General features: G+C 44.3%; 2 protein-coding genes across 8 annotated transcripts; one reads left to right on the forward strand and one right to left on the reverse strand.

Annotated features, from left to right (window-relative positions):
* Positions 1–19,646: 19,646 nt before the first annotated feature.
* Positions 19,647–47,669, reverse strand: LOC140721559 (uncharacterized). Of its 6 annotated transcripts, none has more exons than XR_012097402.1 (4): positions 47,528–47,669; positions 42,200–42,365; positions 37,803–39,269; positions 19,647–19,781 (listed from the first exon to the last, which is right to left on the reverse strand). XR_012097402.1 is itself a non-coding variant. In XM_073036380.1 (4 exons), exon 4 carries the CDS (start codon positions 38,947–38,949, stop codon positions 37,912–37,914), a length of 1,038 nt encoding a protein of 345 aa, XP_072892481.1. In that variant the 5' UTR covers positions 38,950–39,269; positions 42,200–42,365; positions 43,217–43,243; positions 47,528–47,669; the 3' UTR covers positions 36,722–37,911. The 6 variants fall into 6 exon arrangements, 3 of the variants coding, with proteins under 3 accessions (XP_072892481.1, XP_072892482.1, XP_072892480.1); XR_012097404.1 differs by lacking the exon at positions 19,647–19,781 and adding an exon at positions 23,274–24,677; XR_012097403.1 differs by lacking the exon at positions 19,647–19,781 and adding an exon at positions 24,685–25,068.
* On the forward strand, positions 20,319–28,014 carry LOC140721561 (uncharacterized). Of its 2 annotated transcripts, none has more exons than XM_073036383.1 (2): positions 20,319–20,361; positions 26,786–28,014. In XM_073036383.1, the coding sequence occupies exon 2, from the start codon at positions 27,175–27,177 to the stop codon at positions 27,874–27,876; it is 702 nt and encodes a 233-aa protein (XP_072892484.1). In that variant the 5' UTR covers positions 20,319–20,361; positions 26,786–27,174; the 3' UTR covers positions 27,877–28,014. The 2 variants fall into 2 exon arrangements, with proteins under 2 accessions (XP_072892484.1, XP_072892485.1); XM_073036384.1 differs by lacking the exon at positions 20,319–20,361 and adding an exon at positions 24,645–24,738.
* Positions 47,670–68,099: the final 20,430 nt, after the last annotated feature.

The raw sequence follows: 68,099 nt of genomic DNA on the forward strand, positions 1-68,099 counted from the left end.
CTGAAGACGATACCCCTTGTGACAAGTCACTTTGGGTGATAATTAGTATGTGAATTTGGAAAGATGACAGATAAAATCTACAGTGACTGTTCTCTTGTTTTACGACCATGGAACCTGTGGAATTCGACATAATTGCCTTCTCTTGACATTTACCCTGGATTACAAATCTCTCTCTCATCACCTATTCTGTGGTTGAACTGAACATTCATACTTTACCACCTCAAGACTCCAAGCCTTGTTTCCCCCGAGCTCAATAGTTTCGGAGTTTTATTTACACACATATATACACATAATACTGTTAACTTCTGTTTATCTTGTTTAAGTTACTATTGTTACGAAGGATGAACAGCTCTGATGGGCAGAAGGGTGCAGGGTTGCCCATGTCCCCCTCCCTTGGGAGAATTACAAACCGTTACTCTTGCCAGGCTGCTAATGAGAGAGAAAGAGATGGAACTAAAACTTTCTTGGACTGGAATATTTGCTTCAGATAAGGGAGAGATAACCCAGGGAGGAAGAGACTTGTTGTTCCACCATATTATGACTCCTGTAAAACTTATGGCTCCGGAGAGGGCTGTTTACTTGGTACTATTCTGTTCATTAAAATTCCCCAGTGGACAGCCGGAGTGGGCTGGTTTGATGGGCTAAGCCATTCAAAACTGATTGACACCTGAGACCCAGTGAGTAGAGATAAAAGTGAGATCTGGGGAGACACCCCTCAGACGCACCAAGAGACACACTAGTGAGCGCTGCTTAAGTGTTGGAACCCACGAGAAAGTGTGGGGCATCGGAGACCGAATGAAGGATCGGTCAATTTTAACTCATAGTGTTTATAGCGAGGCCGGTGGGGCCTTGTGTGTGTGTCCACCCTTGCCTGGGTGACGAATCCACCATAGAAGAACGGTCTAGCTAAAGGACAGAGGGGTCATACCTGAATGGCCACAACAACACTTCGACTGATCAAGATTGTAAAGGAAGGTTTGACTGGCTGTCACTGTTTGCTCACTCTCTCTCTCTCCAACAATTACAACACATCGACCAAAAACTACCTCAGTACGTATGAACTGAACTGAACTTTATATTCACATATGACAATTCATTATCCCCGGACATCGATAGAGCTTGTTTATTATTGATTATTATTATACCCACACTTTTAGGTTTAGTATTGCTAACGTGTATTATCTGTATATTTGCATTGTTGATATTGATTTGTATATTTTACTAATAAACACTGTTTTGATAATAGTACCAGACTCCAACGGATACTTCTATCTTTGCTGGTAAGACACCCAGTTACGGGTACGTAACAAATTGGGGCCTCGTCTCGAGATTTGATACCAAATTGTGGGGCCAGTGAATCGGGCTTTAAGTCCATTATTTGTTCTGGTTGCGTGGGTAACCAGATGGGAAACCAGCAAAGATGGATATAGATGAATTTATAGAAAACTCGACTTTGAAGGCGCTAGAGAGTGCCAAAAAGACGGACTTGGTGAATATTGTGAAAGGTTTAAATCTCCCAGAGGTGAAGTCGTCAATGAAAAAGTGGGAGATACAGAGGGCCATAGCCCTGTATTATATATCCGAGGGTGTGTTCACGCCGGGGGTATTGGAACTTATCCCTGAAAAGAAACCAGTTGTTGGGGTGGTTCAGTTAGAGTTGGAAAAATTAAGGTTGGATGCGGAACAGAAGAAAAGGGAGAATGAGCTCCAGCTAAAGGAGTTAGAGGCGCAAAGGGGGCGGGAAAGAGCTGCCTGGGAGGCACAAAGGGAGAAGGAAAAGGCTGAAAGGGAGATGGAGGGAAGGGAAAAGGAGAGAGATAGGCAGCATGCGCTGGACATGGAGAGGTTAAAGGAACAGGGAAAAGACCGAAGGGAAGGCTCAAGAGAGGAGATTAATGTTAGGGAGTTTAGGTTAGTACCTCCGTTCAAGGAGACAGATGTTGATAGTTACTTCTTGCATTTTGAAAAGGTGGCAGTGAATCAGAAGTGGCCCAGAGATCAGTGGGCGGCGTTGTTACAAAGTGCATTAAAAAGTAATGCTCAACGGGCATATGCGGCATTGTCCATGGACGAGTCTGAGGATTATGAGCAAGTAAAGGAGGCTATCCTTCGGGCCTATGAGTTGGTACCTGAAGCGTATAGACAAAAGTTCAGAGATTTAAAGAAACTGTGGAATCAGACGTATGCAGAGTTTGCCTATGAAAAGGGTGTGCTCTTGGATCGCTGGTGTGCTGCAGAAAAGGTGGAGGAGGACTTCTCTCGTTTCAGAGAGTTAATTCTGATTGAGGAATTTAAAGGTTGTGTTTTGGATAATATCAGGATGTATCTGAACGAGAAGACGAATAAGTCTATATCGGAATTTGCCAGGTTCGCAAATGAATATGCCCTAACCCACAAGACAAAGTTTTCCTCAAATAAGAGTTAGCAGAAAGGCAGTAGGGACGGTAAAGAAAGTCCACCGGCTAAGGTAGAGAATAAGCCGGGAGCTAGTGGTAAAGGTAAGGAGGAGGACAAGCAGGCTGGCAGGAAAGTTCCTGGCTTGACCTGATATAATTGTGGAAAGGTTGGTCATATTGCATCTAAGTGCTTTGCTCCGAATAAGGAGACAGGAAAAGGGAAAACGGCAGTCCCTACAGGGTGTATTGAGTCGATCAGCAAATCGACGAGGAAGGCAAAGGTAGATAGAGTACGAGAGCGGCATGAGAAATTTATTTCAGAAGGGACGGTGTCTGTGAAAGAAGGAGAGACCCCAGTTCCAGTGAGAATCTGGAGAGATACTGGGGCTGATCAGTCATTGATCCTAAGTAAGGTGCTAGATTTTGGTCCTGAGACTGGAGAGGTAGTTTTAAGAGGTATAGGAAAAGGGACAGAAGCTGTGCCTTTGCATGGGATCATTTTAAAATGTGACCTGGTATCTGGACAGTCGAAGTAGGGGTGCGGTCAGAATTACCGGGAGACGGCGTGGACGTCCTTCTTGGTAATGATTTAGCAGCTGGTGACGTGTGTTCAGCAGTGAAACTGAAAAGCAAGCCTGTGAGGGCTGAGGACACGCTCCTGGATTCTAAGATCTATCCCGCATGCGCGATCACTCGCAGCATGTCGAGAAAGGCGGCTGAGAATGAGGACAGTTTAAATGAGTCCTGTGTTGATTTGGCTGAGACGTTTTTACCGACCCTGTACCAAGAGGGGTTAGGGGATGGTAAAGCGGAGAATAGGGAGGTGAAAGAGGGTAAAGGAGAGGAGGTAGACCTACCCTTAGCAATGAGAGAATTTATAAAGGAGCAGGGACGTGACGAGGAGCTTGTGGCATTGAGAGAGTCAGTTCTTTCTGAGACAGAACTGGATAAAGAACCAGAGGGTTACTACCTGAAGGACGGAGTGTCGATGAGGAAGTGGAGGCCGACCACAGTGCCAGTCAATGATGACTGGGCGGTGGAACATCAGGTGGTGGTTCCGAAGGTGTATCGGGATGAAATTTTGAACTTAGTTCACAAGGGACCTCCAGGTGGACATTTGGGAGTAAGGAAGACAGTGGATAGGGTTATGAAAGATTTCTATTGGCCAAAAATGAGGAATGATATAGCTGATTATTGTAAAAGGTGCCATGCGTGTCAGGTGGTAGGAAAGCCGAACCAGGTAATCCCTAAGGCACCTCTCAGACCGATACCCGCTTTTGAGGAGCCTTTCTCCCGAATCATTGTGGATTTTGTGGGACCTTTGCCTAGAACAGCGAGTGGGCGGCAGTACGTCATGACCATGATGTGTGCCGCTACACGATTTCCAGAGGCTGTGCCCCTGGGGAATATTAGGACCCCTGCGGTGGTGAAGGACCTCATTAATTTCTTTACCACAGTGGGGCTACCTAAGGAAATACAATCGGATCAGGGGAGTACATTTACATCCAGAGCATTTCAGCAAATGATGACACAGATGGGAGTTAAACAAATTTTAGCTTCTGCATACCATCCGGAATCTCAAGGAGCGTTGGAAAGATTCCACGCTACACTAAAGACTATGATTAAAACTTACTGTCAGGAAGACGTTCGAGTCTGGCATGATGCATTACCACTTCTGTTATTTGCTGTGAGGACACGGTTCAGGAATCTCTGGGGTTCAGTCCGTTTGAGCTCGTTTTTGGTCACAGGCGCAGAGCACCTTTAACCCTACTTAAAGAGAAGTGGTCTAGCCCGAACGTTCAAGTCAGTGTGATTGACTATGTTTTAAAATTCCGGGAAAGACTCCATAAAGTATGCGCCTTGGCAAAGGAAAATTTAAAAGGCTCCCAGACGAGAATGAAACAATGGTATGACAAACGTACCCGAGAGCAAGAATTTCACGTGGGCGATAAGGTATTGGTCCTATTCCCTGTAGTTACCAACCCCCTACAGGCGAGGTTTCAAGGACCATACAAAGTAGTTAAGAAAATAGACTCGCTGAACTATGTGACTGAAACCCCTGATAGACGCAAGCCGAACCAGTTGGTTCATGTAAACATGCTGAAAGGTTATCATGAAACGACCCCCGCGGAGGTCGGTGCAGTCACGAAAACTGATGAGGTAGACAAGAGTGTTGAGTAGGACCCAGAGCGTTTTGAAAAGGTAAGTATAATACCCACCAGACTAGAGAACTGTTATTATAGCCAACCTTGCTGATAAAGTCAATCACTTAGAGCCTGAACAAAGAGAGCAGTTAACACAGCTCATTAAACAGCATACAGATTTATGTCCAGATGTTCCAAGGAGGTGTAAAGGAACAGAGCATGATGTCATTGTTACCTCGAACCAGCCTATTAAACAATCCCCTGATCGGATGAATTTGGAAAAGAGCAAGCCAGTAGAAAAAGCAATTGAGCATATGCTAGCTGCTGGTATAATTCGTGAATCCTTTTCTGCGTGGGCCTCTCCCTGCGTGGTAGTACCGAAACCAGACGGTACCATAAGATTCTGTACCGATTACAGAAAGGTGAATGCTGTCACGCAGACAGATGCTTACCCTATCCCTAGGGTGGAGGATTGCATTGATAAAATGGGGAAAGCGGGGTACATCACTAAGATTGACTTGTTAAAGGGATACTGGTGCGTTCCTTTAACGGACAGGGCTCGAGAAATTTCAGCCTTTGTCACCCCATCCAAGCTTTACGAGTACAACGTCTTGCCGTTCGGAATGAAAAATGCACCAGGGACATTCCAGAGGATGATTGACATGGTGATAAAAGGGTTAACAAATATCAAGGCTTATATTGACGAATTGGTAGTTTGGAATGAGACCTGGGATGAGCACATTGAGGCTGTAGAAAACCTGTTCAAAAGAATGTCTGCAGCCCAACTTACAGTGAACCTTGCAAAGAGTGAATTTGGGCATGCCACAATCACCTACTTGGGGTATGTGGTAGGGCAGAGGCAGTTGGCTCCTGTGCAGGCAAAAGTACAGGCTATTTCTGAGGTTCCTCTACCAACAAATAAGAGAGCCTTAAGAAGATTTTTGGGCATGGTGGGGTACTATCGAAAATTTTGTAAGAACTTTGCTGATATCGCCCTCCCGCTTACAAAACTCCTACAGAAGGAAGAAAAATTTGAGTGGAACAATTCTTGTCAGGATGCTTTTGACAAGTTAAAAACCATACTGTGCCATCACCCTGTGTTAAAGGCACCTGACTTGTTAGAACCTTTCTCCCTGGCGACTGATGCAAGTGATGAGGCTGCAGGGGCAGTCCTATTGCAGAAAGCAGGGGATGGGGTGGAACACCCGGTAGCGTATTTCTCTCGGAAGTTCAATGTGCACCAGAGGAATTACTCTACCGTAGAAAAAGAATTGTTGGCACTTTTTTTTGGCAATGCAACACTTTGAAGTGTACATTTGTTCAGCACAAAGACCTTTAATTGTTTATACAGATCACAACCCTTTGGTATTCCTGGCTAACATGAAAAATAAAAACAGGAGATTATTAAATTGGAGTCTGATGCTACAAGAGTTTGATATTCAGATGCAACATATTAAAGGAAGTGACAATGTAATCGCTGACTGTTTATCTAGATGCTAAGTGAAGGTATATCTGTATTGCTTTATAGTTAAGAACACTTCTGTATTTTTTTTTGCTAAACTCTGTAATCCTGTAAAACGCTGTACTAGTTAATGTTCCCCTTTGGTGAAAATTCCTAGAAGGTTGGGGGTGTTACGAAGGATGAACAGCTTTGATGGGCAGAAGAGTGCAGGGTTGCCCATGTCCCCCTCCCCTGGGAGAATTACAAACCGGTACTCTTGCCAGGCTGCTAATGAGAGAGAAAGAGATGGAACAGAAACATACTTGGACTGGAATATTTGCTTCAGATAAGGGAGCGATAACACCAGGAGAGAGAGACTTGTTGACCCACCATATTATGACTCCTGTAAGACTCACGGCTCCAGAGAGGGCTGTTTACTTGGTAGTATTCTGTTCATTAAAATTCCTCAGTGGACAGCCAGAGTGGGCTGGTTTGATGGGCTGAGCCATTCAAAACTGATTGACACCTGAGACCCAGTGAGTAGGGATAAAAGAGAGGTCTGGGGAGACACCCCTCAGACGCACCAAGAGACACACTAGTGAGCAATGCTTAAGTGTTGGAACCCACGAGAAGGTGTGGGGGCATCGGAGACCGAACGAAGGATCGGTCAATTTTAACTCATAGTGTTTATAGCGAGGCCGGTGGGGCGGTGGGGGCTTGTGTGTGTGCCGCCCACCCTTGCCTGGGTGACGAGTCCATCATAGAAGAACGGTCTAGCTAAAGGACAGAGGGGTCATACCTGAATGGTCACAACAACATATCGACGGATCAAGAACGTAAAGGAAGGTTTGACTGGCTGTCACTGTTTGCTCGTTCTCTCTTTTTCTCTCTCTCTCCAACCATTACAACACATCGACCAACAACTACCTCAGCCTGTATGAACTGAACTGAACTTTATATTCACATATGACAATTCATTATCCCCTAGACATCGATAGAGCTTGTTTATTATTGATTATTAATATACCCACACTTTTAGGTTTAACATTGCTAACGTGTATTATCTGTATATTTGCATTGTTGATATTGATTTGTATATTTTACTAATAAACACTGTTTTGATAATAGTACCAGACTCCAACGGATACTTCTATCTTTGCTGGTAAGACACCCAGTTACGGGGTATCTAACACTATATTATAAGTAGATCCTAATAAAGGTAGTTTTAACATCAAAAACAGACTCCAAGTGTAGTTTATTGCTGCTGGTTCGTGTCTAAAGCGTTGCGATTCATAACAAAATTGGGGCCTGCGTCCGGGATATGAACAAATTTGGGGACGTATTGATTTATTATCGATTTCATTGGGGAAATCCCTTTTGATTGATTTCTGTGTGGAAAATCAGCAGCAATGGATGCTGATAGATGTCTGGAAGCACCAACCTCTGAGGCATTAGAGGACGCCAGAACTTTTGAGTTGTTGAGTATTGCCAAAAGGTTAAAACTTGATAAGGTGAAATTGACAATCAGGAGGGCACAGATGTGTTTAAAGTGGAGGAGTTGGAGGTGTTTCCTGCAAGTAAACCTAGTGAGCTTGAGCTCCAGTACAAGTGAGAAAAATTAAAGATGGAGGCTGCGGAAAGGCAGAGGCAGTTTGAGGCTAGAGAGGCACAAAAGCAGAGAGGAGAGGCAGAAAAAACAGAGGGAGGAAGCAGAAAGACAGAGGCTGTTTGAGCTGGAAAAGATAGAGAGATTGCAGCAAAGGGGTCGAGTGTTAGACTCTGGTGATAAGTTTGAGGCCAGCCGGGAAGTTAAATTGGTACCTCCATTTGACGAGACAGAGGTTGATAAATACTTCCAACATCATCTTTCGAGAAGTTTCTGTCCCTCTCTCTCTCTCTCTCATTGCTCTGGACGCCTCCCCCTCTCTCTCTTAATAGCAGCAGAGTTCATGGGGTCTATTTTGGACCCCGTTACAAAGTAGGGTTACCCCTAACACCCCGAATAAGAGCTTCCAAAAGGGTAAACCAGAAATTAAAGCTGGGACTAGTGCAAGAGTAAGGATGAAGGGAAACAGTTGAAGGAGAAATATTCTAATCTTACTTGTTACTATTGCCAGAAAGCTGGTCATAAGATGGCTATTTGTTCCATCCTGAAGAGGAAAAACGAAAAGAAGGCAGTCCCAAATGCCGGTGTTCAGTATGTTGAAGCACCTATAAACCCACAGTGTTTTGAACATTCTGTTAAGGCTCAGATAAGGACTGAGAGGTCTGACCGAGTTAAGAAGCGATTCGATCATTTTATGTCAGATGGGTTTGTATTAGCAAAGGAAGGGTCAACCCAAGTACCAGTGAAAATTCTTCGAGTTACTGGGGCTTCTCAGTCACTTATATTAGACAGTGTTCTAAAGTTTGGTGATGCATTGGGGGCAGCATGGTTTCTGTGCCGTTGTACAAGGTAACTTTACAGTCAGGGTTGGTTTCGGGACCTGTTAAAATCGGATTGTGCTCCAGTTTACCGGTGGAAGATGTTACCTTGCTGTTAGGGAATGACCTGGCAGATGGTAACGTTGTTCCTGCAGTGCAGTTGACAACTAAGCCAACCACTGACGACCCACAGATGGATTTTAACATTTATCCTTCCTGCCCAGTAACTCGAAGTATGGCTAAAAAGTCTGCCGACGCAGATGGTCTGTGCAGCTTGATTCTGATACCCATGATAGCCATTGAGAGTTAGGGGGCAAAAGTTTAAGGGAAACACGAGGGGGTATTTCTTTACTCAGAGAGTGATAGCTGTATGGAATGAGCTTCCTGTAGAAGTAGTAGAGGCCAGTTCAGTTGTGTCATTTAAGGTAAAATTGGATAGGTATATGGACAGGAAAGGAGTGGAGGGTTATGGGCTGAGTGCGGGTAGGTGGGACTATGTGAGATTAAGAGTTCGGCACGGACTAGGAGGGCCGGAATGGCCTGTTTCCGTGCTGTGATTGTTATATGATTGTTATATGTTATAGCCAAAATCGGGATTCAGGTTATGATGACTTGTCAGGGACTTTACTGCCTTCATTGTTTCAACAGGATTCCGGTAGTAAGTCTGATGAGAAAGATTTATCCCTGTCAAGGAAGGAGTTTATAGCAGAACAGAACCCAGACCCTGAGATTGAAGTTTTAAAAATCAGCTCTCTCAGATGATGAGATCAAGAAAATGCCAGTTGGGTATTACCTCAAGGATGGAGTGTTAATGAGGAAGTGGAAGCCACCTGCTATAGAAGTGAGTGAGGCATGGACAATTGTTCACCAAGTTGTAGTTCCTACAGTTTATAGGACTGAAATTTTAACCATGGCCCACAGTATGGCTTTAGGTCGAGATTTTGGAGTGAATAAAACTGTAAACAGGATTATGAAATAATTTTACTGGCCGAATTTGAGGAAAGATGTTGTGACCCTTTGCAGAACCTGTCACATTTGTCAAGTTGTGGGTAAACCTAATCAGGTCACCCCAGTGGCCCCACTCCGGCCTATACCTGCATTCGGTGAACCCTTTTCCAATGTTATAGTGGATTGTGTTGGCCCATTGCCAAAGACTAAAGCTGGCCATCAGTATTTGCTAACTATTATGTGTACTGCATCCAGATTCCCAGAGGCAATACCTTTCAGCAATATTAAAGCTAAAACTGTGGCGAAGGCTCTTACCAAGCTTTTTACTTTATTTGGTTTGCCTAAAGAAATCCAGTCTGAACAAGTAAGTAACTTTACATCTGGATTATTCCAGGAGGTAGTTTATGAACTGGGAGCTAAACAAGTTATATTGTCTGCATACCATCCGGAATCACAGGGTGCTGTAGAAAATTTTCATTCTACCCAGAAAACAATGATTAGGACATATTGTGTTGAAAATGGAAAAGACTGGGATGAAGGAATACATTTGTTTTTGTTCGCAGTCAGAGAGTTGGTCCAGGAATCACTGGACTTTAGTCCATTTGAACTGGTATTTGGTCATAGAGTGAGCGGACCTTTGACCTTGTTAAAGGAACAGTGGATTGATGGAGATGTACATATTAACTTGTTAGGCTATGTTTTGAAGTTCAAAAATATATTACACCAATCCTGTAGAGAAATCTTAAAGATTTCTCAAGACAAAATGAAGTGTTGGTTTGATAAGCAGGCTCGCGAAAGAAAATACCAGGTGGGAGATGAGGTGCTAGCCTTATCTCCAATGTTGACAAATCCACTTCAGGTGAAATTCAATAGACCGCATGAAATAATCTCTCAAATTAATAATCTGAATTATGTTATTAAAACACCCGACCAACGTAAACTAACACAGGTGGTACACATAAATATAATAAAGCCTTATTTTGACAAGCAGGCACCATCTGTGTGTGTTGTTGTCAAAACATATGAATCTGGCAACCCTGAGAATGAAGCATTTGACTCGTCTGAGACTTTTCACAAGCCAAACGTGGTCCCAGTTAGGCTAATGAACTCGGTTGTTCCAGAAAACATTGATAACAAGTTGTCTCATCTGCAGCCAAAGCAACAACAACAGCTGAAGGAATTAGTTCTGAAATTTAAAGATTTATTTCCTGATGTTCCCAAGCAAACCACGGTCGCAATACATGATGTAGATATTGGTCAAGCCAAACCGATTAAACAAAACCTATATCGCATGAACGTAGAAAAGTGTAAATTGGCTGAGGAAGAAATTGAATATATGCTGGAAAATGGTATTATTAGTCCTTCAGCATCAGATTGGTGTCACCATGCGTTATTGTGCCTAAACCTGACGGTAGTGTTAGATTTTGCACTGATTATAGGAAGGAAAATGCAGTAACAAAAACAACGATAAGGTTGGAATAGCTAATTTCTTACAAAGATAGATCTGTTGAAAGGGTATTGGTGTGTTCCATTGACGGACAGAGGTAGAGAAATTTCTGCATTTGTGACACCATCTGGTTTGTGTGAATACAATATCTTAATACAAAAATGCTCCAGGAACATTCCAGAGAACGTTTGATTCTGTAATTCGAGGGTTAGAACACACAGATGCCTATATTGATGACTTAGTCACAGGGAATGACACTTGGGAAGAGCATATCTCTGCAGTAGAAAAGCTGTTTGACAGGTTTTCCCGGGCCAGCCTTACAGTTAACTTGGCTGAGAGTGAATTTGGCCATGACACTGTGACCTGTCTTGGCTATGTTGTTGGGCAAAGCAATTTGGCTCCTGTTCGGGCAAAAGTCCAGGCAATTTCTCAAGTTCCTATTCTGACTGCTAAGAAGGCTCTTAGAAGGTTTCTGGGAATGGATGGATATTATCGTAAGTTCTGTAAGAACTTTGCTGCTAACGCTCTTTCTCTGACCAATCTCCTGACGAAGGGTGAAAAGTTTGTTTGGACCGAGCCTTGTCAGGAGGCATTTGATCGATTGTTATCAGTATTTCAGATTAGGCCAATCAATGTAGTGCTGTCAGCAAATTTAATTAGCAGATTGGAGCTGTGGGTGGCAACACAAGTTATATGTGCACAGAGAGTAAAGGAGGGGGCAAAAGAGACAACCCTTGGGTTATGTGTGCTGAGGGTCAGAGAGACAGAGGAGATGGAGCCCACTCTTACTACCTGCTGGCGATCTGACAGGAAGTCCAGGATCCAGCTACACAAGGCAGGGTGAAGGCGAGGTCTTTGAGCTCCTTGTCGATACTTCACGCCTTCGTATGGCTACTGCTCTGCCCATGACTGCAAGGAACTGCAGAGAACTTTGGAGAACAGAGAACATCAGAGAAACAAGCCTCCCCTCCATGGACACTTCCTACACTTCCCCTCCCTCGGAAAAGCAGGCCATGTACTCAAAGATCCTCACAACCCGGACATTTTTGCAGCAAACCCGCTCCCACATTGACGGAGAGATACAAAAGCCTTAAAGTGCGTAACACCAGGCTGAAGGACGGCTTCCTGTCTGCAGTTATAAGCCAAATGAATGATAAAATGGACTCGGCCTCACAATGTAACTCGACGTGACCCTGCACCATATGTCTATCTGCACTGCACTTTCTCTGCAGCCATAATGCTTTGTTACAGTGAGTGTTTTGTCGTATATCAGCTCAATGTACTGTTGTAATGTATCGATCTGTGTGGATGGTACGTCAGACAAGATTTTCACTGTGTCTCAGTACGTAATAAGAATAAACAAATACCCCGTTTTAATTGTGTGGAAATGTTAGACACACTGAGCTTCTGCTCTGAAACCGCAGAAGGAAACAGAACTGTTGTCATTTCTGAGGAATGCAAAAAAATAGAAAAGGCTTCAATCTCTCATTACGATCTGCAGTAACTGGGATCAGGTGACCGGTGGTGGGTCTCCCATATCAATATCAGAATCAGGTTTAATAGCACTGACATATGTCATGAAATTCGTTGTCTCTGCGGCAGCAGTAGAACCTAATTCATAACCATAGATTTTAACAATTGTGATTTAATATAATAATATAAATATTACATAGTTAAATTATATAAATAGTACGAAATGAAAAAAACGATGTAATAAACTATTTTAATTGTGTGGAACTATTTGACTGACTGGGTTGTTGCTTTGGAAGTAGTGGAGTGAAGCTTAACTAAACTGTACACATTTATGAGAAGCGCAGAGAAATAGAAAAGGCTAAATTCTCACATAAATGGGTCAGGCACCCAGAAACATTGGCAGCACATCAGCAGATAAAAACAGTGAATGGAACATGCTGAAAATATTGCAGAAAAAAACATATTGTCCACCACAACGAGAGGACGTGACAGATCCGGATCTCACTGCCTTGTCTGAACGGGGAAAGATGAAGCTACACGTACACGTAGAGCAGTGACCCGCAGATGCTGCAGATCTGCGGAAAAACGTGAACAGGAAACGGGATCACGTGACAGGATTGGTGACTAACTACTTTGCGGAAAAAAGCAAACTTGTCTCTCAGATCTCCTCTCACCTTAAATGTATCAGGCATTTCAACCCCCAGGACAAATATATCGTCTGTCCACTCTATCTATTCCTCCCGTAATCTAATAAACGTCCATCCAGTCTCACCCCAGCCTGCCCCGCTCTGGAGAAAACAACACAAGTTTGTCTAGCCTCTCGTTATAACTTATGCCTTCTAATCCAGGCAGTGTCCTGGTAAACCTCTTCTGCGCCCTCTCCAAAGCCCCGACATCCTTCCGAGAATGGGGGGCGACCAGAACTGTATGAAACACTCCAGATGTGGACTAACTAGTTTTATAAAACTGTGTTACGAACTGTGACGTTTTAGAAACGAACCAGCAGCAATAGAGTTCACACTGGAGTCTGGTTTTGATGTTAAAACCACTCTCTTTATTAGTATCTACTTATAATATAGAAACTTAAACGAAATAAAGTTAACTGTGTTAAGTGTATATATGTGTAAATATAACTCCCAGACTATCGAGCTTGAGGGAACAAAGCTCAGAATCTTGAGATGGTAAAGTAGGAAAGTTCAGTAATCCACGGAATAAATGATCGTCGGGAGATATTTGTGATCCAGGGTGAAACGTAGAGAAAAGGCCGTTACTTCAAAATAACCGTCGACCAAGTTCTTATCCGTTGAATCGTCCACATACGAGTTATCAGCGAAAGTGACCTGTCACAGGAATACCGTCTTCCAGCGGTTACCACACAACCTTCCCAGGCAAGGGTTAATACAAGATATTCCGAAACCCACTCCTATGGATTATACGAAGTGACAGCCACACACGTTCGTTGTGGTTCTGTGTGCCGATTATCAACCCACTCTCGTGGACATAGGAGAGTTCCAAGCCTCAGATGCGACTAACTGAAGCGATCAGCTTTTCCAGTCTCTCTCTCTCTCTCTCTCTCTCTCTCTCTCTCTCTCTCTCTCTCTCTCTCTCTCTCTCTCTCTCTCTCTCTCTCTCTCTCTCTCTCTCTCTCTCTCTCTCTCATGGTTCAGTCCACAGTCAGCGCTGTCAGCCTGTGACTGACGTCATAGTCCCGCCTCCTCACGCCGGCGCTCTTAAGGAAACAGTCACAGTACGACCGCAGGCTCGTAACAGCTGCAACACAACTTCCCAACTTTTGAACTCAATGCTTCAACTAATAAAGACAACCATGCCATTTGCCTTCTTAACCTCCCGGTCAATCTGTGCAGTCTCTTTCAGGGTGCGATGAACTTGGAGTCTGAGATCCCTCTGATCATCAACACTGTTCAGGGTTTTGCATTTAACAGTGTACTGTCTCATACATTCGACCTACCGAGCTGCCAAGATGATCATCACTAATCAAATCTCACTGAGATTTCTCAGATCCTGTTGAATTTATTGCCAAGTGCACAAGTACGGGAAGGTACAGGTACAGAGAAACACTGACTTGTGGCAGCATCACAGGCAAGTACATTCAGATAACACACGGAACATAAATTATACGATTCTCTGTCAGTAACAATCTATAAATATGTTTTTGTTAATAACGATATATAAAATACATTGTGTCATGATCAATATTAAAATGTGCATTTTGTGTCAATAACAGACTTGGAAATGTTGAATTTGGTCCCTGTCTCCATTCCTCCTGAAATCCACAACCAGCTCCTGTGTTTTTGTCACAATGAGGGAGAGGTTGTTTTCTTGACACCACTGTGTCGGGGTGATGACTTCTTCTCTGTAGGCTGCCTCGTTATTATTTGAGATCAGGCCAGTCAGTGTAGTGTCGTCAGCAAATTTAATTAGCAGATTGGAGTTGTGGGTGGCAACGGAAGTCATGGGTGCACAGAGAGTAAAGGAGGGGGCAAGGAGACAACCCTGTGGGGTATGTGTGCTGAGGGTCAGAGAGACAGAGGTGAGGGAGCCCACTCTTACCACCTGCCGGCGATCTGTCAGGAAGTCCAGGATCCAGCTACACAAGGCAGGGTGAAGGCCGAGGTCTCTGAGCTTCTTGTCGATACTTCATGCCTTCGTACGGCTGCTGCTCTGCCCATGACTGCAAGGAACTGCAGAGAACTTTGGAGAACAGAGAACATCAGAGAAACAAGCCTCCCCTCCATGGACTCTCCCTACACTTCCCCTGCCTCGGAAAAGCAGGCCATGTACTCAAACATCCTCACAACCTGGACATTCTTGCTGCAAACCCGCTCTCCCATCGGGGAAGAGATACAAAAGCCTTAAAGCGCGAACCACCCGGCTCAAGGACGGCTTCCTGTCTGTGATTATTAGCCAAATGAATGATAAAATGTACTCGGCCTCACAATGTAACTCGACGTGACCCTGCACCATATGTCTATCTGCACTGCACATTCTCTGCAGCCATAATGCTTTGTCACAGTTATTGTTTTGTCGTTTTCATTTTTTTTCATTTTTATAATTTTTTTATAGGTACATAATCTTCTACAGCTATAAAATTATACAAAACTTCAATAGATTAATATGTATACAATTAATAAAGCTGAAAGAACTGATCGTAAAATATAATATTGGAAATATATATATAAAAGGGAAAAAAAGAACCCCTTCTAACTAGGAAAAAAAAACACTAACTACATAAGTAACACACATTTGACCATCATCTAAATATGAAAATAAGAAACATCAACCGTCATTTCATATTTATAAAAAAATAAAATTGGAAGGAAACCATATAGCGTAATTCAAATTAAATGATAATATTTGGCAAAAGAACCCCAACTTCCCTCAAAATCGAATAGAGGATCAAAAGTTCTACTTCTAATTTTTTTCCAAACTAAGACATAACATTCCTTGCGAAAACCATTCAATTAATGTAGGGGAAGAAATATCTTTCCATTTTAATAAAATAGCCCTTCTTGTCAGTAGTGTAACAAATGAAATTACAGGTCGATCTGAAGATGAAATACCCTGAATATGATGTGGAACTATTCCAAATAGAACAGTCAATCTATTAGGTTGTAAACTAATTTTCAGAGCTTTATAAATTGTACAAAATAAAGATTTTCAAAACGATTTTAATGAAGAATATGACCTGAACATATGTGACAAAGTAGCTACTTTAGTTTCACATCTATCACAGCATTGGTCTATAGTAGGAAATATTTCAGATAGTCTCTCCTTTGTTAAATAATAATCGTGAACAATTTTAAATTGAATGAAACAATGGTTGGCACATACAGAAGAAGAATTTACGTTTTTCAAAACTCGAAGCCAGTCTTCATTAACAAAGGTTAAGTTCTCTCTCACAATATTGTTTAATCTTTAGTGATACGTTCTCTTTTTGTAATAAAAACAAATTATAAATTCTGCTAATGGAATCTTTCACTAAGGGATTCAATTTCAAAATGATATCGAACAAATCAGATTCTTGTAAATATGGAAACTTAGGTAAACATTGTTGTAAAAAATGTTTCACCTGAACGTATTGCAAAAAATGTGTATGAGCGAGAGAAAATTTATTAGTTAACTCTTCAAAGGATCCTTTTATTTTTCCATAGGAGAAAAAATGGGGTCAGTTGTTGAAGGTTTAAATGAAAAGTTTCGATATAAAAACTAGACAACTTAAATTGTTCAAAATTTTTTTTAAAAAACGAAACTGAACCCAAATCCGTAGGGGTTGTTTAATAACCGGGTAAAGATTTAAATTTGGAATTTTAGAGAGCTGTAAAGGTAATGGAGCTCCTAAAATTTAAGTTAAATAAAATTGTTTCAGAACTTTTAATTCCAAATCAACCCATAATGATTTTTGGGTATTATCAACCCAATATAACCAAAAACATAATTGTCTAATATTCACAGCCCACTAATACCGTCTTAAATTAGGAAGTTCAAGTCAACCATTTTTTTAGATTTTTGTAAATGATACTTATTAATTCTTGGACTTTTATTGTTCCAAATAAAGGAAGAAATAAGAGAGTCAATTTGATCGAAAAAAAAATTAGTTAAAAAGATAGGTATATTTTGGAAAATATATAAAAATCTAGGTAAAATCATCATTTTCACAGCGTGAATACGACCTATTAAAGAAAAAATACGTGGATTCCATCTAGAAAATAGTTGTTTCATGGAGTCCATTAAAGGAACTACATTCGCTTCATAGAGATCTTTATGTTTTTTAGTAATTATAATACCTAAATATCTAAAGGTATTAACAATTTTAAAAGGAATATCATTATATATACTAACAGTGACATTTAATGGAAACAATTCACTTTAATTCAAGTTAAGTTTATATCCTGAAAGTTTACTAAAATCTTTAAGTGTTTCCAAAAGATTAGGAATTGATTCCTCAAGATTTGAAATAAAAACCAAAAGATCATCTGCATAAAGAGAAATCTTTATGGCTTATGGTTCCATTCATAGAGATACCGAGAATATTTTTAGTTTCACGTAGTGTTATAGCTAAAGGCTCCAATACAAGATTAAATAATAAAGGGGTTAATGGACATTCCCGTCTAGTGCCACGAGAAACTGAGAAAAAAGAAGAGCTGTAGTTATTAGTAATGACAAGCTCAAGGACGGCTTTCTGTCTGTGTCTATAAGCCAAATGAATGATAAAATGGTCTCGGCCTCACAATGTAACTCGACGTGACCCTGCACCATATGTCTATCTGTACTGCACTTTCTCTGCAGCCATAATGCTTTGTTACAGTTATTGTTCTGTCGTATTTCAGCTCAATGTACTGTTGTGATGTATTGATTTGTGTGGATGGTACGTCAGGGAAGATTTTCACTGTAGCTCAGTACGTGATGATAATAAACAAATTCCCCATTTTAATTGTGTGGAAATATTAGACAGACTGAGCTTCTGCTCTGGAACCGCAGAAGAAAACTGAACTGTTGTCATTTCTGAGGAATGCAAGTAAATAGAAAAGGCTTCAATCTCTCATTATGATCTGCGGTAACAGGGATCAGGTGACCGGTAATGTGTCTCCCATATCAATATCAGAATCAGGTTTAATAGCACCGACATATGTCATGAAATTCGTTGTCTCTGCGGCAGCAGTAGAACCTAATTGATAACCATAGATTTTAACAATTATGTTTTAATATAAGAATATAAATATTACATAGTTAAATTATATAAATAGTACAAAATTTAAAAAAACGATGTAATAATCTATTTTAATTGTGTGGAACTATTTGACTGACTGGGTTGTTGCTTTGGAAGAAGTGGAGTGAAGCTTAACTAAACTGTACACATTTATGAGAAGCTCAGAGAAATAGAAAAGGCTAAATTCTCACATAAATGGGTCAGACACCTAGAAACATTGGCAGCACTTCAGCAGATAAAAACAGTGAATGGAACATGCTGAAAATATTGCAGAAAAAAAAACATATTGTCCACTACAACGAGAGGACGTGACAGATCCGGATCTCACTGCCTTGTCTGAACGGGGAAAGATGAAGCTACACGTACACGTAGAGCAGTGACCCGCAGATGCTGCAGATCTGCCGAAAACGTGTACAGGAAACGGGACCACGTGGCCGCTTTCTTCTCCCACCCCCAGACACATGTCCAGTTACCCACTACTCCGTGGAAAGAAGCAAAATTCCCGCTCACATCTCCTCTCACCTTAAATGTATTAGACATTTCAACCCCCATGAAAAATATATTGTCTGTCCACTCTATCTATTCCTCTCGTAATGTTATAAACGTCCATCTAGTCTCACCCCAGCCGGCGCCGCTCTGGAGAAAACAACACAAGTTTGTCCAGCCTCTCGTTATAGCTCATGCCCTCTAATCCAGGCAGTATCCTGGTAAACCTCTTCTGCGCTCTGTCCAAAGCCTCGACATCCCTCCGAGAATGGGGGCGACCAGAACTGTATGAAACACTCCAGATGTGGTCTAACTAGTTTTATAAAACTGTGTTTCGAACTTAAACTTTTTAGAAACGAACCAGCAGCAATAGAGTTCACACTGGAGTCTGGTTTTGATGTTAAAACCACTCTCTTTATTAGTATCTACTTATAATATAGTAACTTAACGAAATAAAGGAAAGTTAACAGTGTTAAGTGTATATATGTGTAAATATAATTCCCAAACTATCCAGACTGAGGGAACAAAGCTTAGAGTCTTGAGATGGCAAAGTAGGAAAGTTCAGTAATCCACGGAATAAATGATGGGAGAGAGATATTTGTAATCCAGGGTGAAACGTAGAGAAAAGGCCGTTACTTCAAAATAACCGTCGACGAAGTTCTTATCCGTTGAATCCGTCCACATACGAGTTATCAGCGAAAGTGACCTGTCATGGAATACCGTCTTCCAGGGGTTATCACACAGACATACCCAGGCAAGGGTTAACACAAAATATTCCAAAATCCACTCCTATGGATTATACGAAGTGACAGCCACACACATTCGTTGTGGTTCCGTGTACCGATGGTCAACCCACTCTTGTGGGCATAGGAGAGTTCGAAGCCTCAGCTGCGACTAACTAAAGCTATCAGCTTTTCTAGTCTCTCTCTCTCTCTCTCTCTCTCTCTCTCTCTCTCTCTCTCTCTCTCTCTCTCTCTCTCTCTCTCCCTCTCCCGACTGCCTGTCTGCAGATCGCTCTCTCTCTCTCTTATGGTTCAGTCCACAGTCAGCGCTGTCAGCCTGTGACTGACGTCATAGTCCCGCCTCCTCACGACGCCGGCGCTCTTAAAGAAACAGTCACAGTACGACCGCAGGCTCGTAACAGCCGCAACACAACTTTCCGACTTTTGAACTCAATGCTTCAACTAATAAAGACAACCACGCCATTTGCCTTCTTAACCACCTGATCAATCTGTGCAGTCTCTTTCGAGTTACGAGCAGGAGGAGGAAGAGGAACCAGACCAGCAGGATGTGGCTATAAATGAAAGATGAGAAACATTTGGAAACTGGTTAATTGAAAAACAAAATGGTTAATTTCTACAAAACATTGCAGGTAATCAGCAGATCAGGCAGCAAATGTGGAGAGGAAGAAATGGGCAGCATTTAATCCGAGCCCCTTCAGCATGTCTAGACTGTGTACTCCTCTGCTTAGTTGCAGCCTGAACTGCAGAGCTCCTCCAGTATTGTGTGTGTGTGCGTCTTTGTATTTCCAGCAACTGCAGAATCTCTTTTGTTTCAGATCTGCATTTGTAAGAGGATTGTACTTTGGCATTAGATACACGAAATGCCTGTTGATATTTAGTGTATCGTTTATGGGAGCTGCTTTCTGCGTTAAGAAAGCTGCTGAGTTTTCTACACACAAAAAAAAACTAAGATATGGACATGGAACAGGTGCTTGCAGAAATTTTTAATGGCACCATGATTACCCATAAAGCCGCGCGATTAAAATTTCTCTGCCGTTTGAAGCACCGATCAAATGCGCAGGCGCAGGGTTGCTGCCGTCTCCGATAACTACGCATGCGTGCAGTATACAAAATGTCGGGAGGAGCGGAAAGGTAAGGGCTTTTTTGGCTCTAATTGAGTGACAATTGCTGTGAGAACTGTGGCCCGTAAACACGGCACAGGCAAGGTCTTTTTCCTCTCTCTCAGCCCCACGATCCGTACACCGGCCCCGGGGAGCTTCCGGCTAATCAGGGAACGGGAGCAGTTAGATCTCACAGACAGAGCTGAGCTCCAGCAATCTGAATGCAAGGATTAGGAATTCGGAAAAAAGAGAACAAAATCTTTCTATCAGCTGTTGAGAAAATCACCTTTGCTCTATCTCCAACCGCAGCAAGAGAATATCTGCAGCTGCTGTAAATCCAAGCAACACACACAAAATGACGGAGGAACTCAGCATTAGTACTCTTTCCCATAGATGCTGTCCGGCCTGCTGAGTTCCTCCAGCATTTTGTGTGTGTTGCTTGTTCTGCCTGCTCTTGCTCTGGACTTTTCTGCCCATGAGAACATGTTCTGTCCAATTCTCTCTGGGCACATAATAATATCAAACACTGGGCTTTCACATCACAAATGTGCCAGACTCCAATGAGACAGAGTACTGCCCTTCCCTTCATATTCGTTGGCATTGTCATCACCGAGTTCTTCACTGTCCGTAACTTGAGGGAGGGTTCAGGGGAAATATTTATGTACAGTACAGAAACTGGTGTGACCTGTGTATATTGTGGTAATGCAAAAGTTGTTGGATAATTTGCAAGTGGGAAGAAGAGGAGTGATATTTGGAAGTACAACTTTTTGAAGCACCATTTAGCAAGAAAATTGCATACAGTGATAGGCACCCCTGGTCAAAATTTCTGTTCCTGTGAATAGCTAAACGAGTAAAATGATGACTTGATTTCCATCCTCTTTTCATCTTCAGCTTTTTTACAGATGGTGCGATGTGTGCTTCAAGAACTTGCTGGTATTGAATTGAATTAATTTTTCCCTCTACCAGTGAAACGTTCCCCGTGCCACTGGCTGCAACACAAGCCCAAAGCATGGTCGATCCATCCCCATGGTTAACAGTTAGAGAGGTGTTCTTTTCATGAAATTCTGCACCCTTTTTTTTCTCCAAACATACTTTGCTCATTGTGGCTAAAAAGTTCTTTTTTTAACTTCATCAGTCCACAGGACTTGTTTCCAAAATGCATAAGGCTTGTTTAGATAACACACACAAAATGCTTGTGGAACACAGCAGGCCAGGCAGCATCTATAGGGAGAAGCACTGTCGACGTTTCAGGCCGAGACCCTTCGTCGTTTCGCTTGTTTAGATGTTCCTTTGCAAACTTCTGACGCTGAATTTTGTGGCAAGGGCACAGTAAAGGTTTTCTTCTGATGACTCTTCCATGAAGGTCATATTTGTACAGGTGTCCCTGCACAATAGATCAGTGCACCACCACTTCAGAGTCTGCTGAATATTACTGAAGGTCTTTTGCAGTCAAACAGGGGTTTTGATTTCCCTTTCTAGCAATCCTACGAGCAGTTCTCGCAGAAGGATTTCTTGGTCTTCTAGACCTCAACTTGACCTCCACTGTACCTGTTAACTGCCATTTCTTAACTACATTACGAACTGACGTAATGGCTACCTGAAAATGCTTTGCTATCTTCTTATAGTCTTCTCCTGCATCATGCATTTTAATTTTCAGAGTGCTAGGCAGGGGCTTAGAGGAGTCCATGGCTGCTGATTGTTGGGACAAGGTTTGTGGAGTCAGGGTATTTATAAAGTTTTGAAATTTGCAACACCTGGCTTTTTCTGATGAAGATTGTGAACAAGCATAGCCCTAACCATCTAATTAAGGTCTGAGACCTTGGTAAAAATTATCTGACAGCTGAAATCTCTTGGGGTTCCCAAACTTTTGCATGGTGCTCCTTTCCTTTTTTTCCACTCTGAAATTGTAAAAACAAAAAATAATACACTAATCTTGCTTAATATGTTGAAAAGAATGTTTCATCTTTAACTTTATGACTTTTGGAGATCAGTTCATCTTCCACTCAGTTAACTATTAAGAATAACAGAAATTTTGACCGGGGTGCCCAAACTTTTGCCTACCAATGTATATACGGTGTGCAAAAGCACTGGCGAGAAAATCCTTCAGTACTGCTACAGGCCTGTTACATAGGCTGTGTGAGAGTGAAGATGAAGTCGGTGAAACCCAGAGGAGATCAAAGTGCTTATTGACAGTGACTTGCTAGCTGTAGAAATCAATACCTCTCTATATAAAATTCAGTGTGCACATGTTGTTCTCACTGGGCAAAAATTTGCACAGCACAAGGTTTTTGTGCACACTGGTGATTACAAATTGGAGGGGACATTGGTGGGAAGGTGGGGAGACCTCCAGTGTCCCTGATGTCCTCACCTACAAGATGTGCATCCAGCTGCAGCTTGTAATCCAGCACGTTAAGGAGTTGGATCTTGAAATGGATGAATTCCGGATCAGCCGGGAGTGGGAGGGGGTGATAGAAATGACAGAAAGAGAGGTGTGTTACATCGAGGTGCAGGACACAGGAAACTGGGTGAGAGTCAGGAAGGGGAATGAGGTTAAACAGCCATCGTAGAATACTCCTGTGGCCATCCCCCACAACAATAGGTGGACCACTTTCGAAACTGTTGGGGGAGGGATTATCTGGCAGAGGTAAGTCAAAGATGTGATAGGGGATTCGATAGTTAGGGGAACAGAACTAGAAGGGGACTAATATCCTAGTGGTAAGGCTTGCAAGTGCTAGTGGGGTATTTAAAGTTCCAGGTAGGGAGGAACCAGAATGACAGAACAGATAATGGAGGGGGTGAATGGAATTGAATTGACTTTAATACTTATATCCTTCATATACATGAGCAGTAGAAATATTTACATTAAGTCTCTGTCTAAATGTGCAATGTGCAATTTATGGTAATTTATAATGAATAGTATGTACAACAGGACAGTCAACATAACATAGAAATACAGTTGTATCAGCACGAATTAATCAGTCTGATGGCCTGGTAGAAGAAGCTGTCCCAGAACCTGCTGGTCCTGGCTTTTATGCTGCGGTACCATTTCCCAGATGGTAGCAGCTGGAGCAGTTGCTGGTTGGCTTGACTGGGATCCCCATTGACCCTTCGGGTCCTCTTTACAGCCCTGAATAGTGGGAAGTTCACATCTACAGATGCACTGGGCTGTCCGCACCACTCTCTGCAGAGTCGTGCAATTGAGGGAAGTACAGTCCCCATACCAGGCAGTGACACAGCCAGTCACAATGCTCTCAATTGTGACCCTGTAGAAATTTCTTAGGATGTAGGTCCCCATTTCAAACTTTTCAATGCTCTGAGGTGAAAGAGGCACTGTTGTGTTTTTTTCCACCACACAACCAGTATGTATGGACCATATATTATGATATTGTAGCCATTGCTGGGACTTGGTTCCAGCCAATAGTCTGAGGAATATAGAAGAACAAATCTTTCTCCAGTGATCACAGAACATGCTAAGAAACAAAGGTTGATATATTAAGTGATTTTAATTTTCCATATATTGATTGAGACTCCCATACCATAAAAAGACTATTGGGGTAGAGTTTGTCAAATGTGCCCTTAATCGGGACGTAGAATTCCCAATGTAGAAGTTGCATATGCAATTGCGTGTGCAATAAACTATCAGGAAATGATCCGGGGCTGTTGACAGAAATTAGTGATCATAATGCCATGAGATTCAAAGTAAATATGGAAAAAGAGAGGTCTGGACCATGGGTTGAGATTCTAAATTGGAGAAAGGTCAATTTTGATGGCGTCAGAAAAGATCTGCCAAGTGTGGATTGGGACAAGCTGTCTTCTGGCAAATTATGATAATTTGCTAATTTATAATTTTACTAATTTGATAATTTATGATAATTACCATAATTAGTTGGTGAGTGGGAGTTCTTCAGAAGTGAAATTTTGATGATGCAGAGTTTGTAGGTGCCTGCAAAACTAAAAGTTGAAAGATAACTGGTGCAGGGAACCTTGGTTTTCAAGAGATATCGAGGCCCTGGATATTTTGCTCCTCTCAATGCCTCAGACTGAAGGGTGCTACAATATCATAATTCCACACCGTGAGCTCATCCGACAATTTTTTCAGTTGTCTTCTCTTGGTTTCTAAAAGCTTCCCAATAGTTTCTGCTCTTTTGTTTGCCCTCTCTTTGGCTTTTATGGTGGCTTTGGCTTCTCATTTCAGCCACGGTTGTGTCCTTCTGCCTTTCCAATGCTTCCAGTTCTTTGGGATATATCTACCACGCACCTCCCGAGTTGCTCCCAGAAACTCCAGCCATTACTGCTCCGTCGTCATTCCTACCAGATTCCCCTTCCTGTCAAGTTTGGCCAGCTTTTCTGTCACAGAAACATGGAGAAGGTCAGAACAGAAACAAGCCCACTCTGTACGATCAGAATGGTAATCTATACGGGAGACAAAATAGATGGGGGAGGTTTAAAATAGTAGTTTAGCATCTGTATTTGCTCAGGAGATGGACACAGGTGAGGCAAGGCAGCATCAACTTCATGGACCCTGTACACATTACAGAGGTGGAGGTGTTTGCTGTCTTTAGGCAAATTAGCGTGGATCAATCCCCAGGGCCTGACAAGTTGTTCCCCAGGACCCTGCGGAAGACAAGTGCAGAAATTATTGGGGCCCAAGCACAGATATTTAAATCATCCTTAGTGACAGGTGAGGTACTGCAGGATTGGAGGACAGCCGATGTTGTTCCACTGTTCGAGAAGGGCTCTGAGGAGAAACGAGAAAATGTTACGTTTGTGAGCTTGAGATCAGTAGTGGGAAAGTTATTAGAACGTATGTGCAGGAACCGGATATATAAGTATTTGGATCGATTTGGACTGATTAAGGATAGACAGCATGGTTTTGTGCATGGTAGGTCATGTCTGACCAGTCTTATAGAGTCTCTCGAGGAAGTTATCAGGAAAGTGGATGAAGACAAGGCAGTGGACGTTGTCTACATGGACGTCAGCAAGGCACTTGACAAAGTCTCATATGGGAGGTTGGTCAAGAAGGTTCAGTCATTCAGCATTCAAGATTAGACAGTAAATTGGATGAGACACTATCTTTGGGAGAAGCCAGAGTGGGGTAGCAGATGGTTGCCTCTCTGACCGGAGGCCTGTGACTAGTGGTGTGCCACAGGGATCAGAGCTGGATCTGTTGTTGTTTGTCATCTATATCAGTAGTCTGGATGATAAGATGGTTAGGGATCAGCAAATTTGTGGATGAAACCGAGACTGGGGATTCAGCGGACTGCAAGAAGACTATCATGGCTTGCAGTGCGAACTGGACCAGGTGGAAATATGGCTTGAGAAATGGAAAATGGAATTCAATGCAGACAAGTGCGAGGTGTTGCATGTTGGTGAGACCTACCAGGGTGGGTCTTACACAGTGACTGGTAGGACATGGAGGAGTGTTGTTGAGGAATGGGATCTGGGAATACAGGTTTATATCTCACTGAAACTGGTGTCACAGTTCGATAGGGACGGAAAGAAAGATTTTGTCACATAGTCCTTCATAAACCAAAGTACTGAATGGTATGTTATGTTGACTTTGTACAAGACATTGGTGAGGCCTAATTTGGAGTATTGAGTGCAGTTTTGGTCAGCAACCTACAGGAAAGATGTCAAGACTTTGAAAGAGTTCAGAGAAAATTCACAAGGATGTTGTCAGGTCTGGAGGACTTGGGTTATAAGGAGAGATTGAACAAGCCAGGACTTTATTCCTTGGAATGTAGAAGATTGAGGGGAGATTTGATGGAGTTATATGACTATTTAGAGGTTTATAGATAGGGTAAAAGCAAGCTGGCTTTTACCACTGAGATGGGGTGCGACTACAACCAGAGGCCATGGGTTAAGGGTGAAAGGTGAAATGTTAAGGGAAACATGAGGGGAAACTTCTGCCGGGTGAGTTTCCAAAGAGATCACCAGCTCATAACCCAGCACGGATGGAAAGCGTGCAGGGGAACCAGCTGGATTCGAACTCAGGAGCTTTCATCCCGAAGTCTGGCTTTGATGCCACTACGCCACCAGCCAGGTCAGGAGATATTGACATGGCATTGAAACTGTGGCACTTTAAATGAACATTACATAAAGGAAAACCCCAGCTGCACGTCAACAAAGGCTATTTGCGTGAGAGGGTTTCTGTTACTGTGGGGCCAGGCACCCTTTCAGCTCAATGGGAAGAGGGAATAATTCAAATGGACAGAGTCAAACAGAGCCAAGTCACAGATTGGAGATGGCATAAGTGCCCCATTCTTACAGAACATCAGAGGGTTTGAGGGTCATTCCAGATACCAGCACTGTGCCCAGTTAGAAGGAGAATTCGCTCTCCAATGTGTTGAACTTTACTGTAACAGTGTGATGTCAGATCACACCTTGGCAACTCAAGTGATCTCATCTCAAATGTTGTCCTTCACCCACTGATGGATTTTTAAATCTTTTTACAGGTTAAAATCGACAAGGAATTTGTCTATGGGAATTCAAACACAACACACCAGTTGTGCTGTCTCTGTCTAGATATTTAAGGAGCAAGAGATTCAACCAGCCATCCTTCCTGCTCAGACTGTGGGGAGGGATTCACTCGGTCATCTGACCAACTGACACGTCTGTCATTTTACACAGGGGAGAGGCCGTTCACCTGCTCAGACTGTGAGAATGGATTCACTCGGTAATCTCAACTGAAGGTTCACGCTGGGCAAGGTCATTCATCTGTTCTGTGTGTGGGAAGGGGTTCAGTCAGTTTTCCCACCTGTGGGCACACCAGTCAGTTCACACTGGGCAGAGGCTGGTCATCTGCTGAATTTCTGGGGATGGATTCACTCAGTCATCTGGCCTAATGGCTCACCAGCGAGTTCACAACGGGCAGCGGCTGTTCGCCTGCTCAGAATGTGGGAAGGGATTCACTTGCTCATCTAAACTGAAGGTACATCAGCGTGTTCACACTGGGGAGAGGCCGTTCACCTGCTCAGACTGTGGGAAGGGATTCACTTGCTCATCCACACTGAAGGCACACCAGCGAGTTCACACTGGGGTGTGGCCGTTCACCTGCTCAGAATGTGGGAAGGGATTCAGTCAGTCATCTGATCTACAAAAACACCACCGAGTTCACACTGGGGAGAGGCCGTTCATCTGCTCAGACTGTGGGAAGGGATTCAGTCATTCATCCACCCTACACAGTCACCAACGAGTTCACACTGGGGAGAGGCCATTCACCTGCTCAGAATGTGGGAAAGGATTCAGTCATTCATCGACCCTACACAGACACCAGCGAGTTCACACTGGGGAGAAGCCATTCACCTGCTCAGAATGTGGGAAGGGATTCACTCAGTCATCTGATCTACAAAACCACCAGCGAGTTCATACTGGGGAGAGGCCATTCACCTGCTCAGTCTGTGGGAAGAGATTCACACAGTCGTCCAAACTATTGGCACACCAGTCAGTTCACACTGGGGAGCGGCCGTTCACCTGCTCAGACTGTGGGAAGGGATTCACGCTGTCAACTAATCTACTGAGACACCAGCGAGTTCACACTGGGTAGAGGCTAATCACCTGCTCAGACTTTGGGAAGAGATTCTCTCGGCCACCTTCACCAAATGTGCATCATTGTCAACTCAAACTGGAGTTTCAGGAAGGTATTAAGAAAGAGCAAGAATTCACTGGCAGAGAGGACGGAACCTACTGCCAGAACATTTGGGCAGAACCCGCAGCGTCACAGTAGCAGTCCGAGAGCAGCGTCACATCAGCAGCCAGGAGCAGCGTCACAACCTGCGGTAAGATGCCAAACTTTAAATAATTGTTGAGACTTTCAGGGAAAGGAGCACTGCTGTCACTGCGTTTGGGTTAACTCCGCCATCGGGATCATCGCACACAGGCACTTCTTGAAAACGGCACAAGGCTTAAGAAGAGCTCGCAAACGTTCGAGAGAGTTCACCCAGTTTGGAACCATAATGATCCAGTAGAGAAACGGAGGTGCAGCTCCGAAATCGTCTCCGAAGTCCGACAGGCAGCCAGTTTTTCATCTAATCCTAATGCTAAGGTGGATGCTAATGCTACTGCCTTATGACTAATCTTGACTAGACTAATAACTGACATGACTGATTATTTATGACTACTGACTAATAACTAAGAACTATGAGCTGCCAAACTTGCAAAAATAAAAATAAAAAAGGAAAAAGAAGGAAAGTTGTTTTGTCATTGAATAGAATCCGGTTAACCTGGAGTCCTGAAAAAGGAAGGAAATCAAGTTCAGATAAAACAACATCAAAGCATCACCAAAATTTGTACTCTCACCTGTGAACAGCCTGCAGAGGGAATCAAACATGTCTGATCAAGCTATTAGGAAATCGGTTGAGCAACTCAAGCTGGAGAGAATGACAGCAAAAAGATTGTTTTCTCGTCTGGCCAACAGCATTACCAGGACCTATGAAGACATGTCTGAAAGAGGAGCTCAGAGTGAGTTTCAATAAACTCACAATGGAAGCCGAGAGAGTCATGGAAGCCAATGATGATGCGGAGGCCGGACTCACTGCAGAACGGGAGGCGGAGCTGAACACAGAGAAAGTAGCTGTATCAACTGAACAGCAAAAAGCCGACCTGGCAAAGACGGCAAATGAGTGAGAGTTGAAACTAAAGGAAATCAGAATGCTGATCCAGGAGACTCTTTGGACCAACTTTGGAAATGTTGAGTGGCTCACAGTACCACAAGCAGCAGAGGATGAATGTGAAGATGTCGCTGCTGTACAACCCGATGGCCACCAGGAGGCGTATGGCTTCATGCTTAACCACCTGCAAGGACTGGTAAAGACAGCAAAGGAGGTGGGAACGATGGATCCCGCCAGGGGATCAGAAGCACCTTCAGAGTCGCCTAAAGGGGCTCGAACTCAACGTCCGCAAGTTGGTTTCCAAGAAGGCCCACTTCATACGGGCAAGGAGAAAGGAGGATGCTGAAAGACTAACACCGACAGCATTGGGCTTTTCCTCCAATTTTCCCATGCCAGCCATCAGACTGAAACCGACGTCCCTTCCCAAGTTTCCTGGCAGCAGACGTGATTTTCACAGGTGGAGAAAGGACTGGGAAGCACTCCAGAGGCAGGGAGAGCCGACCGCTTCAAGAGAGGTGAAAAAGGTTCAACTGCTGGACAGTCTTGACGACAAAGTCAGAAGAGACCTTCGCCTCAATACTTATAAAACTGCAGATGACATCTTCCGTGTTCTAGAAAACCGCTATGGAAATCGAGCGTGGAAATCGGAAGTGGGATAGTATTGGCGCAGCATGCGAGCCAAAATGCGCGGGTTGCGGCTGCGGAAACTGCCAGCCAGGCGGCAAAGGAATGACTCTTGCTGAAGAGAGGGAACTTGTATACAAATTCATATAAAATCAAAGCAATAGTGATAAGGGAGAAAGAAAGGCACGAACATTGACTTCTCTAACTTCCGTTAATGCCCCTCCTCCCCTTCTTACCCCATCCCTGACATACTTAGTTGCCCATCACTCTGCCTGTTCTCCATTTCCCTCTGGTGCTCCCCTCCCCCTTTCTTCCTCCCTAGGCCTCTGTCCCATGACCCTTTCCCTTCTCCAGCTCTGTATCACTTTTGCCAATCACCTTTCCAGCTTTCAGCTTCACTCCGCCCCCTCCTATCATTTCGCATTTCCCCCTCCCCCTCCTACTTTCAAATCTCTTAGTATCTTTCCTTTCTGTTAGTCCTGACGAAGGGTCTCGGCCTGAGACATCGACAGTGCTTCTCCCTATAGATGCTGCCTGGCCTGCTGTGTTCCACCAGCATTGTGTGTGTGTTGTTTGAATTTCCAGCATCTGCAGATTTCCTCGTGTTTGCACAATATACGAAGGATACTTCACATTATGGATCATATATACAAAAAAATAAAATCAAAGCAATAGTGATAAGCGTGTACGCTGAAAAGGCATTTGATTCGGTTAATTGGAATTTTCTTTACAGTTTTACATAGATTTGGTTTCCATAACAATTATTAAAACTATACAGGCACTATATGACAACCCTACCGCTAGGATTAAAATCAATGGATATTTATCAAATAGTCTTACCCTAGAAAGGGGCACAAGACAGGGTTGTGCATGGTCAGCACTACTCTTCGCATTATATCTGGAACCATTAGCTCAATACATCAGACAAAATGGGGAATTACTAGTAAAGGGACAGAGCATAAATTGGCTTGTTACGTGGATGACATTTTGATCTATCTAGGGCAACCAACATACTCTTTACCTGATTGATGCAATCCTTTGAACAATATGGTCAATTATCAGGATACAAGATCAACACAGATAAAACCCAATTACTTTCATATTACTATAGCCCACCAAGAGAAATTGAAAGTAGATATCCCTGGGCATGGCAAACAGAGTCTTTCAAATATTTGGGCATCATTATGCCAAAAGGTTAGGCAACATTATCAGAATGTAATTATCAGCCTTTATATAAAAAAAACATTAAGGAATATATAGCAAGATGGAACCTGATTCCTTTCTTTTAGTTTCAGTTCAAGGATTGAGTCTATTATAATGAATATACTGCCCATACTGTTATAGCTCTTTCAGCCCCTACCAATAGAGATTAATCAAAGTCAATTCAATGAACGGAACAAGATGTTATCAAGGTATATTTGGCAATGTAAAAGGCCTAGAGTTCATCTCAAAACTTTGCAATTAGCAAAGGAAAAGGGTGGATGCGGCCTAACTTCTCTTAGAGGTTATTACTTTGCAGCACAGTTGAGAGCTGTGATGTGCTGGAGCAACGCATCATATGACGCTCAATGGAAAAACATTGAGGAGCGGGTACTTCCCATCCCCATGCAAGCAATTTTGGCTGATAATAACTTGCAAAGGTACATAAATACTATTGATAATCCATGGGTGAAATTGACTCTTAAAATATGACAAACTACTATAAAAGAATATAATCTAGAGGGAGATACTGCAATTTTTCAATGGTGTGCATATGACTCGGATTTTACACGAAATAAATTGGATGCTAGATTTAAGGACTGGACAGCTAAAGGAATAACAGTTCTTTGCAACATAATAAAAGAAGGAACACTGTTCAGCTTTGAAATGTTGAAAGAGAAACATTTAGAAAAACAAGATTTTTATCAGTATTTATAGATGCGACAGTATGTTAATAGGATGCTTAAAATTGTAACCAAGGCAAGTACATGCATGATAGAGCTATTTAGTAAAGCATATAATTCAGATAACGGTAGTAGAATTATTTCAAGCATGTATAAGGGTTTGTCAAATCTTAAAACATATTTGACTTCATACATTAAAACAAAATGGGAGAAGCAAGGAGGGATAATTATATCTGAGGAAGAATGGACAATAATATGGAGGTATCAATGGAAGTGTACCAGTTCTCAGAAATGGAGGGAGTTCGGATGGAAAAACTTGATAAGATATTTTATTACACCCTCTCAGAAATTCCATTATGATTGTAACCTCCCTGTTTGCTGGAGAAACTGTGGAAATCGAAATGCAAATCATTATTAAATTTTTTATGACTGCCCTGTTATCAAAGACTATTGTAGGGGGATACACAATGGCATCTTTAAATGTGAAATACCCTTGGGGAGTAAGACCATATATTTTGGATATATACCTCAAGAATGGTTGAAAAAAGATAAATATTTAATGAATATATCGTTGGCGGCTGGTAAAAAGACTGTTACTAGGAAATGGTTATCACAGGAGAGCCCAACTTTAAATGCATGGATGGAAATTACAATGGACATTTACAAATTGGAGAAGATAATCATAATCTGGAACAATTTGATTCATACTGGGAAAAATAGTTTAACTACGTAATGCCTCATAGGCCTGATTTTATTCTCACAAATCAATGAATTTGCTGCAAAAAAAAACGTTATTTTTTCCTTTTGCTTGTTTTTTCTTTTACTCTTTTCTATAAGTGTATACCTCAGATAAATTCTATGCAGAGATTTGTGGCACATATAATTATATGATATATATCTACAATGTCTGAAATACATCTTCTGGAAATGTTTGATGATGAACTTCAATAAAAAAAACAAGAAAAAACAGTCAGATAAAACTTTTAAGTATATATTTTCATCAAAAATGAACAGAATTCAGCACTCCATGTGTGTATTTGCAATCGTGATAAGAAATACAGACCAGAAAACTTAAATGAGAGGCCAACTCAGAACAATAAATCATCACTCTGGAAGAAAACATTAACCAGTGAAATTAGTCTGACCCTCCATGGGAGACATCCCAACAATCTGAGTAGACTAGATGGTGACAAGGAAGCCTTGAGCACCTGACTGAGAGTTGGAGACCTCTTCCCAAAAAACAAAGGGGTTTCTTGCAGAAATACAGGACAAGATGTTTGACAAAAGGGGTAAAACATCAAAAGTACATGAAATATTAACAAACGTGGAAGTTAGTGCAGAAAATGCCAGAGAAATCAGACACAATCCAACACATTCCAGGATCCTGCAGCAGATTAACTCAATCTGATTACTTACAAAGGTACAAACAAATGGCAAATATCATTCACCAAAATCTTGCTTTAAAATACAAACTCATGAATGCCCTCCATCACTTCATAAAGGTACCATAATACAAGCCCGATACAGTTTTAGTGTCAAAATCTTGCAAATTAGATGATAATCAATAAATTATTTCAGATAGTACAATACATAAAAACCATCCGGATATAATATTACAGGATAAACAAACAGGAACAACTCCCCCAACAGATAAAACCATTCCCAACACACAAGTGTTCTTCAACCAGTGGAGCACCTCACCACAGGTATTGTTTGTGTCATCAGTCAGACAACCAAATTATTTTCTGTCAATCAGCTTCCAAATGTTGCTACTCTGTCATTTGTTGCCACATCTTGCTGCTGATTCCCTTCTCCTCATCATACGTTCTTAACCCAACCATCATCCAGAGCCCCAATCTCTGCCCTGTGCAGACTTGCCTCTGGTTTCTGACCCTGCTTCATTGAACATTCAACTAATCGTTTCCCATTCTGCTTTCAGTCTTTAGAGAACAGTGGTGTTCTCTAACAACACTTTAGAAGCAGGGAAAGTGACCCATAATGTGGAAATGAGTCGTGATTAAGGAGTTTAACTCCCAATGTCATTCTTCCGCATCCAGAGATTAGAGGGGTGAAGAACATCTCAGACAGAACTGCAGTCAGCTCGACTTCTTCAGTCAGTAGAAAATTAAAGGGAAACCTCTTCACCCACAGTGTGGTGACTGTTTAGAACCCATCACCACAGGGAGAGTGAGAGGGGGAAAACGGGAGGATTTAAAAGGACTGTTGTGGAACAGAATCACTGGGTCCAGCTGGCCTGAGTTGACTCTCTACTGTACACTAGGTGTGTTGTAAATTCACCAAGACAGAGTTTAAAATGAACTGATTTATTTCTCTCAGATCCAGAATATTAAACTCCAGTCCCATTAAAGGTGAATATGCAGCAGAAGAAACTCCTCCCATGCCCAGTGACCAGGGTGCAGAACTGGGTGTGGCGAGCAGCAGCAATAATTGCAGAGTTCAGCACCGACAGTCACTCTCGAAATTGCATTCAGCAACAGTGATGGACAAATATCCAGCATGCAGCTTATTGAAACTTTCTCCGCAGTGTGAACCCAGTAGTCTGTCACAAGTATAACAATGTTTAGGTTACGACTAGAGATGACAGGGATTTGGAGTGCGGGGCTATCCAAGGAGAGAAATGTTCTTTCTTGTGAATTTGTAAGAGAGATTTTGTGCTCCTTTGCTGGGGAGATGAGAAGACGCGAATGGAGAGAGTGGGCCCTTTTTCTTTTTTTTTGTTACCTTTACTACCCCTATAGTCAAAGTAAGAATTATAAAGCTCAATCATTTAATCACATATTGTGTACTGTTTTGTATTTCAGGGTACTGATTTGTTACAGGGGACACAACACACAGCACCCACCCAGACAAGATTTCTTAAGTTTGGCCGGGCTGCGGGTCTATCACCCCCTATATTAAGCTGAAAGCCAAAGCAAGAGTTACATAAGGTTAGATTAAAGGACACTCAGGCTGTTTACAAGAAGGGTCAGAGCCGTCTCTATTTCCTGAGGAGACTGAGGTCCTTTAACATCTGCCGGACGATGCTGAGTCTGTGGTGGCCAGTGCTATCATGTTTGCTGTTGTGTGCTGGGGCAGCAGGCTGAGGGTAGCAGACACCAACAGAAACAACAAACTCATTCGTAAGGCCAGTGATGTGTCTGGACTCTCTGACGGTGGTGTCTGAAAAGAGGATGCTGTCCATGTTGCAGGCCATCTTGGACAATGACTCCCATCCACTCCATAATGTACTGGTTAGGCACAGGAGTACATTCAGCCAGAGACTCATTCCACCAAGATGTAACACTGAGCGTCATAGGAAGTCATTCCTGCCTGTGTCCATCAAACCTTACAACTTCTCCCTCGGAGTTTCAGACACCCTGAGCCAATAGGCTGGTCCTGGACCTATTTCCACTTACCCCTAGACATTGATAGAGCTTGTTTCTTATTATTGATTATTATTCCTACACTTCTATGTTTATTATTGCTAACCTGTTTTATATGTGTATTTGCATTATTGATATTGTTTTGCTTATTTTACTAATAAACACCTTTAGCTAAAGTGATTTGATTACCAAATTGGGGGGCCGGTGAATCGGGATCGATTTCCCTTATCTGATCTGGTTGTGTGAGAAACCAGAAAGACAGGCAGCAGAAATGGATGTTGACGAGTTTCTGTTAAACCCTATGGGTTTAAAGAAAGCTAAAAAGTCTGAGTTGTGGGAAATGGTGGAGTCCTTGGAACTCAAGGAGGTTAAGAAAGGGATGACGAAGGCAGAGATACAAGGTAAGATAGCTGAACATTGTCACGATATTCAAGGCGGAGTTGTTAGAACACTTTCCTGTAGGGAAAGGGGAGGTCCAGTTACGTCTGGAAGAGAATTAAGTTGGAGGTGGAGGAGGCAGTAAAACAGCGACAGTTTGAGAGGGAGAAATGGCAACACGTGGATAGCGGGGCAGACCGCGGGGAAAAGTTTAATGTTAGTCAGGAGATTAGGTCAGTACCTCCATTCGAGGAGACAGACATTGATCGGTACTTCTTGCATTTTGAAAAAGTGGCCGCGAACCAGAAGTGGCCTAGAGATAAGTGGGTGGTGTTGTTACAAAGTGTACTTAAAGGGAAGGCTCAACGTGCATACGCAGCATATATGTCTGATTTGGTTAAAAAGGAATGCAATCCTTTTGGGTCAGATGGACTTGGTTCAGTGAAGAAAGGGTTAACCTTGGCACCAGAGGAAAATGAGGATTCTCAGTCATTTGTGTTAAAAGTTAGTGATGAGATAAAAGCTGGTGAGATGGATGTTATTGAAGATACTGAGGGAAAAAGTGTTACTGGACTTTTGAATAAAGTAAATGTAAAGTCAGGTTTGGTTCCAGGACTGTTGTGCAAAGGGAAGGGATCATTAATTAAACAATGGTTTGTTAACAAGGTGTTTGTTTTGAAACTTAGGATGCACAACTTGGTGATGTTGCTCAAGTATGTGATTTGGAGAGGCAGAACTTGAAGTGTTGTTTTGGCCCAGAGAGACCATCTGCTAGTGTCATTAAGGAAATTAATCAAATTAAAATCCTGAAGATAAAATTAATGACCTGCTTAAAATTAATGAGTGGTGTGGAAGTTCAGAAAATAGGCTTAGTTTATTAAACATTGGTGATAAGCTTTGTTTTCTGGACGAAGCTTGTGAAAATTAAAGGCAATATCATAGTAGGTTGACTGAAAGTTAAGTTTAGAAGTAAAATAGAGATTACTATTTGCACAAACTTCTATAATGTACTACATTATAATCACTCATGTATTGGTTCACTCTTTGTGATATACACCTAAGCTAAGAATTAACTCCACTGTAGAAAAAGAATTACTGTCACTTATCCTGGCATTACAGCATTACAGCATTTGTCCAGCACAGAAACCAGTGATAGTTTATACTGATCACAACCCCTTGGTATTTTTGACAAACATGAAGAATAAAAATAGACGGTTATTAAGTTGGAGTCTGTTGTTACAAGAATATGATATGAAAATACAACATGTAAAGGGAAATGATAATGTAATTGCTGATTGTTTATCTAGGTGTTAATTTGAAAGTATATCTGTGTTATCCTTGTAGTTAAAAACCACTTCTGTATTAGATTAGACTCTGTAATGTGCTTTACTAGTTAATCTTCACCCCGGTGAAAATTCTTTGAAGGGTGGGGGTGTTCTGTGTGCTGAACAGACCAGATGGAAATGGGGTCCAGAGCTGACCCTCCCCCCCCCCACCTTTGAGGACTATGCTGCTAATGAGAGAGAGAGAGAGAGAGAGAGAGAGAGAGAGAGAGAGAGAGAGAGAGAGAGAGAGAGAGAGAGAGAGAGAGAGAGAGAGAGAGAGAGAGAGAGAGAGAGAGATGAAGAACAGAGGTAGAGACATCTGCTACAGATAAGAGAGAGAGAGACGACAGATTTATGTATTATGGCTTCTTCACTGATGGAAAGGTAAACAAAACCTTTTGCTGCAGGGACACTTCTTTCCTCGTTAACATTCCTGAGGAGACATCAGGAGTGGCCTAGTTTGATGGACATAGACACATTGAGTTGATGGATGGCTGATACCCAGTCAGTGGGGATAAAAGACGGGTCTGGGGAGACACCCTCAGACACAACAGTGGTCACTGAAAGAGTGTTGTGCACCCACAGGAAGGTGGGGGCTTCGAGGACCGAATCAGGAGATCGGTCACAAAAGCTCACAGTGTGACGGCAGGGCTGGTGGGGGCTTGTGTATGTGTCCACTCATGCCAGAGTGACGAGTCCACGACTGAAGAACAGTCCAGCTGAGAACGGAGGGGTCATAACCGAATGACCACAATGGTACAACGGCACAAGACAACAGAAGGTTTGCCTGCTGCAGCTGCCCAATCTCATGCTCGCTCTCTCTCTCCCTCTCCAACAATTGCAGCACAGCAACGGTACCTCAGCATGGACGAACTGAACTGAACTTTATATTCTCTTATGACTAGTCATTTACCCCTAGACATTCATAGAGCTTGTTTATTATTATTGATTATTATCCCTACACTTTTATGTTTATTATTGCTAACATGTTTTATATGTGTATTTGCATTATTGATACTGTTTTGCTTATTTTACTAACAAACACCTTTAGTTAAAGTACCACCAGACTCCAACGTATCCTTCCATTTCTGCTGGTTTGTTAACCCAGTTACGGGGTACGTAACAGCATAATTTACTTAGTATTATTTAATTATTTATGGTTTTATATTGCTATATTTCCTATTCTTGGTTGGTGCGACTGTAACGAAACCCAATTTCCCTCGGGAACAATAAAGTATGTCTGTGTCTGATTACTGAGTGAATTGCTTACCACATTCACAGCAGATGAACGGACACTCGCCGGTAAGAACTCAATGATGCACACTTGGTTGATTTGGCTGAGAAAATCTTTTCCCGAAGTCTGAGCAGGTGATCAGCCTCTACCCAGTGTGAACTCGCTGATGTACCTTCAGTTTAGATGACCGAGTGAATCCCTTCCCACAGTCTGAGCAGGTGAATGGCCGCTCCCCGGTATGAATTCGCTGGTGTGCCAGTAGGTCGGATGACCGAGTGAATCCCTTCCCACAGTCTGAGCAGGTGAATGGCCTCTCTACAGTGTGAATTCTCTGATGTACCTTCAGTTGAGATGATTCAGTGAATCCCTTCCCACAGTCTGAGCAGGTGAATAGCCACTCACCAGTGTGAACTGACTGGTGTCTCAGTAACTGAGATGACCGGGTGAATCCCTTCCTACAGACTAAGCAAGTGTACAGCCTCTCCCCAGTGTGAACTGACTGGTGTACCTTCAGCTGGGATGAGCAAATGAATCCCTTCCCACAGTCTGAGCAGATGAACGGCCTCTCTCCAGTGTGAACTCGCTGATGTACCTTCAGTTGGGATGACCAAGTGAATCTCTTCCCACAGTCTGAGCAGGTGAATGGCCTCTCCCCGGTGTGAACTCGCTGATGTACCTTCAGTTGGGGTGAGCAAGTGAATCCCTTCCCACAGTCTGAGCAGGTGAACGGCCGCTCCCCGGTGTGAATTCGCTGGTGTGCCACTAGGTTAGATGACCGAGTGAATCCCTTCCCACAGTCTGAGCAGGTGAATGGCCTCTCCCCGGTGTGAACTCGCTGATGTACCTTCAGTTGGGATGACCGAGTGAATCTCTTCCCACAGTTCGAGCAGGTGAACGGCCGCTCGCCGGTGTGAACTCGCCGGTGTGCCATTAGGGCGGATGACTGAGTGAATCCCTTCTCACAGTCTGAGCAGGTGAATGGCCTTTCGCCAGTGTGAACTGACTGGTGTGTGAGTAGGTCGGATGACTGAGTGAATCCCTTTCCACAGTCTGAGCAAGTGAATGGTCTCTCTCCAGTGTGAACTCTCTGATGTACCTTCAGTTGGGATGACCGAATGAATCCCTTCCCACAGTCTGAGCAGGTGAATGGTCGCTCCCCGGTGTGAACTCGCTGGTGAGCCATTAGGTTAGATGACAAAATGAATCTTTCCCCACAAATTCAGCAGGTGACCAGCTTCTGCCCAGTGTGATCTGACTAGTGTGTCACAGGTGGGAAGACAACTGAATCCCTTCTCACAAACAGAACAGGTGAATGGCCTTGTCCCAGTGTGAACTTGCTGATGTACCTTCAGTTGCAATGACCGAGTGAATCCTTCCCCGCAGTCTGAGCAGGAAGGATAATCGAGTGAATCCCTTGCTCCACTTCTTAAATATCAAAAGAGGCAGCAAAACGTGTGTGTTGTGTTAGACATTCCCGTAGACGAATTCCTTGTCATTTTTAAACTGTAAAAAGATTTACAAAATCCATCAATTGGTTTAGAACAACATTTCAGCTGAGATCACTTGAGTTGTCAAGGTGTGATCTGACATCACACTGTTACAGTGAAGTTCAACCCAATTTGGAGAGAGAAATGACCTTCTAACTGGGCACAGTGCTGGTATCTGGAATGTCTATCAAACTCTCTGATGTTCTTCCTGTCTCTTTATAAGAATGCAGCATTTCTGCCATCTCCAATCTGTGCCTTGGCTCAGTTTGACTCTCTCCATTGGTATTATTCCCTGTTCCCACTGAGCTGCATGTGTGCTGGCCCCACAGTAACTGAAACACTCTCACAGAAATAGCCGGCAGAGCATTCCAAACACCCACCACTCTCTGTGTGAAAAACTTACCCCTGACATCCACTCGGTATCTATTTCCAAGCACATTAAAACTATGTCCCCTCGTGTTAGCCATTTCAGCCCTGGGAATAAACATCTGGCTGTCCACACGATCAATACCCCTCATCATCTTATACACTTAAAAATGCTCTAAACATAAAGAATGAAGTTATACATTGCTTTGAGTATTTGTCAGAAGTATACAACATTATAAGGGTAAAGATAGGGTAAATGGAAGGAGGATTTTCCACTGAGGTTGGGTGCAATGATAACCAGAAGTCATAGGTAAGTGGAAAAGTTGAAAATTTAATGGGAACATGTGGAAAAGCTCTTTACTGAAATGGTTGTGAGAGTGTGGAATGAGATGTCAGCACCAGTGGTGAATATGAGCTCGGTTTCACAATTTAAAAGAAGTTTGGATGGGAGCCTGGATGGTAGGGGTATGGAGGGTGATGGTCTTGGTGCAGGTAGTTGCACAGCTTAAATGGTTTTTTTCAGCATTGACTAGATGGGCCAAATAGCCTCTTTCTGTACTGAACTTCTCCATGTTTCTATGTCGGAGAAGCTGGCCAAACTTGTTTGGAAGGGAAAAGGTAGGAGTGACAATGGAGCAGCAATGGCTGGAGCTTCTGGGAGCAATTCGGAAGCTGAGTGATCGATGCATCCCAAAAAAGTGGAAGCATTGGAAAGGTAGGAGGACACAACCATGGCTGAAATGAGAAGCCAAAGACAACATAAAAGCCAAAGAGAGGGGAAACAAAAGAGCAAACACTATTTTGAAGCTTTTAGAACCTAACAGAAGACAACTAAAAAAATCTCAGATGAACGCAGGACGTGGAATTATGATATTGTAGTCATTAATGAGTCTTGGCAGCACCCAACAGTCTGAGGCATTTAGAGGAACAAAATATCCGGGGCCTCAATATTTCCTGAAAGTCAAGTTTTCTGCACTGGTTACGTTTCAACTTTTATGTTGTTAAGCACATACAAACTCTGCACTCTCAAAATTTCACTTCTCAAAGCCTCCCACTTACCAAGTACTCCTTTTCCAGGAAACAGCCTGTCCCAAACCACACTTGTCAGATCCTTCCTGATACTATCAAAATTGACCTTTCTCCAATTTTGAATCTCAACCCTTGATCCAGACCTCTCTTTTTCCATCTTTATTTTGAATTTCATGGGATTATGATCACTAATTTCTGTCACCAGCCCTGATCATTTCCTAACAGCTTAATGCACACTTCTACATCAGGAATTTTACATACTGATTAAGGGCACATTTGAGAAACTCTACCCCATCTACCCCTTTTACACTATTCGAGTCCCAGTCAATACAGGTAGTCCCTGAGTTACGAAGTCCGACTTACGGACAACTTGTACTTACGAACCGAGGAAGGAGAACGCAGTCCGCCATTTTAAGTCATTGCCATTGACACTGTGTTGAGTGTTTAACTTTGTATTGGGCTTAAATTTTTCTTAGTAAGATTAACCCTGACCTCACACCCCCCTCCCGCCATTCCTGTCAGCTGGTGGCGCAGTCAGCTCAGCACCAGGCTAGAGAACGGAGGTTCCCGAGTTTGTTTTAGTGACAGACTGCTCCTGTGCCGGGTTGATGTCGATCCAGTGACTCCCGTACCCTCCATGCAGGGTTGGTATCGAGCTCGCAACTCGACCTCGTAAAAAAAAACACTGCCACCTCCAGTTTAAATTCCCACACAGAATATTGTGCAAGATCAAATACCCAGACCCAGCACAACCCCCAGTCCCATTTAACCTGTCTCAGTGTGGTGCAGTTCAGGACCTGGGGAATTTAGTGCTGCAGTTCTTAGGACCCAGTGGACCTCGGGAGCTGGCGCAGGTCGGCACCCACCGCCTGCAGTGTTTCTGTTCCATTGACAGGAAGCGATCGCATTTGAAAATAAAGTGCGAATAATAAAGCGTTTGGAAAGAGGTGAAATACCATGTCATTGGAAAAGCGTTAGGCTACAGTCGGTCAACTATCGTAACACATCTAAATGATAATGGATAAATTGAGAATAATGGAGCATGTGAAAGTCCCTGCCATGATGAAAGCTACAATTATTACTAAGCAACACGATAGTTTAATTATTGGAATACTTACATTTCTTAAGTGTTTTATATGCATAGGAAAGTAAAATATATACTATATACTAAGACAAATGTTTGACTAACTGACGCTAAATAATATCGGATATATTTGTTCCGACATACGTACAAATCTGTCTTAAAGACGGACTCAGGTACAGAACTCATATGTAACCCAGGGACGGCCTGTATATGGAAAGTTAAAATCACTTACTGAATCAACTTTTGTTTCTCGGCATGGTCTGCAATCTCTCTACAAATTTGTTCCTCTACATCCCTAAGACTGTTGAGTGTAAACAAGTTCCAATAATGTCTACAATATCATAATTCCCTTTCCTGAGCTCATCTGGCTTTCCTATGATGCTTCTTGCATTGTGATATACACAACTCAGCACATTCATCGTACCATGCTCAACCATGATTTCAATGTTTGTCTAAATGAGACTCACCAAACTTTCTCCTGACTGAGTCAATGGAAATTCTAAGTCAGAAGGGTTCTCTCCAGTTGATGCTCTCAATCCTCGGGCTGGTTCACTTGTTGCTGTTCCCTTCTTCAGCTGTGGTTTGCTTCCAGTTGGGGTATTTCTTCCAATAGACCTCTCACCGCAGGTCTAACTTTAACCAGAGAGATAATAAAGCACATTAACAATAAAAAGGAGAACCAAACATTTCTGCTTAATGTTACTAAGAACAAAACTCACTGGAAGTTAAAAGTTGAATGCAGATATAATGATCTCAGTAAACAATCTTTTATTGTCCGTCACATGTCACAGAATAATATGGGATAAGGTGCCATCATTCAGTCAGGAACAGAATTAGATGATTCAATCCATCTGGTCTGCCCCACCATTCAACCATGGTTGATTTTTATTCCAACACAATATTCCTGCCTTCCTCCTGTAACCCTGCAGCTACTTAGCAATCTGGAATATATTAATCTCTGTCATAAATATACCCAAATGGCAGCCTCAACCAACCTCTGCTGCAACAAACTCCAGAGATCAGACATCTTTTGGACAACACGTTTTTTCTCAGTTTTAAAGTTTCTCATCTTTATTCTGAGATTGTGCTCTCATATCACAGACTCTCTGTCTAATGGAAACCACCTCTCCATGTCCACTGTAACCAGGCTTTTCAGCATTTGGTAGGTTTACTTAACAATACATCCCTCCACCGTCCCTCTGAACTCCATTGACCATAGGTCCAGAACCATCAAATGCTCCTCACACATAAATTCAATCATTCCTGAGATTATTCATGTGAACCTTGTTAGCAACTATTGTACTGAACACATTTCCAGGAAAAACAGACAAAGTGGTACCAGGTTAATTTATAGGGAAAGTTGTGCTTTCTTCACTGTTGTACCAGCACAGAACGAGCCATTTCCATTCCCAGGTTAAATCAGGTCAATTTCAGGAAATATCAACCAGTCCAGGGTGAATGTAATAAAAAGAAGCTGCAATTACCAGAAATGCTCGGCAGGTAAGGAACAGCTGTGGGGAGAGGAACAAACATTACAATTCAGGTTAATAACGTTTTGTCAGAATGACTTCAAACATTTTCAGTTTTTAGTGCAGATCTCCCGCAACTTGAGATTCTGCTTGACTTGCACCGAGTGGCCAACAGGTGACAGTGAGAGGGGGGATTTCTAAACACAGTTTGAACACCAAACTGCTGTAAACACAGAAAAGCCCATTTACTCATAGCCACTCCTCAGATTAGTAATCAATGCTTCCAAAGGAACTCCAGAAACAAACACCTGATCCTACAACAGAAGTACACACTTAACACCTCATAAGCCCAAGCAGCTCAATCCTGGGTCCATTTTACCTGGATCAAAAACTGTGTTATCCCAGGACCAAACCTCACAATCACACAGCTGAATCTGCTGCTCACCGACCCTGAGAGTTTCACACATCATCCCTGAATCTCACACTGGGTAGTGCAGTCCGGGATTTCCCCACAACCAATGTGCAGCTGCTCGAAATTTCTGCTTCATTGCAGAAGGATGACCATCCAGCCCCTTCTGTAGAAACACTAACCAAAGTCAAAGCCATCACAGGACTAGAGTCCAAGCACCAACTCTCCCAGTACTCTTTGCTGACTGTAATATGATGAAGTGTGTCAGCCCGTCACTGTTCATAAACTAGCACCTCCACACCAATACACAACAGAACTGGTACCTGATGACCCTCTGCCATTCCAGCTAACAAAAAGTGATTTTGGAAATAACTCAGTGAGGTTGAAGGTGTAAAAGTATAGTTCACAATGAAGACTATGGTTAGAAGGATTGCTGATATATATCACTGAAAAGGTGAGATACAGGGTGGACCAAGGTTGACCCAGATAGTTGATGCATATCACTGAAGCTGGGGGGAGAGAGACTGGACAGAGGTTGAACAAGATGGGCAGGGAATGAGCAGATGGAACCAGATGGGAGAAGAGATCAAGGACAATCACTGATGGTTCTCCAGCAATATGCAGATACTGAATTAATGGTACATACTACTGTATAAAGGATTCTAAAATGACAAAGTTAGAACAAACAGTAAGAAATTTGCCAGATATATTTTGATCCTCACCGTATTTTTATCAACAAGCTTTCCATCCTGACACTTCATGCTTTTTATGGTAACTACTCTGCCCATGACTGTGAGGATCTGCAGAGACATTTAGATCCAGATCAGCACATCACAGCAACCACTCTACCCCTAGACTTCCCAGTCCCTTGGTAAAGCAGGCAATGAAATCAAAGATCCCCACAACCTGCGACGTTCTCCTTTCTCAGACACCCCAGTCTGGGAGAATACACAACAGCCACAAAGCTCACGGACAAATGTGAGGAGCCTCAGGAAGCGAGGTGACTTGGGGAAAGTTAACGAGACTCAGTGGCCAACATCAGATTTCCCCAACACAACATGTGATCTTGCATCACAAACAGGAGGGCGGGAGAGTTCTGCAGGAAAAAGCCTTATGTGACCTGTCCGTGGGTCACCCATTTCAACTCTGCAGAAATAAGACAGCCTGGGCACCTGGTTTCGATCGTTCAATGCAGATTAAGTGAAGTCGACACATTTTTGACCAGCCCAGATAATCGGAAAATAAGTGAGTAATTGGTCCTCAGTTCGGAGCTCACAGCCAACATCGGATCTCCCCTCTCGGGATCGGTCTCAATACTCACCGATGGGAAAGCGATATCATTGGGCCACAGACTGTGATCCGACCCCTGGCTCCCCGACCCAGGAGGCGAGGACACCTTCCCCAATCCTACAGACCATCCACTTCAGTACTGAGCAGAAAGGAAAATACCGCCCACCCAGAGACAGTGAGCATGCGCGAAGGGATTGTTACATTGGCGGTTAAATGGGAGGGGCAAATGGGATCACGTGACTAGTGGGATCTCCCACCCCAGGCAGAGAGTCCAGCTACCCACCACTTCTGTGGAAAGAGACAACCTTGCCACTTACATCTCCTCTCACCTTAAATGTATTAGACATTTAAACCCCCAGGAAAAATATATCATCTATCCACTCAGATTCAGTTTTATATCACTGGCGTGCATCATGAAATGTGTTAATTTTGCAGCAGCAGTTCAATGCAATACATAATATAGAAGAAAAAAATAAAATAATAAAAATAAATAACTAAATCAATTACAGTATACATATATCTGGGACCATTGCTCGTCGTGATTTTTATAAAATGACCTGGATGAGGAAGTGAAGGGATGTGTTAGTAAATTTGCTGATGACACAAAGCTTGGGGGTGTTGTGGATAGTGTGGAGGGTGTTAGAGGTTACAGCGGGACATTGAAAGAATGCAAAACTGGGCCGAGAGGTCGCAATTGGAGTTCAACCCGGATAAGTTTGAAGTTGTTCATTTTGTTTGGTCAAACATGATGGCAGAATATAGCATTAATGATAAGACTCATGGCAGTGTGGAGGATCAGCGGGATCTTGGGGTCCGAGTCCATAGGACACTCAAAGCTGCTACGCAGGTTGACTCTAATGGTTAAGATGACGTATGGTGCATTGACCTTTATTAATCGTGGGAATGCGTTTAGAAGTGAAAGGTAATGTTGCAGCTATACAGGACCCTGGTCACATGCCACTGTGCTCAATTCTGGTCGCCTTACTACAGGAAGAATGTGGAAACCTTAGAAAGAATGCAGAGGAGGTTTACAAGGATATTGCCTGGATTGGGGAGCATGCCATATGAGAATAGGGGGACTGAACTCGGCCTTTTCTCCTTGGAGTGATGGAGGATAAGAGGTGACCTGATCGAGGTGTATAAGATTATAAGAGGCATAGGTCGTGTTCAAGGTTTCAATGTCTATTTGGAAATCAGATGGCAGAGGGGAAGAATCTGTTTCTGAATCACTGAGTGTGTGCCTTCAGGCTTCTATATCTCCGTCTCTGATGGTAACATTGAGAAAAGGGCAGCCCTGGGTGCCGGAGTTCCTTAACATTGGACGCTGCCTTTTGAGAAACTGCTTCTAATCCTCTGGTAATCTTATAAACATCTATCCAGTCTCACCCCAGAGAAAACAACACAAGTATGTCCAGCCTCTCGTTATAGCTCATGCCCACTAATCCAGGCAGTGTCCTGGTAAACTTCTTCTGTGCCCTTTCCAAAGCCCCGACATCCTTCCGAGAATGGGGGCGACCAGAACTGTATGAAACACTCCAGATGTGGTCTAACTAGTTTAATAAAGCTGCAACGCAACTTCCCGACTGTTGAACTCAATGCTTCAACTGATAAAGACAACCATGCCATTTGCCTTCTTAACCACCCGATCAATCTGTGCAGTCTCTTTCTTGGAACGATGAACTTGGAGTCTAAGATCCCTCAGACAGGATGAAGAGGTCAATACTCCCCAATGCCATTAGGCTTTACAATTCAACCGCCAGGACTTAAGAACTTTTTAAAAGCTATTATTAATGCTTTTTGAGATAGTGATTTAGATGCATATCAATTTTTTTACTGAGTTAAGTATTGTATGTAATTAGTTTTGCTACAACAAGTGTATGGGACATTAGAAAAAAAAGTTGAATTTCCCCATGGGGATGAATAAAGTATCTATCTATCTATCTATCATCAACACTGTTCAGGGTTTTGCATTTAACAGTGTACTGTCGCATACATTCGACCTACCGATCTGCCAAGATGATCATCACTAATCAAATCTCACTGAGATTTCTCAGGTCCTGTTGAATTTATTGCCAACTGCACAAGTACGGGAAGGTACAGGTACAGAGAAATACTGACTTGTGGCAGCATCACAGGCAAGTACATTCAGATAACACACGGAACACAAATTATATATTTCTCTGTCAGTAACAATACAGAAACATGTTTTACTTCATCCTTCTAATAGGACCAGAACAACAGGGGCTGAGCGCCGGCTCATCTCAGACGGTTCGGTGTGAAGGTCTCACAACCCGGACCGACCCCGGCAGATTCTGTGAAGGAAGCGAGGCGAGGCCACCAGTTCGGAAAAGTTCATCCCCTCCCCCTTCAGGTTTCACCGATCACCTTGTGTTTCTCTCTCCCTCCCCACCCCCACCTTTTATTCTCCAGTCCTGCCGAAGGGTTTCGGCCGGTAATATCGACTGTACTCTTTCCTGGATTCTGCCCGGACTGCTGAGTTCCTCCAGCATTTTGTGCGCGTTGCTCGCATTTCCAGCATCTGCAGATTTTCTCTTGTTTGAGTTCGGGAAAGTTAACTCACCACCCAACGTCAGAACTCCCCGATCGGGACCGGCTTCAATACTCACCGAAGGGAAATTGTTGCTGCTGCCCCGCAGAGAATAATCCGCCTCCGGCTCCCCATCCAAGGGGGCGAGAACCCCCTCCCGATCCCGATCTCACCGCCGTCCCGCTTTCACAAAGAACGAAAAAACAACACTGCCTTTCCCGGGAATGTGAGCATGCGCAATCTGCTTAATGCGTCACGGGCGTTGGGCGGAGCCTCGGAAAATGATGACGATCCGCTGTAAAACAGGATCACGTGACTCGGTGACTGTTCCTCCCCCTTAACATATTGCCCGACCCACCGCCGCATTTCCCAAATTATTTCATTATTTCCCTATATTATTTCCATATTTACACCAGACACGTATTTAGTTTTTCCCTCCATATCTTCCCCGATCCCTTTTCAGCCACCCCCAGGTCACAGAGTTCTCAGGGTTATAATTTCGATTCCCATCCCATCCCGACACACAATTCAGACCCACACAGGAAATGTGCAGGTTTCAGTTAAATCAGTCTATGTTTATAAACACTTAATTATTAGCCCAGCCGTTAAACCGATAAAGCTCGAGCACAGCAGCACGTGGGTGACGTAACACACCGCGCCCGTCAGGGCAGATCCCGGTGTGGGGAGCCCATGTGTGACGTCAGGCGAGTGGGGGGGGGGAGCTGTGTGACGTCACCTGTGGGGGAGCGCTCGTATTTAAAAGCACGTTAATGGATTTTTCGGTGGGACAACAACATTAATCACGGGTTTCATCACTGAATCCAGTGTTATGAGATGTAAAGTCCCCTGTTATGTTTCCGGCTGTGCCGTGTTGTTGGTGGAGTGGGCAGCGTGGTGTTTGTCTCGATTCGGGTCACAAACCAGAATTGCCAGCGGGGTCCGCACACAGTGTATTAGTCAACAGAAAACCTCTCGTCACTGCAGTCTTTGTCTCCTGGTAAACTCAACACCCTGACAGTGTGGACCATAGATACCCCTTCCTCTCAGAGTCAGGGAATCACTCAGACAGCTGATCGCTGAGAGGAATTATATTTATTGGTCTTTAAAGTTCGCCCAGATTCGTTTGGACGGATTTGATGTGGAGTTCGGGGTGTCACAGTGAAAGGGGCGGACTGCCGAACTCTCTCCGTTGTCCAAACATCCTTCCAGGTGAGGCAACACTTCACCTGTGAATCTTCCGGGGTCGCCCGTTGTGTCCGCTGCTCCCGATGCGGCCGCCTCTACATTAGTGACTCCGACTCCTCCGCAGTTGTGCGGGGTAGGAGTGTTTTTTCTTGGGGGGGGGCGGTCGATGATATTCCCTTTTGTGCGGGAGGGGTGGGTTTTGGTGATTTGATGATCGGGATGCTAACTTTTTGATGCGGGGGTTGAGGTGGGAGTTTGATTTTTCTCTCTGAACAACTTTCATGCTCTTTCTTTGTTTCGTGGTTTTCTGGAGAAGAAAAAAAGCTCAAGAATTGTTTACGGATACCTGCTTTGATAATAAATTATCCTTTGAACTATCCACTCCGAGCGGGACTTCCTGGTGTACAAACATTTTCATTCCGATTCCCTCTGGGCAATCTATTGATGTTGAAAATGATCATTTCATGATAAGGAATGGCTACAAGTGGCACATGCAACTCGTTCATTATCTGATCCAGAAACACGTAATGACCAGATTGAAAAAGAATTTCTCAGAATTATGTTTCCTTGTGAGGCATTTCATCAGTTTGTGTCAGGACGATATTTTCATGTTGAAAATGATCATAAACCTCTGATTGCATTGTTTTATGCGGGGGGTGGGGTGGGAGTGTGATTTTTCTCTCTTATAGATGCTGTCCGGCCGGCTGAGTTCCGCCAGCGTTTTGTTTGTGTTGCTTTCGATTTCGAGCATCTGCAGACTTTGTCGTGTTTGTGATTTACCTCTCTGTTGTCCCTCCCGCCTCCGGTCACTGGTCCCTCTGTAGGGACTTCCGGCCTCGGCTGGTGCAGCCCAGAACCTCCTGCTAAACGCAGGCGCAGTGCCGACCGTAGCTATTATTCTGTTCAGGCGTCCGTGAAGAAGGGTCTGATCTCTGTTTTGTGGAAACCAGGGGCCGGTTGGCGTGGAAACACAACTTTGTGGGCCGAAGGGCCTGTATCGTGCTGTACGTTTTCTATGTTTCTATGAAAAGTGTCGGGAACGAGCTCTGCCGGACGGCTGGAGGTTCCGGGCTCTCCGATCCCGCAGCCCCGGTTTAGCTTTGCGCCCGAGCCCGGGCTGTGGGATCAGTTAGTTGTGGTTCCCAGGCTGAGAGGGGTTTGGGTTGAGGGGGATCTGTCTGTGTGTGTGGGTAGAGGTTATGGGTGGACTGTGGGTATGGGGTGAGTGGAGGGAACGGTGTGGAACCGTAGTCGGGGGGGGGGGGGGGGTGGAGGGTGGATGGGGGGTGGGGTTGCTGTTGTGAGAAAGTTGGATGATCGGACGTTCCGTGACCTGGGTCAAATAAAGTTGTGAACGGGGGAGGATCTGCTCCGATGTGTCGGACGCTCGCGTGTCCTTTTAGGAAGCAACAATTCTCTCTTCAAATGAATTACTGTTTAATCTTGCTGTTAACATGGTGTTTGTTACAAAGCCCCAGTGTCTGGAAGAGCTGTCACCGTCATGGGCTGTTGGTGCAGATTGGGATGGCGGTGGGGCGTCAGTGACCTCTGTATCAGAGAACAACACGGGTTTCTACATCCTCCATTGAGATATAAATGTCCTCACAGTGGATTCGGATCAGCTGGCATATCTGGAGTTTCCAAAGGGAAAGGGGATAGAGAAGGGGTGAGGAGAGAGAGTTTTAAGTAGCGAAGCATGGTCCGGGGTGGAAGGGTACAGGAGCTGTCTGATAGATCGTTTTACAGTGATTGTATTTTTATATAATCTCACAGATGGTGACTGAGGAAGAGGTTTGTTGAGGGAGGATACCCGGAGGTGAGCAGGTCAGTCACAGTATCAGGAGAGTGACAGTGATGTGATTTCCTGTGTCACGGGTACAGACAATCGTGGCGAGTGAGGAGTTTGTGTGGAGATGCAGCTTCCCTGGAGGTGGAGGAAAGAGGACACACCAACAGGTGGAACCAGCTGTGGGAAGACACGGTTTGTCAGGTCTGACGACGAGCTGAATGTACCATAACCTTCAGACTGAATCAGAAAACCATTCTGAGGGTATTTGAAATGTCGGAAGCTGGGGAGATGTGATCCCATGTCTCCATCAGAACCTCAGTGAGATGGTACCAGTTATAACGTGCAGGGATGAAAGCACAGTGTTTGGGTTCTGATTTAATCACTGATTCTGACACAGTGAGAGGGTTAGTTTTGCTGTAAGGCAGCAACATTAATGGAAGAAGACACAGAAACTTCATCAATTGTCAGTTGTTTAGCAAAAGTGAACAATTTGTATATTACCTTGACAGAATCAGATATTCCCAGTGGTGACAAAGGGGTTCAGTCTGATTTACTTCAGGTTGAAGAGGGGTGTGGAGTTTTGAAATCAATGCCTTGCAGTGCCACCATCGTTAATTTAGCATGTCCGGAGTGGTGGATCACACAGCACGGAAACAGGCCTTTGGCCGGCCATACCTGTTCTGAGCATCCACTCACTGTCTACACTGGTCCCATTTATCAGCACTTGGTTCATAGCCGACTGTATCTCGGCAGTTTCAATGCTCATTCTGTTCATAAATGTTGTGAAGGGACCTGCCTCCACCACCACCTCGGGCAGTGAGTTCCAGATTTCAGCTACCCTCTGAGTGAAAAGTCTCTTCCTCAGATCCCTCTAAACCTCTCCATCCTATGCTTAAATCCATGCCCTCTGATCAGTGACACCTCTGTCCCAGGATCGGGGCCGATATGGGCATCAGTGAGGCCTTTGATAAGGTTCAGCATGGTAAGTTGCTGTGGAAAGTCAGATCACACGGGATCCAGGGAGAGCTGGCTCACTGGATGCACAGTTGTCTTGATGGTAGGAAGCAGAGAGTGATGGTGGGAGGCTGTTTATTGGACTCGAGGCCCGGGCCTAGTGAGGTTCCCCAGGGTTACACCCCATTGCTCTCATTACTCATTGATATTTAATTATATTTGCATTTGCACAGTTTGTTGAATTCTATGCTCCACTTGATCTTTCATTGATCCTGTTATTATTCTAAAGATTTTCTAAGTGTTCCTGTAGGAAAAACAATCTCAGGGTTGTATGTAGTGACATATACGTACTCTGATAATAACATTTACTTTGGACGTCAACCATTATTGTCATCTGGGTCAATAATTTGGTTAAGAATGTACAGGATATGGAGAGTAGGTTTGCAGCAAGTTCAATTACATTTTTCTGAAAGATATTAAGTATAAACTCTTCACTTTGTTTCCCTCTCCGCACTCGACCACCCCCTCCCCTTACTGTCTCCCTCCCTGCCCCATCCTCCCTCTCACCCTGACATTGGACATACGTTCAGGGTGAAAGTCAATTATTTTAGGGGAATCTGAAGGGGAATTCTTCACTCGGAGGTTGGTGAGAGTGTGGAATGAGCTGCCAGTGGAAGTGCAGGATGTGGGTTTGATTTAGACACTAAAGAGGAATTTGGGTGAGGACGTGGATGGGAGGTGTATGGAGGCTCTGTTGCAGGTAGTTGGAACCAGGCAGTAACAACAAAAACAGGTCAGCGTGGATTAGAAGGGCCTGTTTCGGTACTGCTGCTCTCTGTGACTCGAATAATATTCTCATTTGTAATTTCCACAGTCAGTACTTTGCTACTTATGAGTGAACCCAGAAATTTACTCAAACAAGAACTGAAAGACTGTTGGTTGGCTACAAATAGTGTTCACAAGCTGTGATACTTGCCAAAGGGGGTGCTACTCAGTAATGACCATGCAGGGCACCCAAACTTTTGCTTCGGGCCCTTTCCCTTTTTTGTTATTTTGAAATTTTAAAAGATGGAAATAAAAATGTAATCTTGCTTAAAATATGTTTTTTTAAAGTGTCATCTTTAACTTTATGCCTTTTGTAATCAGGTCATCGCTTACTCGCTTAGCTATTCACAGTAACAGAAATTTTGAACAGGGGTGCCCAAACTTTCCTGTGCCTTCCAAAAATTCCAGACATTGCTGCTCTGTTTTCGTCCCGGCCCATGTTTTTTTAGATCAATTTTGACCAATTTTTCTCTCGTGCCTCTCTAATTCTCTTTATTCCACCTGACTTTAGCTTCTCCTTCTCTAATGTCAGGGTGAATTTGATCACATTAAGATCACTTACCCCTAAAGGTTCTTTGGGCTTAAGTGACCTAATTAATTCTGGTTTATTACAACACCCAATCCAGAATAGCTGACCCCCAAGTGGGCTCAATCATGAGCTGCTCTAAAAAAGCATCTTGTGGGCATTCCAGGAATTCCTCCTCTTGAGACCAACACCATCCTAATTTTCCTAATCACCTGCATGGCAATCCCCCATGACTACTGTAACATTGCCCTCTTGGCACGCATTTTCTATCTCCCATTGTAATTTGAGGACCACATACTTACTACTGTTTGGGGGTCTCTGTACAATTCTCATCAGGGATTCTTTTTTACATTTGCTGTTCCTTAATTCTACCCACAGATTTTACACCTTCCAACCCTATGCCACTTCTTTCTAATGATTTTATTTAATATTTTACCAACAGAGCCACACAACCCCACTACCAGCTTGTTCTCTCAAGAAACATATAGGTATCTGGGAAACAAGAGGACCTGCAGATGCTAGAAATCTAGAAAACTACACACAAAGTGCTGAAGGAGCTCAGCATGTCAGGCAGCATCTATGGATGGGAATCAACATTTCGGGCCAAGACCCTTCACCAGAACTCTTGATACCCACGTATCTGGAATATCAACAGGCAAAGAAAATAGTAAGTAGTGCGGAATAGGGAAAACCTTTGACAAAATTTCGTCCAAGGCTTTAAAAAAAAACTACCAAATAGAGCTCAATAATTAACAAATACAACACAGGCAATAAACACTTTCATCAATACTGACATCAACTTTTTTTAAAATAAAAATATCTTGGTCCCATTTCAATCAGTAAAATTTAAAAAGATAAACAAGAACTTAAGAAAGCTTTAGAAAAGACTATTTACACTCAAACCCACTTAGATTAACACTACCTTGGACAGAAGGAGGAAGAGAAATAACACACATAAAATAAAAAAAAAATCACAGAACAGTCAGATAAAACTTCTAGGTATATATCTTTCCATCAAAAATGAACTGGATTCAGCACTCCATGTATGTATATACAATTGTGATAAGAAATACAGACCGGAAATCTTAAATGAGAGGCCAATTCAGAAAAATTAATCATCACTCTGGAAGGAAATATTAATCAGTTGAACGAGTATGATCCTCCATGGGAGACATCCCAATGATCTGAGCAGATGAAATGGTGACAAAATTATACATTAATCAATACATTATTTCAGATAGGACAATCCATAATAACCATCTGGATACAATATTACAAGATAAACAAGCAGGAACAACTCCCTTAATAGATAAAGCATTTCCCAAGACACACATGTTCCTCGACCAGTGGAGCACTTCACCACAGGTATTGTTCGTGTCATCAGTCAGACAAACAAAAGATTTTCTCTGTCAATCAGCTTCAAAATGTTTCTACTCTGACATTGCCACGCCCCACTTCTGATTTCCATCTCCTCGACTTCTTCACTCTGCAGAAAACTCAAAGGAAACCTCTTCACCACAGAGTGGTGTCTGTTTGGAATCCGTCACCACTGGATGATGGATCCAGTGGTGGATCTCACCACCCAGGGAGAGCAAGAGATGAACAACAGGAGAGGATTTAAAAGGACTGTCGTGGAACAGAATCACTGGCAGGGTCCAGCTGGCTTGAGTTGACTCTACTGTACACTAGGTGTGTTATAAATTCAGTAAGTACCAGAGACAGAGTTTAAAATAGAACTGATTTATTTGTCTCAGATGCAGAATATTAAACTCCAGTCCCATTAAAGGTGAATGTGCAGCAGAAGAAAATCCTCCCATGCCCAGTGACCAGGGTGCAGGACTGGGTGTGGTGAGTAGCAGCAATAATTGCAGAGTTCAGCACCGACAGTCACTTTCAAAATTGCATTCAGCAACAGTGATGGACAAATATCCAGCATGCAGCTCATTGAAACTTTCTCCCCAGTGTGAACCGGCAGTGTGTTACAAGTCTTACATGCTGTAAGGTTTCACTGCTGATGTAACAACCTCTCAGTAATGTTTCCCAGCTGAGGTAATGGTTTCTCAGTAGCAGCAATGTTTAGGCTATGACTAGAGATAACAGGGTTTTGGAGTGTGGGGCTGTCCAATGACAGAAATGTCCTTTCTTGTGAGTCTGGAAGAGTGATTTTCACGGTCTTTTGCCAGGGAGAGATGAGAAAATGCAAATGGAGAGAGTGGGCCCTTTTTCTTTTTTTTATTTGTTTTCTTTACTAACCCTCTGGTCAAAGTAAGAATTACAAAGCTCAATTGTTTAATCACATATTGTTTACTGTTATTTCAGGGTACTGATTTGTAGCAGGGGACACATCACACAGCATCCATCCAAACGAGATTTCTTAAGTTTAGCCAGGCTGGGGTCTATCACCCCTTATATTAAGCTGCTAGCTGAAGTGAGAGTTACGCAAGGATAATTCACTGAGTGAATCGCTTCCCACATTCACAGCAGGTGAACGGAATCTCCCCAGTGTCAACAGTGATACACATTTGGTGGATTTGGCTGAGAGAATTTTTCCCAAAGTCTGAGCATGAAATCGGCCTCTCCCCACTGTGAACTCTCTGATGTACTTTCAGTTGGGATGACGAAGTGAAGCCCTTCCCACAGTCTGAGCAGGTGAATGGCCTCTCCCCAGTGTGAACTCTCTGATGTACCTTCAGATGAGATGACATAGTGAATCCCTTCCCACAGTCTGTGCAGGAGAACGGCCTCTCCCCAGTGTGAAATCGCTGATGTATCTTCAGTTGAGATGACGAAATGAAACCCTTCCCACAGACTGAGCAGGTGAACGGCCCTTTCCCTGTATGGGCTGACTGGTGTGACAGCAGGTGAGATAACCGATTGAATCCCTTCCCACAGTCTGAGCAGGTGAACCGCCACTTCCCAGTGTGAACTGACTGGTGTCTCTGCAGGAAAGATGATTCAGTGAATCCCTTTCCACAGACTGAGCAAGTGAATGGCCACTCCCCAGTATGAACTAACTGGTGTCTCAGTAGGTGAGGTGACAAAGTGAATCCCTTCCCACAGACTGTGCAGGTGAACGGCCTCTCCCCAGTATGAACTCGCTGATGTACCTTCAGTTGAGATGAGCAAGTGAATCCCTTCCCACAGTCTGAGCAAGTGAACGGCCGCTCCCCAGCGTGAACTCGCTGATGTAACTTCAGTAGACATGACTGAGTGAATCCCTTCCCACAGTCCGAGCAGGTGAATGGCCTCTCTCCAGTGTGAACTCGCTGATGTACCTTCAGTTTATATGACCGAGTGAACCCCCTCCCACAGTCCGAGAAGGTGAACAGCCGCTCCCCACTATGAACTCGCTGGTGAGCCATTAGGGTGGATGATTGAGTAAATCCTTTCCCACACTCTGAGCAGGTGAACGGCCTTTCCCCAGTGTGAACTGACTGGTGTACCAGTAGGTAGGTTGACTGAGTGAATCCCTTCCCACAGTCTGAGCAGGTGAATGGCCTCTCTCCAGTGTGAACTCTCTGATGTATCTTCAGCTTAGATGACGAAATGAATCCCTTCCCACAGTCTGAGCAGATGAACGGCCTCTCCCCAGTGTGAACTCGCTGGTGAGCCATTAGGTCAGATGACCGAGTGAATCCCTTCCCACAGTCTGAGCAGGTGAACGGCTCTCCCTAGTGTGAACTCACTGGTGAGCCATTAGGTCAGATGACCGAGTGAATCCTTTCCCACAAATTCAGCAGATGACCAGCCTCTGCCCAGTGTGAACTTGCTGAAGTACCTTCAGTTGAAATGACCGAGTGAATCCATTCCCACTGTCTGAGCAGGTGAACTCCCATGTAAAATGACGGGCATGCCAGTGAGTTAGATGATAGAGTGAATCCCTCCCCACCGTCTCAGCAGGAAGGATGATCGTGTGAATCCCTTGCTGCACTTCTTAAATATCTGGACAAAGACAGCAAAACTGGCGTGTTGTGTTTGAGATTCCCGTAGACAAATTCCTTGTCATTTTTAACCTGTAAAAAAGATTTACAAAATCCATCAATGGGTGTAGGACAACATTTCAGATGAGATCACTTGAGTTGTCAAGGTGTGATCTGACATCACACTGTTACAGTGAAGTTCATCCCAAGTTGGAGAGAGAAATCATCTTCTAACTGGGCACAATGCTGGTATCTGGAATGACCATCAAACTCTCTGATGCTCCTCCTGTCTCTATAAGAATGGGACATTTCTGCCATCTCCAATCTGTGACTTGGCTCAGTTTGACTCTCTCCATTGGTATTATTCCCTGTTACCACTGAGCTGCATGGGCTGCTGGCCCCACAGTAACTGAACACTCTGACGCAAATAACCTTTGTTAACATGCAGATGGGAATCTCACACAAATGTCTGGAAGCGCATTTCACGCACCCACCACTACCTGTGTAGAAAACGTACCCCAAAATCCCCTCGGTATCTATTTCCAAGCAGCTTAAAACTATGCCCCCTCATGTTAGCCATTTCATCCCTGGGAAATTTCAACCATAGAAACATAGAGCATTACAGTACAGAAACAGGCCTTTTGACTCTTCTTGGTTGTGCCGAACCATTTTTCTGCCTAGTCCCAATGACCTGCACCTGGGCCATATCCCTCCAAACCCATCTCATCCACATACCTGTCCAAGTTTTTCTTAAATGTCAAAAGTGAGCCCACATTCACCACTTCATCTGGCAGCTCATTCCACACCTCCACCACTCTCTGAGTGAAGAAGACACCCCAATGTTCCCTTTAAACTTTTACCCCTTCACCCTTAACCCATGACCTCTGGGTTTATTCTCCCCTGGCCTCAGTGGAAAAAGCCTGCTTGCATTCACTCTATTTATACCCATCATATTCTTATACACCTCTATCAAATCACCCCTCATTCTCCTACGTTCCAGGGAATAAAGTCCTAACCTATTCAACCATTCTCTGTAACTCAGTTTCTCAAGTCCCAGCAATATCCTTGTAAACCGTCTCTGCACTCTTTCAACCTTATTAATATCCTTCCTTTAATTAGGTGACCAAAACTGCACCCAATTCTCCAAATTCAGTCTCACCAATGTCTGATACAACCTCACCATTACATTCCAACTCTTATACTCAAAACTTTGATTTATAAACACCAATGTAACAAACCTTTGGCTATCCACACGATCAACATCCCTCATCATTCTATAAAATTAAAAAAGTCTCTAAACATAACAAGGAAATTACACATTGCTTTGAGGATTTGTTGGAAGTATACAAAATGATGAGGGAGAAGATTGGGTAAATAAATGCAAGCAGCTTTTTCCACTGAGGTTCGGTGGGATGACAACCAGTGGTCATGGGTAAGTGGGGAAGGTGAAAATTTAATGGGAACATGTGGAAAAGCTCTTTACTGAAATGGTCGTGATAGTGTGTAATGAGATGTCAGCACAAGTGTTGGATATGAGTTTGGTTTCACCATTTAAAAGAAGTTTGGATGGGAGCCTGGATGGTAAGGGTATGGCCGGCGATGGTCCCAGTGCAGTTAGTTGCATTAGACAGCTTAAATGGAAGCATTGGAAAATCAGGAGGACACAACCATGGCTGAAATGAGAAGCCAAAGCCAACATAAAAGCCAAAGTGAGGGCAAACAAAAGAGCAAAAACTATTGGGAAGCTTTTAGAATCCAACTGAAGACCACTAAACAAAAAGTCAGATAAGCTCAGGGTGTGGCATTAATTACTGTACTCATTAATGAGTCTTGGTTGCACCCAGCAGTCTGAGGCATTTAGAGGAACAAAATATCTGGGGTCTCAATATCTCTTGAAAACCAAGGTTCCCCGCACCAGTTACCTTACAACTTTTATTTTGGCAGGCACATACAAACTCTACACCCTCACTTCTGAAGAACTCCCACTTATAAGTACTCCTTTTCTAGAAAAACAGCCTGTCCCAATCCACACTTGTTAGATCTTTCTGATACCATCAAAATTGACCTTTCTCCAATTTAGAATCTCAACCCATCGTCCAGCCCTCTCTTTTTTCATATTTACTTGGAATCTTATGTCATTACGATCGCTAGATACAAAGTGTTTCCATACACTAATTTCAGTCACTAACACTGGATCATTTCCTAACAGTTTATTGCACACTTCTACGTTAGGAATTCTACATCCAGATTAAGAGCACATTTGACAAGCTCTTCCCCATTTAGTCCTTTTACAGTATGGGAGTACCACTCAATATATAAAAAGTTAAAATTGCTTACTATATCAACCTTTGTTTCTTAGCACAGTCTGTGATCTCTACAAAGTTTGTTCCTCTAAATCTCTGAGTGTTGGGTGCAACCAAGTCCCAATAATGGCTACAATACCATAATTCCCTGTCCTGAGCTCATCGGGCTGTCCTACGATGCTTCTTGCATTGTGATATACACAGCTCAGCACATTCATCGCACCAGGCTCAACCTTTTGTCTGCTGACTCGCTCTGAGGTCTGAACAGCATCTGTCTGGGTGTCTAGAAAGCAACCTCTCCCTCAATGTCACAAAAACAAGGGAACTGGTTGTGGATTACAGAAAGAATGGAGACGGGCTAACCCCTATTGGCATCAATGGATCTGGGGTTGAGAGAGTGAACATCTTTAAGTTCCTCGACATAAACATCACTGAGGATCTCATGTGGTCTGTACATACCGACTGTGTGGTATGTGGCCGTATCCAAATATGGTATGTATATGGTATTTATCCTCCCCCCCCCAACTGTTTATAAAGTGGTCTACCTGTTGTTGTAGGAGATGGCCCCAAGGCTATTCTGCGATGGTTGTTTAACCTCATTCCCCTTTCTGACTCTCACCCAGTTTAATGTGTCCTGTACCTTGGGTGTAACTCACCTCTCTTGATGTCATAACTATCACCCCCTCTGACTCCCAGATGATCCAGAATTCATACATTTCCAGCTCCAGCTCCTTAAAGTGCAGGGTTACAAGCTGCAGCTGGATGCACATATTGTATGTGAGGGTATCAGGGACACTGGAGGTCTCCCCACCTTTCCACCAATGTCCCATCTAATTTGCGATGACCGGTGTGTCAAAACACCTTGTGCTGTGCAATTTTCACCCACTGACAACAAGACGTGCACACTGAATTTTAAATAGGGTGGTATTTCTTTTAACAGATAGCTAGTATTGTATGTAGTTTTGCTACAATAAGTGTATGGGACATTGGAAAAAATGTTGAATTTCCCCATGGGGATGAATAAAGTATCTGTCTATCTATCTAAATCACTGTCGATAAGAGCTTTGATCTCATCTGGATTTGATCGAGTTCATCTGCACTCTCACACAAAATATGTCGCAAGCCTGTTGCAGGTTATGAAGGATTTTCTCACTAGAGCTTTTGCACACCCTCCGTATGTGATTTGCTTGCTAAATGATACTTTACAAAGACAGATTTCCAAATATCACTCCACTTCTTCCCACTTGTAAATTTTCCAACTGTAATCGCCACAATACTGTAACACCAGTTTCTGTATTGTACATAAATATTTCCCCTGAACCCTCCCCCAAGTGACAGATGGTGTTGAACTCAGTGTGGCAATGCCATTGAACATAAACGGAAGGGCAGTAGTCTTTCTGTCTCATTGGAGTCTGGCACATTTGTGATGTGAAAGCTATTAGTTGCCCAGGACAAAGGTGTTTGATATCATTATGTGCCCAGAGAGAATGGGACAAAACATGTTCTCACCGGTAGAAAAGTGCAGACCGAGAGGCGGTAGCTCAAGCAACACACACAAAATGCTGGAGGAATTCAGCAGGCCAGGCAGCATCTATGGAAAAGAGTACTAATGCTGAGTTCCAGCATCTGCACATTTTCTCTTGTCTACGATTGGAGAAAGAACAAAGGTGATTTTCTCAACTGGTGATGTAAAAGATGTTTTTTTCCCTTTCTCCGAGTTCCTAATCCTTGCATTTAGATAGCTGGAGATCCATCGGTTCCCATTCCCTCATCAGCCGGAAGCTCCCCGGGGCCCGCGTACGGATCGTGGGACTGAGAGAGAGGGAACAGAGCAGGACTGTCCCAGGATTGCGGACTATGAGGTCCAGAGTTCACAGCAAATGTCCCTCAGTCGGTGTTTAAGATAGTAGCCCGGAAAATCATTCTTACCTTTACCGATCATCCGGAGGTCCTTTGTGTACGGTACGCATGCGTGCTATTCGGTGACGTCATCGGCCTTGATGCCTGCGCATTTGATCGTTGCTTCAGAGGCAGCGAAATTTTAAACCCAGGGGTGTATGGGTAATCGAGGTGCCATTAAACATTTCTGCTAGCACCGGTTTCATGTCTACACCGCAGGGCTTTTTCTGTGTAGAAAACTTAGTAACTATTTTAACGTAGAAAGCGGCTCCCAGAAACAATATACTCAACATCAACAGGCATTCCATTTATCTAATGCCTCTCGGACAACCCTCTTACAAAGGCAGATATAAAACACAAGAGATTCTGCAGTTGCTAGAAATACAGACACACACACGCACACACACACACAATGCTGGAGGAACTGTGCAGTTCAGGTAGCAACTAAGCAGAGGAGTACACCGTCTAGGCATGCTAAAGGGGCTCGGCCTAAACGTCTATTTATTCCTCTCTACATTTGTTGCCTGATCTGTTGACTTCCTCCAGTATTTTGCAGAAATTAATCACCTTTTTTTTCAATCAAACAGTTTCCAAATGTGTCTGATCTTTCATTTGTAGCCACATCCTGCAGGCTCAGTTTCTCTTCTTCCTCCTCCTTGTAAACTCCAGGCCCCATCTCTTTCTGGAGCCCCAAATCCCTGACTGGCAACTTGGTTTCTGACTCTGCTCCATCGAAGATTCACTCGCTAGTCTGCTGTCAGACTTCAGAGGTGCATTGTAACAACCCAGCAGTTCGAAGCAAAGACCTTTGAAATTAGTGAGAGTGACCTAAAACATTGAAAAGAGCGGAGAACAAGGAGTTTAACCATCTTCGTCCAGAGCCCTGAAGAACGTCACAACCACAGTGAGCTCATCGTCTTATTCAGCCTGGAGAAAATCATGCAGGAAATTCATGCAGGTGTATAAGATGATGAGAGGCATTGGTCGTGTGGATAGCCAGAGGCTTTTTCCCAGGGCTGAAACGGCTAACACGAGGGGGGATAGGTTTAAGCTGCTTGGAAGTAGATACAGAGGAGATGTCAGAGCCAAGTTTTTTAAACAACAGTGGTGTTTGTGTATGGAATGCACTGCCAGCGACGGTGGTAGAGTCGGATAAAATAGGATCTTTTAAGAGACTCTCAGATAGGTACATGGAGCTTAGGAAAATAGAGGGCGATGCGGTAGGGTAATTCTAGGCAGTTTAGAGAATAAGTTACATGGTCGGCACAACATTGTGGGTCAAAAGGTCTGTAATGTGTTGAAGATTTCTGTGATTCTATGGAATTCACGGGAAATTTCCTATCCCACGGAGTGGTGACTAGTTGCAACCTGTCATCTACTCATGGGCAGAAACCAGATGGGCCGAGTGGCCTTTCTAGTGTACATAGTGAGTGTGGTAGAGACAGTAAGTACCTGACACACGGAACTTGATACAGAACTGATTTATCTTTCACAGATCCACAATATTAAACACCAGTCTATTTTAAGGCTAACATCAGCATATCAGACTCCTCCAATGCTCAGTGACCAGGGTTCAGACCTGGGTGCGATGAGCAGCCGCAAGAACTACAGAATCTGACAGTAACAGTCCCTCATGAACCTGCAGCTGCCTTCAGTCACCGTGATGGTTAAACATTTAACACGGAGCGGATTTGAACTTCCTCCCTGATGTGAAGTTTCTGATTTGCAGCAGCTGGGATGATTGAGTAAAACTATTTGCTCACTCCGGACAGAAATGTGGCCTCTATTTATTGTGAACTCACTGGGGCATCACAAGGTGGGTTAACTGAATGAGTCTCTTCACACACACGGAGCAGGTGAACGGCCGCTTCCCAGTGCGAAGCTGTTAGTGTATCTGCGATGGCCGACTGAATCCCTTCCAAAATGAGAGCCAGTGAATGACATCTCACTGCTGTAACGTCATGGCAATGTATCCAATCAGATCACGGACATTGACACATGTTCGGGCTCTCCTTGTAGCGAGTGGGGCGCTGTCTTCTCCGCCATCTCCGCCTCCACATTCAAGTATCGGCGGCATTCAAGCGCTGGTGAACTGACAGATACAGCGGAACTAACGAGCAATCACAAAGCAACTAACGTGTTTGTGATTCCCATACTCAAATCCTTTGACTTTTCTAAACTGTTAAAAGTTTTCAAACCACGTCAGTGGGTGAAGGACAACATTTCAACTAAGATAATTTTAGTTTCTATGGTGCCTTCTGAGAAAAACACTGTCACAACTCAAAACAATTTGGGGGAACAAGACTTCATCTTCTAACTGGCCACAGTTCCAGCATCAGGCACAACATCAAACTCTCTGCTTCCCTCTCTGTATCAAAATGAATCATTCCTCCCCTTCATCAGTCTGTGACTTGGCTCAGTTTGTCTGTCTCCTTCCCATTCTGAGCATGCGCCACACACCTACTGCGATCACATTTTATTTACACGGCTGTGACTAGAGACTTTCTGATTATTATGTCCCTCCCGGCATTTGACGGTGGTAAACTCAGAGTCAGCAATGGTATTGAACCTCAGGAGTAGGTGATTAGGCTTTTTCGTTGGAGATCGATAAACTGCTGGTAGTGTGTGGCTGGGTGAGAGGGCCGTTTTCAGACTGGAAGGAGGTAGCGTTTGGAGTACCCCAGAGATCAGTCCCTGGCCACAGTTGTTCACAGTTTAATGTCTTGGCGGAGGCAGCGAGATGTGAGATGTCCCAGTCTGCTGGTGACGCAGAAAGAGTGGAGTTGGGGGAGGGGAGGCTATTCACATGCAATTTCGTAGCTTTGCAATCTGTACATAGTGCACTGTGGGGCTGCAGTGGCGGGTTCCAATCTGCTAATTAAATTTGTTGACTACACTACATTGATCGGCCGAATCCCAAATAATAACGAGGCAGCCTACAGAGAAGAAGTCATCACCCCGACACTGTTGTGTCAAGAAAACAACCTCTCCCTCATTGTGACAAAAACAAAGGAGCTGGTTGTGGATTACAGGAGGAATGGAGACAGGGACCAAATTCAACATTTCCAAGTCTGTTATTGACACAAAATGCACTTTTTAATAGTGATCATGACACAATGTATTTTATATATTGTAAATGACATAAAGCATATTTATAGATTGGTACTGACAGAGAATCGTATAATTTGTGTTCCGTGTGTTATCTGAATGTGATTGCCTGTGATACTGCCACAAGTCAGTGTTTCTCTGTCCCTGTACCTTCCCGTACTTGTGAACTTGGCAATAAATTCAACAGGACCTGAGAAATCTCAGTGAGATTTGATTAGTGATGATCATCTTGGCAGCTCGGTAGGTCGAATGTATGAGACAGTACACTGTTAAATGCAAAACCCTGAACAGTGTTGATGATCAGAGGGATCTTAAACTCCAAGTTCATCGCTCCCTGAAAGAGACTGCACAGATTGATCGGGTGGTTAAGAAGGCAAATGGCGTGGTTGTCTTTATTAGTTGAAGCATTGAGTTCAAAAGTCGGGAAGTTGTGTTGCGGCTGTTACGAGCCTGCGGTCGTACTGTGACTGTTTCTTTAAGAGCGCCGGCGTGAGGAGGCGGGACTATGACGTCAGTCACAGGCTGACAGCGCTGACTGGACTGAACCATAAGAGAGAGAGAGAGCGATCTGCAGACAGGCAGTCGGCCAGTCTAAAGAGAGAGAGAGAGACTGGAAAAGCTGATCGCTTCAGTTAGTCGCAGCTGAGGCTTGGAACTCTCCTATGCCCACAAGAGTGGGTTGATCATCGGTACGCGGAACCACAACGAATGTGTGTGGCTGTCACTTCGTATAATCCATAGGAGTGGATTTTGGAATATCTTGTGTTAACCCTTGCCTGGGTATGCTGTGTGGTAACCCCTGGAAGACGAGATTTACGAGAGTGACCTTCATCCAGAAGGTCCTGATGGACTGTTGCGGTTTCACGATCGACGACATCTACTGCATCCAGGACTTGGCTGAGTTCCTCGATGTCAGCTTCCGATGACCCGGAGGGTGGCAGAAGTTGCTCCAGCTGTTCCAAGCGAAGGGGAGAGAGGCGCCGCTGTCGCTGCTGCAAGCACAGCCCCTCTTTGCTGCCGCCCAGCAGGAACGGACGGTGGCCGACGTTCTGACATTCCTCGCTCGGTATGTGTAGAGCGTAGGAGCTTGTCTGGACGTGAAGGACAGCCTGGGATGCTGGACAAGCAAACGGCAGGTGAAGGTGAAGCTGAAGGTCGACTCCAACGGCTGCGTCGTCCACCTGCCCTCAGTCTTCGCCATCGGAGGGAACTGAGGCTACCTGGTCTACGCCGGGCAGCCCAGGGTGTGCCGCAACTGCGGCAAGGCGGGGCATGTCAGCCCAGTGCAGGGCGATAATCTGCAAGAACTGTAAGGTGGAGGGCCGCCTCACCAAGGACTACACGCAGGCCAAGTCCTGCAATCTCTGTGGAGATACCGACCACCTGTACAGGGCCTGTCCGAAACATGCCGGGAACCTATGCACAGGCGGCCAGGGGAGGTGCTGGCACTGGAAGGGCCCCGGCAGGATCGGATGTACCCGCCACCCCTGCAGAGGCGGCGCCCGAAGCGACGGAAGACGCCAGCAGAGGAGAAGGCGCAGCCACCCCGAGGGCCCCCACCCCATTGCAGACCCTCCAGGACCCTCCACAGGAAAAGGAGGAGGAGTCCATGGAGGAGGGGAGAGCCGAGGGGGAGGAAGGCTGGAGAAAGAATGCCCAAAAAGCTCCGGCCAAACGACAGAGGGCGGAACGGAAGGAGCTCGTGAAGAGAAAGGCAGGGGACCGCGCAGCCTCCGGTAACCTGTCCACGTCAGACGAGGAAGGAGTTGGGGGAGGCCAGCAGCAGCCCCAGAAGACAAAGCAGCGGGCAAAGCCAACGGAGAGGAAGAGAGAGAGGGTGGGGAAAGTCTGCTGGCCACCCCCCAAGAACAAGCACAGGAGGCGGAGACCACCAGAGACCCCCAGCTCCGGGAACCCGGGAGCGGAGCCACGTATGGAGCCTCGCAGCCTGAAGGGGCAGCAGGCCTGGGAGACACCAAGTCCCCAGGCACAGAACAGGAACTGCCACACCCAGGGGAGGATGACCTGCAGTTCCTGAGCACACAGAAGGTGAAGGTCTTCACAAAGGCCGTGGGCATGAAGCCTCAGGACTGCGAAGGTAAGGACAGTGTGCTTCTGAAATAAAGAACCGGTAAAGGCCGACGTGACCTTCCTCCAGGAGTGCGGACTGCCACACCTCCGCAACTACCGGAGGTGGTCGCGTTGGTGGACCCGGGGTTTGTCGGTGTGGTCGGGGACGGTCTGGTAGCAGACGTCAAATACCGGGACACTCCGCTCCGGCTGACCACCGTGTGCGCGTCCCCCGTGCGGAGCGAGCGGCTCCCACCGCTGCTGGTGACGTCCCGGCCGGAGACTTCAACTGCACCATTGATGCGGCTGGACCATCCGGCAGCGCCGACGGCAGGCTGGACAGTACCTCTATCACGCAGATCTTAGACGACGGCAAGCGGGAGTGTCTGGAGCAGCCACTGACCCTGGACGAGCTGACTGGCTCCGTCCGTTCCTCTGAGTCGGGTAAGACTCCCGGAAGCGACGGCTTACCGGTCGAGTTGTACTCGGCTCTGTGGAACCGGATGGGCCCCGACCTGCTGGAAGTGTACAACGCTACGCCCCTGGCAGGCAGCATGTCAGAACCCTTGAGGAAGGGCATCATCACCCTCATCTACAAGCATAATGGGGAGAGGGAAGACATTGGGAATTGGAGGCCCATCTCACTCCTGAATGTGGACTACAAGATCCTGTCCAAGGCTATCGCCAACATGGTCAAGTCTGCACTGGAGCTGGTGATCCACCAGGACCAAACCTGTGCTGTACCGGGCAGGAAGATCTCAGACAGCCTCGCGCTGCTGAGGGACACCATCGCCTACGTGCAGGACGGGGGGGGGGGGGGGGGAGTGGACGCCTGCCTGGTCGCCTTGGACCAGGAGAAAGCCTTCGACAGGGTATCGCACACGTACATGGCGGATGTACTCTCCAAAATGGGATTTGGGGCGGGAATCCGGAATTGGATCAAACTGCTCTAAACGGACATCTGTAGCGCAGTCCAGGTCAACGGGTGGGAAACAGACAGCTTCCCCATCAGGTCTGGAGTCAGGCAGGGCTGCCCTCTCTCCCCTGTCGTGTGCTGCATAGAACCCTTTGCCGAAGCCATCAGGAGGGATGAGGGCATAAGAGGGGTGACGCTGCCAGGCAGCGGAGGGGCACAAGTCAAAACCTCCCTGTACATGGACGACGTCACCGTCTTCTGCTCCGATCCGAGGTCAGTTCGCAGGCTGATCAGCGAACAGTTTGAGCTGGCGTCGGGAGCCAGGGTCAACCGCACGAAGGACGAATCCATGCTCTTCGGCAACTGACCCGACCGATCCAGTGTCCGCTTCGCCATCCGGTCTGATCACGTGAAGGTGCTGGGGATCTGGTTCGGAGGGGCCGAGGCGTGCAGGAAGAACTGGCAGGAGCGGACTGCCAAGGTGAAACAGAAACTGGGACTGTGCTGAGGACGCTCCCTTTCGATAACGGGCAAGAACCTGGTCATCAGGTGTGAGGTGCTCTCAGGGCTGCTGCACTTGGCGCAGGTGTGGCCAGTGTCCCGCTCCTGCAGCTTGGAAATCACCAGAACCGTCTTCAGATTCGTCTGGGGATCGAGGATGGAGTGAGTCAGACGGGCAGTCATGCACAAGTTCCTGGACAATGGGGGCAAGAACGTTCCCAATGTCGCCCTCACCCTGATGGCCAGTTTCGTGTGTGGATGCATCAGGTTGTGTGTGGATCCCAGGTACGTGGGCACCAAGTACCGCATTGTGCCGATGTTCTACCTGTCCCCCTGGCCACGAAGGATGGGTCTGGTCCCTTTCCCGCGCAACACCCAGTCAGCTGGTCGTTGCCGCCATGTCTGTCCTTTGTAGAAAAGTTTTTCCAGGTCAACGCCTTTGACCACAGGGCCATCAGGCAGTGGTCAGCACGTAATGTCCTGCAGGCACTGCAGGAGAAGGACATGATGGACACAGTGGGGTGGTTCCCTGAGCAGACCATGCAGTTCATTTGGCAAAATGTCTCATAGCCAGACCTCACCAACAGGCAGCAAGACCTCGCCTGGCTGGTCGTGAGAGGGGCATTCCCAGTCTGATCCCTCCTGTACACCCGGG

Source organism: Hemitrygon akajei, unplaced genomic scaffold (genome assembly GCF_048418815.1).
Source record: "Hemitrygon akajei unplaced genomic scaffold, sHemAka1.3 Scf000057, whole genome shotgun sequence".
Taxonomy (NCBI): Eukaryota; Metazoa; Chordata; class Chondrichthyes; order Myliobatiformes; family Dasyatidae; genus Hemitrygon; species Hemitrygon akajei.

Bases quoted from the DNA above. Each gene is read 5' to 3' on its own strand.
- LOC140721561 (XM_073036383.1), top strand. From the start codon at position 27,175: ATGGCTCACCAGCGAGTTCACAACGGGCAGCGGCTGTTCGCCTGCTCA.
- LOC140721559 (XM_073036381.1), bottom strand. From the start codon at position 38,949: ATGGCTCACCAGCGAGTTCACACCGGGGAGCGACCATTCACCTGCTCA.